The following is a 72,089-nucleotide window of genomic DNA, read 5'->3' as shown; positions in this document are numbered from 1 at the left end:
TGAGGAGAGCCAGTCATTTCGGACACGAAACACAGTGTCTTTCGGGAGGTGCTCTAACAAGTGAGCTGAGACTCTGGCTTTTTATACTCTACAGAACACATGATAACACAATCAGGACGGTGTGACGCAAAAGGAAAGACATCCCCATAATCCTCGTGGTGATCCTACCCATATACATTCACAATGGGGGCCCTTGACCTGCTGATAAGAGGGGAGGTCAATCACGCAACTGAGTGTTTTGCAGGATGTGTACGCCTGATCATAGCCCAAGGGGTGGGGGTGGCTAAGACCAATAGAGGATCCTTTGAAGAGGAGTGACTTCATACAATAAGGGCAGTAAATGGTATCTCCTGGCTCAGGCGATGGCCTCGGACATATGTGGTCAGCCGGACTCGGGGGAAAAAGGGTCATCAAAGGAGTGGTATTAATGCCGCGTGGACAATTGAGTGCGGAGGGAAGGCTTGTCAACAGTGGGGCATTCATGGAAGGGAAGGAGGTGCTGGTCAGGCGCGGCCGTGACCCTCAAGCACAGGGCTCTGCGTAAGAAGAGGGTTTATGACTTGTTTACGTGAGGAGAAGGGAGGGGTAGCCAGGGTGGACACAAGGACAGAGTCACACAGAGAGCGAGAGAGATCTTATGACCCGTACATGAGAGCGGGGGCAGTCAGGTGCAGCTGGGGGAGGGCTATGTCTGCTAAGGCAAAGGAGGCCTCTCCAAGATGGAATAGGGGGTTTTGTGCGAGTCAAGGGGGAGAGTTGCCTTTCACAGCGGGGTCGTGCAGAGGGAGAGGGCTTCATGGTTTATGCATGTGAGGGAGAGAGAGATTTTGAATACACGCGGAAGGGGAGCCAGTGATTCTAATCTTAGGCGGGCAAAAAGGGCCAGGGTGCCTAAAATGGCTGTCATGTATACACGGGTACAGGCCTTTGCCGGCAGTAGGATGTAGTTAAATGCTTTACGGTATTTAGGATATGCGCAGGAAGAGGAGTGGGAAAAGGGAAATGAACGTTGCTTATGTACATCAATATGTCTATTTTTCTACAGGCATAGAGAACATAGAGCAACACCCCATCAAGTTTAGGACTGGTTGGCCTTTCCATGTATTCTTGAGTATCTGCAGAGTGATGAGGCTATTTATAGATGAAGAGACCCATGTGTTGGACAAGCAACCTGTAAAAAGCCACCTGGGTTTGTCTTAATGAGCTCCAGAATATATGATGCTTGTGAGAGATGATTTTTTTTTTTTTTTTAAAAATTTGTTTTTATTGCAGAATTAGAAACCACAGATTACAATTACTCAACCAGTACACTCATGGTGTCCCCCCGCTTCAATCGTTAAAACATGTACCATACACAGCCATTCAGCCCGCATCCCGGAGGCCGGGCGGCGTAGTGCCCTAAATAGCAGGAAGGCATCACGGTGAGTGTCCCTACGGGACAATGGTCGAAAAGAACGTTTTACGTATCTGCATTTTACCCCCCCACCCACAACAAATAACAACATCAGCCATCCCACATACGCAGGTCAGTGCTACAAGCCGCTTCCGAACTCCCCCCGTGCTCTGTGGGGCCCACCATACCTGACCCGCTCCCCTCTGCTACCTCCCGCTCACCACCTACGTCCCACAGGTCCTTCTCAGCCCAGAATCGCTACCGCGGCCAATCAACCCCCTGGCTCCCAACCCACCCCGAACTCCCACTAAACAACCCCCCAGTGTCCCCTCCCCGGCAACCGCTAATGGTGTGTGTCCTGTTCCTAAGTGTAGTATGGGTCCCGCTACAGTGTCAATGATAACTCTGAGCTAGTATGCCTCGCGGTGTCCACAGGTCCCATCCACTCAGTCCTCATCTTCTACTAATGAATCATGCAAGGCTTGCACCACCAATTCCCATGCACGCGCTGCATCCAAGGCTTTCTCATTACCAAGCTTGACAGCCTGCTTCATTCGGAGCACACTCTCACATTCAGACCACCGCAGCAATTCATTCTTCCACCTCCTTACTGACCGCCCTCCCCTGGACTTCCAATGCCATGAAATCTCTCTTTGTGCCAGTATCAAACCCAGGTCAATAAATTTGCTCGTCACCTTAGTGTGCTTGGTGTGCGGGAACCAGAGCAACAGACACGCCGCCATGTCGAAGTCCACCTCCCTGTCAGTCACTTCGTTTAGAAGGTCCCCCACCTCTGCCCAATAAGCCTCCAAATGCGGGCAACCCCAAAACAAGTGATCCATGTCCGCCTCCGGTGACGAACACCTCGGGCACCTTGCGTCCTGCACCTGGAAGTACCGCCGTATTTTTTCCGGAGTCAGATAGGCCCTATATAGCACAAAGAAGTGCACTTGCTGGAAACTCGCATTCCTCGTGCCTTTCCATGTGCGCTGTAAAATATGGCTCCATGCCGTGTCCGGAATGGGCCTACCCACACTCTCCTCCCATTTCGCCTTGAGCCCCTGGAGCGGTTCCAGTCCCTCGTGCAACATCCTGTTATGGAGGCAGGTCACCGCCTTAAAGGTACCCGCTGCCATTACCACATACTGGCATGCCATAGTTGTGTCCGGTTCAATGAGCCCTCCCTTCCAATGCTTCTGTATAGCCGCTACCACCGCCGCATGCAAGAGAAAACCCCCGTCAGATAGCCCGAACTGGTCCTGAAGTACTCCGAAGGGCACCAAAGTCCCATCAACATACAGGTCTCCCACCACCTGAAGCCCGCCTCCTCCCATTCCAGCAAAGGGGACCAATCGCCCCCGTGTGGTAGGGCTGTCAGCATGCCAATCGGAATTTCCGGCGCATAAGGCCGAGTCGCCCTCGCCCTCCTGAGACTCCTCTGCCAGCATAACCTGAGCGTCCGTTCCTCCGTAGTGAGGCCCCGCAGCTCCAGCCTCTGCTGCATAACGATATAGGACAGCACATGGCGCTGTATCCCCAACTCTCGATCACACTCCGGTCCCCTAAACACCCGGGCCACATGCTGAGTGAGAACCTGGAGTTGCGCCGCCAAGTAATACAGTTCAAAATCGGGCACAGCCATCCCCCCCTCAATCTTGGGGCGTAGCAACGTGCTCAAAGCCACTCTACGGCGGCCATGTCCCCACAGGAAACCAATAACCATCGTCCTAAGGTCCCTAAAGATCCTCTGAGGAATCCAAATGGGTAGCGTCCGGAAGTAGTACAGGAGTCGGGGGAGCGCCACCATTTTCAAGAGAGCAATCCTACCCAGTACAGTCAGCGGGAGGGTCGACCAAAAGGACATACTGCCCCTCAGCGCCCGTATGCACCTTCCAATATTGCCTTCCAATAGGTCTGCGGTCACGTGGTAGATACGGACTCCCAAATAGGTGAAGCAAGATGGCTCCCAAACCACCCCTAAGTCACGAGCAGGGCAGGGCGACTCCGCTCTCAGCGGGAACACACAGGTCTTCGCCCAGTTGACCTTAAGGCCCGACAACTGGCCAAACTCCGACAACAGGTCCATCGCTCCTTCCAAGGCCCGCTCCGTATCGTCTAAATACAGCAACAGATCATCCGCATACAGCGAGATGTGATGTAGCCGCCCGCCACTGTCTATCCCCGCATATCTGTCTCCCGACCTAGCATGGACCGCCAAGGGTTCCATCGCCAGGGCGAACAGGAGGGGGGAAAGGGAGCACCCCTGTCTCGTGCCCCTACCCACCGGGTAAGCCGCAGACACCAAGCCACCCAAACGTACCCGCGCCGTCGCCGAGGAATACAGAACCTTCGTCCACCGGCGGAACCCTTCACCTATGCCAAACCTCTCCAGCACTCCATCTAGAAAAACCCACTCCAAACTATCGAATGCTTTCTCAATGTCCACTGATAGGACCGCCTGGGTCCCATCCTCATCCAGGGCAGCGTCCAGTATCCCAACCAGTCAACGGATATTCAACGCCGTGCTCCTCGTGGGGATAAACCCCGCCTGATCCCTGTGCACCAGGCCAGTCATGTGTGGAGCCAGCCTGGTGGCCAGAATCCGGCTCAGGATCTTATAGTCCACCGTTAACATGGACAACAGGTGATAGGACCTCACATCTGTCGCATCCCTGCCGGGTTTTAGGAGCGGCACAATCAAAGCTTCCCTCATGGATCCGGGCAAACCCCCTGACTCATAAGCCTCCGTGTACACCACTAGCAGTCTGGGTGCCAAGCTATCTACAAACTGCTGGTAGAATTCTATTGGTAACCCGTCCACACCGGGTGTTTTATTCCGAGCCATATTTTTAATGGCCGCCCTTATTTCAGTAAGCGTGATCGGCCCGCCCAGCTCTTTCGCGTCCTCCTCGTCAAGGACCGGAAGCTGCCTCGCCTCTAGGTACTCCGCAATTTCCTGGGCCTCCACTCCCAACTGACTCTGGTACAATCCCTCATAGTACACACGAAAGCACTCCAACACCGCTGCCTGAGAATATACCGTCTCCCCCAGTGCGTTGTTGATGCTAAGGACAGGGCAGCCCCTAATTTCAGGGTTAGCAAGTCTGGCCAGGAGCGTGCCCACCTTATCCCGTTCAGCATGCGCTCTGATGGCGTATTGCCTATAGTCGTAGCTCCGCAACCGTTCCGTTTCGGTAGCGACCACCTCCTTCGCTTCCAGCAACTGGGCCTGCAAGTCCCGACTGGCCGGCCTGCGCCGCTCTAAATCTCTCAGTTTCTCTTCCGCTTTCGCAAGTGCATTCAACACAGTCGTACGAGCAGTCGAAAACCGACCCAGGCATACCCCTCTCACCACCACTTTCATCGCATCCCACTCAGTGGACCTACACGTGGCAGTACCCTCGTTCTCACCGAAATAATTATCGATGCCCTGTTGGACAGCTTCACTAAACACTGAGTCCTCCAACGTGTCTGGCCCGGAGCCGCCATGTTGGAATCGCCGAGCGCTCCCGTTGCCACTGGACATGTACCAGTAGGGGATTATGATCCGATATGGTTCTAGCCAAGTATTCCGTGTATGAGATCAATGGGGCCAGGGACCCGCCACAGAGCACTGAATCAATCCTCACGTGTAGTGCATGGAGAGCTGAGTAAAAGGAATAATCCCTGGTGTCCCCGTGCTGTTCCCGCCACACATCCAGCAACCCCCACCTGTCCTGCCAATCCTTCCTGTGCATGGCTAACTTGCATACCGAGGAATCCACAAGGGGAGGGTGAGACCTGTCCAAGACCACATCCGTAATCGAGTTAAAATCCCCCCCCCCAGTATCACCGGGCCCGCTAGGAAAGAGGCCAAGGACCCGGAAAGGCCATCGAAGAATCGGGCCTGATCAGCATTTGGCGCATACACACAGCAGAGAACCACATCCCTACCATACAACCGTCCCTCCACCGCCACAAACCTGCCCTCAGGATCCACCACTCGGTTCAGCACCTGGAACGGTATCCCCGCTCTCACCCATATCAATACCCCCCTGGCATACGCTGAGTAAGTGGTGCCAAACACCTGACCCCTCCATCTTTTTTGCAACGCAGCACATTCCTTTTTTGTCAGATGGGTCTCCTGTAGCATAGCAATCTGGACCCCCCTTCGCACCAGATACGCGTGCACCTTGTGGCGCTTGACCATGGTTCGTAGCCCCCGGACATTCCACGTTAGGCATTTTAAGCTAGGTAACGTCCCCATACCAGCAGTGAACAGTCCAGGTCAAACAATGCCAGTTCACATCCCCACCAAAGCAGTTGCCCCCCCCCAAAACAAACTCTGGAAAGAAGAACACCCCAAACCCCACTCCCCAGGACAGAGCCTACAAACCCAGTGTCAGCACCGATCCAAACCTCAAACCAACCACACATTCTCCTAACCTGTGGTCGCCACCACAGAAGGCCTTAAGGGCCCTGGGGGGGTGAGTTATCGCCGACCCCAGCTAGCGGAGCCCACACCCCGCGCTCCCCATCCCATCCTGCCAACGCGGCACCCTACCCGGCAACCCACCCATCGCCAACAGGATACCACCCTACCATCAGAGCTTGTCCAAGTCCCAACACAGCCTCAACCGTGAAATATCCCATCAGAAGTCTGAGGGGTCACCACCGGCCCCTTCGAGCTCTCCGCTTCTGAAAGGTCCTCTCCCGTCCTGCTGCCTTCGCCGCCAGAGTCCGTCTCAGCCAGTTCACTTTCCTGCTGCGACCTCGTAATGGCCGCCGTCGCTGCGAGCGCTTCTCTCTTGTCCGCAGCCATTTGGGCCTCCCGTTTCTCCCGCTGGCGCCTATTGCGGGACCGGATGCGTTGCGATTGCCTACCTGAGGCGGTTTAGGCCGATCTCGCATACTTTTGTGAGCCCTATCCGTCCCCGCTCTGTATGACTCCAGCCACTGCCATGCTTCGTCCGGAGTCTGAAAGAAGTGCGTAGTCTCATCCAGAATGACCCGCAGCTTGGCCGGGAAGAGCAAGGAGTATTGAATGCCCTCCTCTCGCAGCTCCTTCTTCACCGCCAGAAACGATGCTCTATTTTTTTGGACCGCCTGGGTGTAGTCCGGGAAGATTGTAACCCTGCTGTTCTCCACCTCAAACGGGCCCGATGTCCGAGCCCTCTGGATGAGGAGGTCCCGGTCCTTATAATGGAGGAGCCGCACCACCATCGGGCGGGGGGGGCGACCAAGCCCTGGCGGGCGAGCCGGCACCCTGTGGGCTCGTTCCAGGGTAAAGAAAGGAGTAAGCCCCTCCGGTGCCACCACAGTTGGAAACCAGTCCTCCATGTAGGCCACCGCATCCTCCCCCTCAATTCGTTCCGGCAGGCCTACGACCCGCACGTTATTCCTCCTATTGCGGCCTTTGGCATCCTCCGCACGTCGTTCCAGCGAATCCAACCGGGCTTGGATGTCCGTGATCTTATGCTCTGCGGTCAGCACCGACGGTTTCAGGTCCAATAGCAGCTGATCATGGTCCTTGACCTTATCCGCCAGCTTCGCATGGTCCGCTCGCAATAGCCCCAGCCCAGTGGCTACTTACGCAATGTCCTGCTGCAACGCCTCCTTGGACGAGGTGATTGCGTCCAGTATGGCATCCAAGCGCCGATTCAGTCGCTGCTCCTGGTCCAACACCGGTGGGGGGGTCTCGCCCACCTGGGACAGCGCAGCCAGGTCCCCCTGTCCGCGCTCCATGGCCACCGGCCCTCCCGTAGCCGCCATCTTAGGGTACTGCGTCACAGGCCAAGAAACCCGCCTGGTCCCGGCACTCGTGGGACAGCGCAAACTTCCCAATATTGAGCAGGATCAAGTGCCACCGCCGATGCCGCAGCTCCAAGGGCCAAGTGGGTTAGCACCGTCCAACCTGCCCCCTCAGGAGTCTGGAGGAGGAGGGGAAGGAGGAGGGATAGCGGCCAGCAATTGTCCCCAAAGTCCGAGCGGTGCCGGGTTCCCTGTCCCCCGATCTTCAGGACTGTCGCCACAGTCCCCACAGCATCGATCTCACGGCTGCAGAACCCCCACCAGTCGGCACCAAGGCTGCTCAATGTCGATGTCCGGAGCCGCCGGTCCGCTCCGCCGCCATTTTCTTCTCACTCTCGGCGACACCTCGGCCATCGTACATTGGGGTCTCCTCGGGGCCAGCGGTCCCCCAGCAACTTCCTATTGACGCCCAGAGGTCCCCCTACACTTCGTAGGGCAGGAGTGTCGACCACGGGTCGCCCAGGGTGCAGGGATCAGGAGAATTAGCGGGATTCCGCGCGGAGCTGCGAGCTCACGCCGCCATCCCGATCGGCGTCCAAGCCACGCCCCCCCCTGCTTGTGAGAGATGATATGGGGCTTTATTTTATACCCTTGTTCTCTAGAGCAGTTCCCAATCTCTGCAATAGCAGCTCATTGGAAGACCTATCGGAAGAGAGGGACACAGCACCAATTCTGACCAACTTTTGGTTTCCAGCTAGAATTTGGCACTTGCACTACCATTCCCAGATACTGCACCATGTCTTCTATACCCACTGCATCAGAGCAGGGACAGAGGCGTATCAATATCACAGGTAACTCTTAGACCATGGTTTCAAAAAGGTTTTTTTCAGATTCAAATAGGAGAGGATGCATTAAGGAGCCCCTTTCACACATTACTCTGCGTGAAAGGGGTGTTCTGTGGGTATTGTTGTGGGTGTTCACACGCAACATCCATGGAACCACATTTCCAGGTTTACAATGTTTTGTAAAGCTGTGAATGTGTAAAAATCCTATCCCTGCCCAGGGGAGGCATAGGAGTGGTGTTACGAAATGTCATACTTTTATTTCTCCTTGTTTTTCCTCTTTCAATGCATGCTACATGCATAGAAAGAGGAAAATGCCATCAATTATTGTTTTTGTGCAGGAAAAACAATCATCCTCACAACGCATGCAATCTTGTAACATGACACAAGGGTGTAGGTGTTGGCGCTGCTGCTGTGTGTGCTCCGGCTCAGGGGAGAAGGACAGGAATGCAGTAGCACTCGGTGGTGGGAGTAGCTGTTGGGCTGTGATACAGGTAAGTAAACATATAAATAAATAAAACGAATTTCGTTGCATGCACTGCATCGCTTTTGGGGATGCAGTGCGCGCAACGATATTACGTTTTATTTATTTATATGTTTACTAACCTGTAATCCTCCGTATTCCATAGAATACTACCCACCACGCTGCCCCTCCCTCGCCCCACGTCACCGCCCGGCAGCTAGTCCCACCACCGACCGCTACTGCAGGAATGTGCCTTATCTTGTAGATACGGCACTTCCCTGCCCTTTTATTTTGACGCACAGCAGCGCAGCAGGGAGGCTATATAGTAACTGAGCCCTATGTTTGAAATGTAATTTACAAAAAATATCACACCATTGGGATTAACATAAGAAGATATTTTTGAGGTAATATAAAAAGAAGATAATTTTGTAAACGAGATTTAAGACATAATGTTTTTGTCAGAAGGTATTTGTTGGAAGGCGGTGGCCCCAGGGGTCAAGAAGACTCTCCTAACCCCCTGGAACCTCCTCTCCCACAATTACTGCCGAGTCTTATCGAGGGGGGAGTCCCCACCGGGGAGGACTGATCGTACACACTGTCGACACACCACTCTTATGAACGGACACTACACCGTGATTCTTTATCAAGAAAGACTTTATCAAGATTAAAGTAAAGAGCAATACACAGCGATCGAGGGATCGCGACAGTCTCGTAACGAGGGATCGGGGAAGCGGGACAGTCTTAGGAGGCCAGCTGGCACGCCACGTACCCGGCGCACAGTTCTCAATCCTCGAACTGGGGGGTACGGGGGCTGGCGATGGGACTTGCTGTTCTACTCACTTCTGGTTCAAGATGATCAGGAGGGTAGCGTCGATGGTCCAGCCGGACCAGATAGTTCGTCAAGCCGCGACGAGGTCAGCAGGGCTTGGGCAGGAGTACTCCGTCTTACCCGTAAGCAGATGGGGCCGCGACAGCGTCAGCAGGGCTCCGATGTTCAGGTCTTGTGCTTCAAGCGGGAGCCGCGACAGCGTCAGCAGGGCTCCGAGGGTTCAGGTCTTACTCTCGAGAGGGAGCCGCGACAGCGTCAGCAGGGCTCCGATGCTTCAGTTCTGGTGCTTCGAGAGGGAGCCGCGACAGCGTCAGCAGGGCTCCGATGGTTCCGTTCCGTAGGTTCTAGGGTGAGCCGCGATGACGTCAGCAGGGCTCGGTGGGTCAGAGTCTGTTCTCCTCAAAGTCAGCCGCGATCAGATCAGCAGGGCTTTCTTGTCCAAGATACAACTGCCGATTAGGTGGAAGGCAGGCTGTCTTATAGTCGTCGAGCTCTTTGATGTCCGGACCTTCATAGGCAGGAGGCCGGAGGTCCGAGGGCCAGGCGCCTGATCGTCTGGGCGGTTGGTTCTTTGATGCTTTGGACCATGCGCCCATGAAATCCCAGACGCCCATCATGGTCTGGAGCCAGCTCACTAGGAGGCCCAAGGTGCCATCGAAACCAGCCCCCAGGGATAGTTCAGAGGTGTGAGGGAAACCAGTTCCTCGGAAGGGGGCCGGAGGTGTGATGGAAGTCTTGGTTTCGGGTACTTGGTGGGTCGTTCACCCCCCGGGTGGATCTGGGCGCGCCGGACGTGCAGGCTTAGCTGCAGCCAGGAGAGGCCAGGGCTGCCGAAAGGAAAGAAGGCGGCCGGCCGGCCGGGGTGGCCAAACATGGAGTCTGATGGTCACATACACGGGTGCAGGCATGCGGTCTGGGGATCGGCTCAGGTCCAGTGTAGGAGTGTCATGTACAGTTCTGGGTGGACGGGAATCAGTCCCACCCGTAGATATGGGGCTGCGGAGATCAGCGAGGACCACGCCACGAGGCCGGGTCCAACATGCGTCCCCTTCAGCTGAAAGACGAGGAGAACTACCTATCCTCTTGGGGGTTCTCTTCGCTGAGGCGGAAGAAGCGGGACAGGCCATTGGCGTTGGCGTGGTCGGCACCAGGCCTGTGTTCCACAGTAAAATCCATCCCTTGGAGGGAGATGGACCAGCCTAGCAGTTTAGGGTTCTCTCCTCTCATTTGCATGAGCCACCGGAGAGGACGGTGGTCGGTCTGGACCCGGAAGTGGGTCCCGAACAGGTAGGGCCTCAGCTTCTTCAAGGCCCAGACTACTGCGAAGGCCTCTCGCTCGATGGTGCTCCATCTCTGTTCCCGGGGTAGTAGCCTCCGGCTGATAAAGACTACCGGATGATCAATCCCCTTGTCGTCCACTTGGGAGAGCACGGCCCCAATGCCGTGTTCGGAGGCGTTGGTCTGAACCACAAACTCTCGGGAGTAGTCAGGGGCCTGTAGGACTGGAGCGGTGCACATGGCTTGTTTCAATTCTTCGAAGGCCTTCTGACAGGCGGGGGTCCAGATAACCTTCTTGGGGTTGGCCTTGGCTGTCAACTCGGTGAGGGGGCCTACAATACTCCTGTACCCCTTGATGAATCTACGGTAGTACCCTGTGAGCCCTAGGAAAGCCCGCACCTCGGTCTGGGTCGTGGGGGTCTCCCAGGCATTGATTGTGTCTATCTTGGGTTGGAGGGGGGGCACGAGGCCGCTGCCGACCTGGTGCCCTAGGTATACCACTGAGCTTTGTCCTATTTGGCATTTACTAGCTTTAATGGTGAGCCTGGCTCGACTCAGGGTGTCCAACACCTCCCAGAGGTGGTGCAGGTGCTCGGGCCAGTGAGCACTGAACACTGCAATGTCGTCTAGGTAGGCTGCACTGAAACTTTCCAACCCAGCTAGGACCTGATTGACCAGTCGCTGGAAGGTGGCGGGGGCGTTTTTCATGCCGAAGGGCATGACTCGGAAGTGGAAATGGCCATCCGGAGTGGAGAAAGCAGACCTTTCTTGGGCCCTCTCCGTGAGGCCGATCTGCCAGTAGCCACTGGTGAGATCGAAGGTACTAAGGTACTGAGCCGACCCTAGGCGGTCAATCAGTTCGTCGGCTCGGGGGATGGGGTTTGCATTGGTTCGGGTGACTGCGTTGAGTCCGCGGTAGTCTACGCATAACCTCAGCTCAGGAACGGTGCCAGGGGCAGCTGCCTTCGGAACCAGGACCACGGGACTAGCCCATGGGCTGTCGGAGGCTTCCACCACTCCTAGGTCCAACATTTTGTCGACCTCAGCCTTGATGCAGGCTCGGACTCGGTCCGGGACTCGGTAGGCTCTGTGTCGTACCGGAGTGCTGTCCCCGGTGCCCACGTCGTGGACGCACCAACTAGTGACACCGGGTGTGAGGGAGAAGAGGTCTGAGAATTGTCCCAGCAAGTGGCGACATTCCTCACGCTGCAAGGGGGTGAGGGAGGAGGAGAGACTCACTCCCTCTACGGAGCCATCTTGATCCTTTGCACACAGGACATCGGGTAGAGGGTCCGTTTCCTCTTCCTCTCTGTCGTCGGTGGCAAGGAGTAACCCCAACTCAGACCGCACAAAATGGGGTTTGAGCCGGTTTACGTGTAACACTTTCAGGGCATTCCTGGCTGATTTCGTATCAACGAGTTAGGTGACTTGGCTCTTGCGCTCTATCACCTTAACCACATGGCTGCTGCGGGGATTTTTGCCCTGTGCTGCAAATTGCCATTTTGCTGTTTCCATGACGAGCTCAGCTCGTCATCAGCACACGACACCCGTGGGTGATGACGAGCTGAGCTCGTCATCAGCAGCGAAAGGGTTAAAGGGTCCAATCCACTTGTCCTGCAAGGCACAAGGTTCCACTGGGGACATGACCCAAACCTGTTGACCTGGTTGAAACTCGACCAGAGTGGCATTCTGGTCGTACCAGCGTTTCATCTCCTCTTGGCTGGCTTCCAGGTCGGCCTCGGCCAGCTCGCGAAACTTCCGCATCTGGTTCCGGAGGGCCAGGACGTAGGAGAATACGTCGGGGTGTGCTCGGGGGGGCTGCCTCCCAGCCTTCCTTGACCAGGCTGAGGGGACCCTGGTCGGGGTGCCCATAGAGCAGCTCGAAAGGGCTAAACCCCGAGGATTTCTGGGGTACCTCTCGGTAGGCGAACAGGAGGCAGGGTAGGAGGACGTCCCACTTGCATCGCAAGGGCTCCTCAAGACCCATGATCATCCCTTTCAGGGTGCGGTTGAACCGCTCAACCAGGCCGTTGCCCTGGGGATGGTAGGGGTGGTGAACCGGTAGGACATCCCACACTGTTGCCAGAGGGACTTCATGTACCGGGATATGAAGTTCGTCCCTTGATCGCTTACCACTTCTCGGGGGAATCCCACCCGGGAGAAGATCCCCATGAGGGCCCGGCCCACGACTGGGGCCGTCACGGTCTGGAGGGGGATGGCTTCGGGGTATCGGGTGGCGTGATCGACCAGAACCAGAATGAACCGGTGGCCTAAGGAGGTCCGGGGGTCCAGAGGTCCGACGATGTCGATCCCCACCCTCTCAAAGGGGGTACTGACAACTGGAAAGGGCTGGAGGGGAGCATTGCGCTTGCCTCCGCTTTTGCCGCTAGCCTGACACGTGGGGCAGGACTTGCAGTGGTGTTCCACATCAGACCGTATGTGGGGCCAGTAGAAATGGGTCACTAGTCGTTGGAAGGTCTTATCTTGGCCCAGATGCCCTGCCAGGGGCACATCGTGGGCCAGGTTGAGGAGGAGTCCGTGGAAACGTAGGGGTACCACCAGCACACGGGCTGATCCTAGTTCCGCGGTCTTCTGTTCACTGTACAGTAGGCCGTTTTCCCAGTAAAGGTAATGGGAGCCGGAGTGGTCTCCAGCGGCCTGGGTTTGCGGCCTGTCGGCGGAGCCCCTCTAGGGCAGGGCAGGAGGTCTGCTCTTGGCAGATCTCCTCTCGGGACGGTCCTCCCACTTGGCGCCACGGGGCCAACTCGGGGAGATCAGCTAGGGTCGGGACTGGTTCGACAGCTGGTCTGAGGGGACCTTCGTCGGATGCGTTCTCTTCGAGGGAGGGCTGGCCGAGGACCGTAGGGTGGTCGCCGCCCTCGGGTCCATCAGGGGTTGAACTGGGGAACTCAGGCTCTTCGTTCCCGGGGTTGGGCATTCTGGCGGTCATGGCTCGGGTGCTCACACAGGCCCATTGGGGCAGTCCTAACATGGCTAAATGGGTCCTTCTCTCTACCTCTTTCCACTGGGAACTCTCTAGGTCATTCCCCAGGAGGCAGTCTACAGGCATGTCCGTGCGAACTGTGACCCGCAGATCGCCCAAGACCCCCTCCCACTCAAACGGGACCTGGGCTATCCTGCAGGTGCGGACAGAGTTATCAGCTGCTATCACCCGACAGGAAGTGTGGGGGATGATCATGGACTCAGGAACTAGCGTGTACCTAACAGACGTGATGCTGGCTCCTGTGTCCTGAAGGGCTCCTATGCTGCGCCCGTTAACCTTCACTGTTTGGCGGTACTTTTCGGTGTTGTCGGGCAGATAATCTCCGGGGATCATCTCACTATTCCCCAGGGAGGCTAGGACCATGGCTGCGGGTTCCCACTCCCCCTGTTCTTCTATCTCTTCCTCTTCTAAGGCTACTGAGGATATCTGTCTAGAGGAGGGCCCAGTGGGAGTGGATTTCGGGGTCAGGGGACATCGGGGTCACCGGTATAGTGCCCGGGTTGCTGACACTTGAAGCACGTGGAGCTGGGGCGGAGCCCCGGGGATCCTGCACTCGGGGCGGCTCTTGTCGCGGGAGGAGAGCGAGGGGTCTGGTTTCTGGGGGGACTACGCTGAGGCCCTGACTGGGAATTTTGCTGCTTGCCCCGACTTCCCCACCTCGCTGGCGGGAAGATCCTTGGTCGTTCCGTGGGGGGTCTCCCCCGGGCGCCTTCTGGACTCGTGTGGCCACCCATCGATCGGCCTCCACAGCCAGTTTACGTGGGTTGGCGAGTTTGCTGTCCAGGAGATGCTGTCTAAGTTCCACAAAGCAATTTGCGGACAGGTGTTCGTAAGCCACTAGGTCGACTAGGCCCTCGAAGGTGGTCACATTGCTGCCCTTGATCCAACCATCTAGGGCCCGGGTGTAGTAGTTCACATGGTATACACCTGTTACAACGCATTTGTTACAACGCACTACTGTTACAACGCGACTTTTACAATGCATACCATTACAACGCATTGCGCCGGGGGTGCTCTAGGATAGGGAATAAGTATAATTTACTATCCAACACCTTCCCTAGGGTCCACGGGGACTGGAGTTAGAATAGTAAATTATGCTTACCACTATCCAGCACCTCAAAGCGCTATGCGTTGTAATGGTATGCGTTGTAATGGTCGCGTTGTAACGGTAGGTAGTTGTAATAGTATGCGTTGTAACATGGTACATCCGTTCACATAGTCCACCCATGTGGTGCCAGGAATCTTCTTGCACTCCCTAAACCGCTGGCGATACATTTCTGGCGTTAGGCCGTAGCGGAATAAAAGAGCGTCTTTCATGTGTGGGTAGGCGTTCATGTGTGCCGTCGGTAGGTCCAGCAGGGTGTCACTCCCCTCGCTGAGGAAGCGGCTCCACAGGCCGGACCCCCAGTCCTTCTCCGGGACCCGGTGAGCGGACATGGCCACCTCGTATGCTTTGAACCATTGCTGGATGTCGTCTCCTTTGTAGAATTCCTTTACAACGTCCTTGGGGATATGCACCTTCGTTTCTTTGGGGACCACCTGCTCCCCAAGGCCCGGTGATCCGGCTGCTTCTTTTCTGGCTTTCAATTCGATTTCCTTGAGGCTGCGCTCGTGCTCGAGCTGAAGTTTCCGTCCTTCATGCTCCCTCTGGAGCTTCTTCTCCTCTAGCTCTCCCTGGAGCCGCAATTGCTCCACCGCCAACTTTTTTTCTGCGAGTTTGAGTTCACCCTCTAATTTGAGGTGTGCTAGTTCGAGCTCATGGTTTCGGTCACGTTCTCGATCGGCCATCTCCTCCGATGACCGCTCTCTCCCGGTTGCTGGGCTCCGGGTCGGTTGCTGGATTCTCTCACCGGTCGGTGTACCGGGTTCAGTCTGTGGCCTCCCTCCCTCGTCTTCGATCGGGGGAAGAGGTGCTCCGGACTCTACCCAAGCGGTCAGCGTTTTCTGGAAATCTTCCTTAGTACTTAGTCCGGTACTCGGGATACTCAGTTCTTTGCAGAACTGCTTCAGCTCTCTATGTGTGTAATCTTCCAGGAGGTCCTTGTCGAAGGTGTCTTTACACCAGATTCTGTAGTCGTCATTGTTGCTCTTTTCTTGTGTGTTTGCCGCGTGTAGGTTCAGGTAGTGTGTCAGTGGTACGATCTTTAGACGTAGGTTCGTATCGCGTCGCTGCCACCAATGTTGGAAGGCGGTGGCCCCAGGGGTCAAGAAGACTCTCCTAACCCCGTGGAACCTCCTCTTCCACAATTACTGCCGAGTCTTATCGAGGGGGGAGTCCCCACCGGGGAGGACTGATCGTACACACTGTCGACACACCACACTTATGAACGGACACTACACAGTGATTCTTTATCAAGAAAGACTTTATCAAGATTAAAGTAAAGAGCAATACACAGCGATCTAGGGAACGCGACAGTCTCGTAACGAGGGATCGGGGAAGCGGGACAGTCTTAGGAGGCCAGCTGGCACGCCACGTACCCGGCGCACAGTTCTCAATCCTCGAACTGGGGAGTACGGGGGCTGGCGATGAGACTTGCTGTTCTACTCACTTCTGGTTCAAGATGATTGTGAGGGTAGCGTCGATGGTCCAGCTGGACCAGAGAGTTCGTCAAGCCGCGACGAGGTCAGCAGGGCTTGGGCAGGAGTACTCCGTCATACCCGTAAGCAGATGGGGCCGTGACAGCGTCAGCAGGGCTCCGATGTTCAGGTCTTGTGCTTCAAGCGGGAGCCGCGACAGCGTCAGCAGGGCTCCGAGGGTTCAGGTCTTACTCTCGAGAGGGAGCCGCGACAGCGTCAGCAGGGCTCCGATGGGTCAGTTCTGGTGCTTCGAGAGGGAGCCGCAACAGCATCAGCAGGGCTCCGATGGTTCCGTTCCGTAGGTTGTAGGGTGAGCCGCGACGACGTCAGCAGGGCTCGGTGGGTCAGAGTCTGTTCTCCTCAAAGTCAGCCGCGATCAGATCAGCAGGGCTTTCTTGTCCAAGATACAACTGCCGATTAGGTGGAAGGCAGGCTGTCTTATAGTCGTCGAGCTCTTTGATGTCCGGACCTTCATAGGCAGGAGGCCGGAGGTCCGAGGGCCAGGCGCCTGATCGTCTGGGCGGTTGGTTCTTTGATGCTTTGGACCATGCGCCCATGGAATCCCAGACGCCCATCAGGGCCTGGAGCCAGCTCACTAGGAGGCCCAAGGTGCCATCGAAACAAGAAGCCCCCAGGGATAGTTCAGAGGTGTGAGGGAAACCAGTTCCTCGGAAGGGGGCCGGAGGTGTGATGGAAGTCTTGGTTTCGTGTACTTGGTGGGTCGTTCACCCCCCGGGTGGATCTGGGCGCGCCGGACGCGCAGGCTTACCTGCAGCCAGGAGAGGCCAGGGCTGCCGAAAGGAAAGAAGGCGGCCGGACGGCCGGGGTGGCCAAACATGGAGTCTGATGGTCACGTGCACGGGTGCAGGCACGCGGTCTGGGGATCGGCTCAGGTCCAGTGTAGGAGTGTCATGTACAGTTCTGGGTGGACGGGAATCAGTCCCACCCGTAGATCTGGGGCTGCGGAGATCAGTGAGGACCACGCCACGAGGCCGGGTCCAACAGTATTTCTATAGACAATATTCTGACGTAAAACCGAGAGAAGCTGTGAAAACTTTATCATGTACTTTGAATTGCTACTTCACAAGAGCGTGCGCCTTAGTCATATGTGCAGCTCCTCATGCTACTGACTGAGTAATTTGGAGCCACAAGATGCACTCTTTACATCAACCACCGGTTGGATGGCAGAGTTAAAAAAGTCTATTCAGTTTTTTGACCCAAACAAGAAGCCACGTGATCAATGCACTTAATATTTATCAAATCCTGCCATGGGAATTAAAAGGTTTGGGGAACTGTGTACTCGTTTTGAAAGAGTAGGGCTCCATGTGTAGCAAGGGGAAAATGCACAATGGATGCTAATACAGGAATGTCCCAGGCACCCCCAATTCGTCAATACATCTGTGGGGCTCAAGCACTTTAAATGTAGCACCTCTTTTCCTGCATTAGATTTGGCGCAGGGGCAGAGTCCTGCTGTATCTTGATGGAAGATTCTTGTACCAGCACTGCACCGGACTCCTTTCACGTGCACAAGAGCACATTTAGTAGTTTTAAATGAGGGGCCCATTTTACTGGCCCAACCCTCACTATTTTACTGGTTCTCTTCGTATATATTCCTTAGCCGTGTTTAAGTTTTCATCAGACAGGTGCCCATTATTCCAATTCTAAGGATAAACAAAGAAAAGGAACACGCAGTGTTCTCTGCTTTGTGGAAACTGCAAAACCCTTTTATTCCTGAACTGGTCAGACCTGTGGGTCCGCCTGAAATCTGTCCATATGAAACTGTGCGGCACCTGTCTCGGAGAATCATACCGCTTTTACCAGGTATGAACCATTGCACACTTTAGATCTGACTCACCTGATGCCGAACCTGGAACTTAACTTCTAAGACCAGTTACACAATGTTGTGATTCATAACAAATCATGGAACAACATGAACTCTAACAGTATTTGAATGTATACATAAGAGGCAGTTCATAGGTAGAAGGCACGTTTTTCACCAGCACTGCACACTAAACTGTTCACTATAGTGACATCAGGAAACCTTAACCCCCCCCCCCCCCCCAAGGGAAGGGGAAGGGGCCCCTCCCACTGCCCTTACTCTCGAAATGATCATCTGAGGGGGGTCCTTTTATGTATTGAAGACTCGCTCCCCTCCCCCCACTGTGGGGGCTGCGGGGGGTGTCCGTTAAACCCCTGGTTCATCAAAATACTTGAACAATTATAAGTGGTATGATGAGCTATGCTCGAGGACACTGGAATTGTGCGGCAGGGGAGGACCAAATTATGAATCAGAGTGGACTACATTATGTGGCAAGAAAAGGAAAATTATGCAATGCCACACAGCACGTTTTCCGACAGCATTATTTCATTATTCTGTTATCTGTATGCATGTTACCACTTTTAGGACATAGAATGAGAGGCAGCAACAATCCTCAGTGTACCAGGAAACAACCTGAGCACAGTACTCACCAGTCTGACCACCGAATGCTGTGCACCCCGGTGCATTTCATGAGATGCTGCGGTTCCCTAAACTGTATTTGCCATACACAGCAATCGGTGGACTTTCTCTGAATTTGGGGGCATATTATCAAGGCAGGTGAAATAAAATTATCGCCGCTTTTGCAGAGCGGCGATATTTTTATCGCCTTATTAGCAAGCTGTTGCTAACATCAGTAAGCAACAGCTTTTAGGGGATAGCGAGCGGTTTGGGGCCCGCTTTGCATGTCAGCGATATTTATCGCTAATGACATGCAAAGTGGGCGTACCCAACCAGTTAGCGACTGAAAGCAGTCGCTAACGTCGCTATCACCTATTAGCAAGGCAGGCGTATCGCTAAAAAAATTTGCGCTAAGTGCGAATATCGCTAAAAACTAAAGCCTGCTCCGACCTGTTCTTAGCCATTATATCCAATGGAAGGTGGATATTCTGGCTAAGACCCTATTGGCCATGATGCGTGAATATCGCTGGTTTTCCTGCGATATTCACACATTTCGCCGTTATCGACGGTTATTTTATCGCATTGGAGATAAACGTTGCTAATAGCACGTTATCTCTGCAATAAAATCCGACGTTGCTTGCCAATAAAAATAATGTTGTTACGCTTCTTTAGTGATAAATATCGCTAGTTGTTGATAAAATGCCCCTTGATAACCTGACAAACCTGTTTACTCAAAATAAGGATAACAGTGCCACTGAGTTCGATATTAGATATAGTGAAATAAAAATTGATGATCAGACTGGTGGAAACACCAAAGAGACAAACCAAGAAAATATACTATTATTCATAGAATTTTGTCCTGAGGAAACCAATGTTCAGGTGAAAAGTGTTGGCTGCGATTGCTGAAAAGGAATAGAATACAAAGAGAAATTACAAGCAGTGACTGGTTCATCTTGCTTCCTTCAGTACTGTGCTTAAGTTGTTGCCTGTTATACTGAGGGCTGTTATTACCTATCATTCCATGTTCTAAAAGTGATCTCTGTATGGTCAATTGGTAGCTGGTCATTTTTGAGGTGGGCAACTGAGTTTTGATAGGCAAATAAGTAGTTCAGGTGGTGCAGTGAGAGAGCCCTTAGCTGTCAATATTTGTCTCTGCATGTTTTCAGTGTCTAGGCATGGTTTCGTCTTATTTTCACCAGTTCAACACTCAAATACAGCAATAACTAACTGAAAGGTGACCAGACAACCTTAGCGAATGGCTTTCCACTGCACTGAAATGTGTTTCTGTATTTTTACCAATATTTGATCTGTTTGAGCTAGAAACAAAATTATTGTTGAAATCAGGATTAAGTAGCAGATGATGGATTATGTGGCAAATGTGGCAAATTCATCATTTTTCAGAAACGTCTGTGGCTGTTTCAATTGCCTGATCACAATTGCCCTGAATGTGCTTCATTTTCTTTTTTTTGCCATTGACTATTTATTTATTTATTTATTTATTTATTTATTTATAAAGTGCTTAGAGTCCTTTGACACCATGTTCACCCACTTTCTTTCAGTCGTCACATACACTTTGCTTTCTTGGTCCGCCTTTAAGGTATGTTTCATTACAATATAATGTTTAAGCAGTGTGTGTGTGTTACCTTGTATCCTTTTCAAGAATACCTTGGATATTCAGAGTGTGTGAATTAGCCTGCTGCAATGCCTACAAAGGCCCTCATTAATTGTGGCATTTATTCACAATTCTGTTGTTAATTACCAGCAGCATCGGGAATGACAGTTTTCCTAGGGTGCAGTAATAATGCATACTTTAGGCCATAGCTCCAGGTCATGTATTTCTATATTATATTACCATACGTAAAAATGTGCATGGCTCCGCTCCCCAAGCCAATAGTGGACCTCCAGAACCTTATCCCCTAGGTCAAAACATACATAATAAGTGTAAGGGGTCGCCGAGCCTTAATAGGCCATGGGAAACCCATCCATCAAGCGTGAGTTCTAATAAAAGGGGAGGTAGGCAGAGTGGCCACCTGCCCTGAACCTTAATAGGTCCTGGTGTCCCATCCTGTGGGCCCAAAGTCGATTTAAAAAAGGAGGCGCCACGTGGCCCCCTCTCCCCTAGTCTTTTGTGGCCCATGGGACCCCATCCTTCTGGTCTTGTCCAAATTATAGGTGTGTGCTCGTGGCCCACCCTGGGCACCCACCAAGAAGCAAGTTTGGGACTGTGGGGGGAGTGTTCTTCCACCCGGCATAAGCATTTTTAAATCTCCCACCAGCTAGGAGCAGACATGCTTCCCTGGCCCGCACTCCTTAAGGCAGGGAAGGCCATTTGCTGCCGCCCATCAGGAGATTTAAAAATGCTCCCACCAGGAGGGAGCAAACATATGGTTCTTTGCCTGTGCTGGTGCCGGCAGGGAAACTACTGGGACTCAGGGGTCTGGGAGCCTGCCCCAGGAGATGGGATCCCAAAGCCTGTAGAGGCTCGGGGAGGAGGCCCTTCGCTGCCCCCTGCTGTTTAAGTTTATTTATGCCCCAGAGAACGGGTTCCGAGGGGCCATTTAAGGCTTGGGAAGGGGTGGCTACATGGCCCCCTTCCATTGTTTGTAGAATTCAGCCTCGGGGATGAGGTCCCTGGGGCCTATTAAGGATCTTGAATGAGGGCTGCATGCCCCCCCTCTTCATAGTATGCCCTAGCCCAATGGATGGGGTTCCCAGGGCCACACAGAGGCTCAGGGTATAGAAACCACATGCTTTTTAAAACAAAATTACTTAGATTCACGTTTCCTCTGTAAATTCATGGCAACATTTAAAAAAAAACAGTTTTGGGGTATCCCTACCCTGCCCCCTTATGTTTTTTCAAAATTTATTTAGGACTTGACACTAAGTGCCTGATTATGATGGCGGTGGGACTGCCACAGTCAGGCCATCAGAGGTGGTCTCACCGCCATCAGACCCTGCTTGAACGCCAGCCGCATTATGATTGCGGGCAGATGGAAGGCGGGCGGAGAGACCGACCACCTCAGATCTCATGGGCTCCTTGAGCCCTTCAGACCGTCGGAGGGACTGCAATCCATTCAACAGTGGCGGTGACATTTTTGTGAAGATTTGTGAAATATATAAGCAAACCAAAAAATGCATTTCCCTCAGTCCATAACTATAACTATCCAGTGCCACTGGGTTATATACATATATACACAGTCCGGTGGACACATGCATGGGGGGCTTGAACGTTACAGGGGACCCAAGGAAGCCTTCGGACTGCAATTCACCCCAGCCGCTTCCAACTGGCCACTCTGCACCTTTGGTTTTACAGCACTACCCATTTGGGCTAGATGTTGCTTGCTTCTCCACACACAGTACTTACCCAAAAAAGATGTCTTCTGGGAACTGTAGTTCTTACCGCTCTGCAGGCAGTACACGGTCATGTGATCCGAGGCAAAGTGCACTCTGACAAATAGGAGTGGAGCAGGCTTTACAAAGGAGCGGGTGGAGCAGCATCCTGATGTACAGCGGCATCCGACGAAGGCTGTAATAGCCGAAATGCATTATGCCTGATTTGTCTAATAAAGGCTTTCCTTGGATTCCCCTGAGTGGCCTCATACGTTTCTTTACTGGAGGAGTCTGTGGTGATATATTTATGAGAAGATTGTATTGGAGTTGAAACACCTATATAAATCAATTAATAACGCAAGCCATACATGTAGCCGCCAAAATCATTGCTACATACAACTTATGAAAAAATGTCAAACAACAACAACCTCATAGTGAGATAATCAGATAAAGGAGGAAATGTTGTTTTGTGGCCACATAAACTATACATGGAGGAGTCTCACCTTCAATTAAGTGACAATGCATGTTATAAAAAGAGCAATATCAACATTGTCAAATCCACATGGAATGATTATTATGGTAAATTACTGGCTTGGAAGAGTGGGGGGCTAATAAGTGATGATGAATACAATTTTTTTGAAAAAACATCCAGTCATCCCAGCTCTATATTTCATCCCCAAACTCCATAAGAATGAAACTAAACCCCATGGGAGGCCAATAATCTCGGCCATCAACAGTATAATGGAAAATACCTCTTGGTATATAGATTATTTCCTCCAAGAGTGGGTTACGAGCTAACCGTCCTACCTACAAGACACTTCAGATTTTCTTAGGAAAATTAAGGGAATAGAATGGAGTTCAGATCTAATCCTAATTACTATGGATGTAACTTCACTATACACATCTATTCGTCACCAGGATGGCATCAAAGCCATAGAGTACTATTTGAGCCGTAGACCAGCATATTTGTATTTGCATAACAAAATATTGGTTAAGATAGTCACCACATGTCTGGAACAGAACTTCTTTTCTTTTGACAATCAAATTTACCAGCAGACTAGGGGAGTTGCGATGGGGGCCTGCTTTTCTCCCAGCTATGCCTGTTTGCATATGGGGCTGTGGGAGGAGCAGGTCCTCATGGGGCAATTCAAAAATACACTAGACCAACATGTACCCTTAAGGTTGTGCTATATTGATGATCTTTTCCTAATCTGGAGGGGCTCTGAGATACACACTTTCCAGTCCATTGAACAGATCAATGACAACCAGCCTCATTTTCAACTTTGCTATCTTACCAATGCTCATTACGGTATGTTGTCCAAATCTAGTCCCATGCACTTTCATCTTAATACAATTCTATCTGAGGGGGTGCAATGCAGAAAAGTTCATTGAAGTATGTGGGCTATTGTCAGTCCCTTTTCTCAAAACATAGACAGAGGAAGATACATGTTCAATAAGGGATGGGTGACGGTACAACGCGTACCGTCACAACGCGTGCTGTTACAACGCGTCCCTTACAACGCAAGTCGTTACCACGACTTGCGTTGGGGGCGCGGATATCGAATAGTATAATTTACTATTCTAACACCAGTCCCCGTGGACACTAGGGAAGGTGTTGGAATAGTAAATTTACTATTTTTAATCTTCTAGCGCCCTCCAGCGCAAGTCGTGGTAACGACTTGCGTTGTTACGGACGCGTCGTAACAGCACCGCGTTGAAACATCCGCGTTGTAACGGATGTTTCCCTCAATAAGTTATGATCTTCTATAGGTTATGTTTATAAATGGGAACAGTTATTTTATCTCATCAAATAATGTCATCCCCATATAGGGTATCTACCAATAATCCAATATTAAATTATTAGAGATTCTCATAGAACCATGAACCATTGTGCTTCATAAAAACAACAACATTACCTACAATTAATATTCTTTATTATTACACATCAAAATATATATATTTCTTTAAGTTTAATAAATTCTATACCTTTTCACTAAACTTTACCAGAGATCGTCACCCCAAGGTGGAAATCTCAGCCTGCGTTTGAAAAGTTACTATTAGTAACTTTATTCATGTAAAGTCTGTCTTAAATGTCTCCACCCCCTAGTTACAGGGAGTAGAGACATGTAAGTCTACACTTTGTTGTTTTTACATTCAGAAATTGTGATTAGCAAAATAAATATACAAGTTTTAATTTACTTGTTTTGAATAGAACCCAATATGATTACAAGTTGACAAGGGTAAATTATTGTGGATGCACCAATATCTGCATATTATTCCCCCTTGCATAGAATTCTGGAGGAGATCAACTTGTGATCCGTCGATATTGCCAAGCGCATGTGTGATCGATATCCCCAGTATAGGTATTACTTCGTCCAGTGTTATTTACCACAGCTCTTAATTACTAGGGGTGTGCAAAATTTGCTTTGTTGTAATTACTTGAAATTTCAAGAAAAGTAAGCTAAATTAGGTATATTTATGCAAGATGTCAATCCATCATTTAGAGCTGTCTTTTATCATGAATAGTATCCTTGCGCCAATTTTCGATGCCAGGATGCATTTCACGCTAAAAAATAGCATGAAAAACACACATGCCACAAATAACAGCTGTTCGAGTTCAAGTCGTTAATGCCATTCCCAAGCACTCTTGGTAACATTTTGCCATGAAGGACTCAAAATGATAGCACTTTGCGTAATGACATAATTTCACGTAACACTTGTAATGCAAAATTCTCCAAATTACGCAAATTACACTCGCATAATTTAAAATCCGACTGAGCCTAGAGCTGAAAGTAGATCTCGTAGAGACAGAGACAATAGGACAGATCATGAAGCATTAAAAAAATAGGCTAAAAGTTTTTACGTAGGGGGACGAGAGGAAGAGGACTGAATTGTTCGTTTTGCCTTTTAGACTTCATCTTTCCTTCCTTTAATTATTTATTTTAAGTTGAAGAGCTATGCCATTTGTCCCTGGCTAAAAATACCAAACATTTTTATTTTGTGTTCAGCAATGTGTGAATATATCTGTTTATGTTATGGGGGATGAGCTATCTAAGCGACACCTGATCTTGATTGTGTCAATGTTGCAAAAGACCAAAGGCACAGTGTACTGGCTACCATAGAATAGTCAATGAATAATCATGGGACGCAGTGACCAAAGTCCAAATCGCAAAATACTTAAGAACGAAGTGAAAGTCGTTGAGACCCAGGCCTACCATAGACATCCACCTGGTTCTCTTTACATCCAGAAATTTCTAAGTAAGGTGCAAGAGATTTTGATCAAATCCAAAGCATCCTTTAATTAAAAATTAAGTGCAGGACAAGTTGTATGTGACTTCATACTGACACAGCGTCATGGAAAACGTCTAGGGGCCCTATTACGCATAGAGCACACTTTCCATGTTTGTTCCACAGCGCACCGTAATACAGGGACACTGGGCACAAACAGGGAAAGTGCACCCTATTACATTAAATGCGCTGCTATGGGGCAGCAGCAAAGCCCTGCTGCTCTGGGGGCAATGCATTCAAGTGAAAAACAGAGAGGATTTGAAGTATCCGCTTCGTGTTTCACTGTGCAAGCGGCAACCCACCTGCACTTTTAAGAGGGGAGAGAGATCCCCTTGCAGGTGGATGCAGTGAGTGATTGCACCTGCCTTTAAGGGGATGGCTGAGGGATCATGGACCTCCTTTCCCCACTCCAGAGGGCGTGACAGTGGGCCACCTTTTAGGCAGCGCACTGTCAGTGCACCTCCTGACAGCTTCATTGCCCCTGCGCCTGCATTTATAATACTGCACAGGCACAGAGGCAAAGGGAATGCCTAATTTGCATGGGGCCATGCTCTCATGGAAATAAGGGTACACCATCTCGTGATAGCGCTGGCGCTATATGTGCTTCAGTGCTATCTGTATTACAGAGTGGGCCGCACAAGTGTGTGTGGCTCTTTCTCTAATACCAAAGTTCCCTAGGGGCCGCAAAGCTGGTGCACATGCCCATTGCGCCCCTGGGGCACTTTCCATAATACTGCCCCAGGCGTTACATTGGATCTGAATTCATCAAGAAGAGGTCAGTCTTTTGACCTGTGTCTTGGCAATGTGAGACAGCTTGAAAGGGTGAGGGGCTGCTCTTGTTTGGAGTGGCAGTGGCGGGTTGGAGGATGTTCATTCCTCTTCATCTTTTAGGGCCAAACGTTATCAAGGTATTTTCAGCATAGCCTGCAGTGATCTCGGAAGGGGCTTCATCGGGTTCTGATATCAACCATATAATAAGACAGAAGCCAAACTTTGCTGCCTGGAGGTTGTATGAAGTGCCCAAATGTGCATATCCAAAAGAACAGGTGCACTGTGGATATTTCCACCTGCAAATAAGGGACTTTTGAACTGGCTTGGCATGCCCTGGAACTCCCCTCAATAATTCTATCCTTAGCAGACAGTTTTTAAAAATAATCCAGCCTTGGTTCTGAGTAGTCCTTCTGAGTGTCTGAGGATTTCCTTGTCTTAGACATGGCCATTGACAAAGTAATTCTTGAGGGTGCCAAAAAGTGACCAAGAGGACTCTGCTAAAACTGGCCTAAATAGCTCTCCTTTTGGGGGTCTGATCCATTCTCCTTTAAAGTTCTGTCTAAATCAAGATGTGAAAATCCGGAACTAATCAAAACATTTTGGTAAAATGTAAACGTTTGGCCTTCCAGCCCTGAAATAGTTTGCATTCAACCCATGCCTTCCAATTGCATGTTAGGAAAGTCTGTTTAAATGTAATTCTTTAGCTAAATGAATCATTACATACTTTTTAATACTTTTCAAAAGTAATTTGTCTGATTTCTGGAGCACTAATAACCAAGAAAGGTGGCCTGTCTAATACCTTAAACTGGAATATGAAAGTGCAGGTACTCATTTTCTCAAACTACCTGCTGCTACTGATTAGGTCGAGTGCTCTTGCCCTTCTCAGCATTCTCAGTATTTCATGTCCGCCTAAACGTGCAGGCACTCTCCCGTTCAAATGAAAGAAGTGCAGATACTCTGTGCTGCCAGATTAAAAGCACATGCCCTGTGTGCCTTATATGCCAAACAGTTAAAAGTGCTGAAAGATTGCATTCAATTACCAGAAATCAGTTTCACTCATTGCACCAGCAGAGCAATCTATCTGGAAAAATGTTGTGAGTTCTCTTCTCAGTCACTGGGATGGGGTTTGATGGTCATTAATTACCTGTGCTAGAATGTTCTTAGGCCCCAAATATGTGTCCTGTGTTGCACCATATCCTGTGAAAGTGAATTTACAAAGAATGCGGCAGTACAGAGGTCCCAGTAATTTCTCTCTGATATTTCATTTCACACCTGCTAAAAACTGGACCAATCCCTGTGTGTAAATGGGCCGAAAATGGGAAATTACCACATGAAAATGCTGTGGTGTTACAGATGCGTGGCCCGCTAATTCTTCAGGCCCTGTAGCATGGTTTACCTGACCCATCTGAGTTATTGCCCTCGTTTATGGGCTTTTGGTGTTGGGCAGTGCAGCAAGTCACCTTGCTGTGCTGCGCTCCATCAAAGTGAAAGTGTAGGCATGCACCGTAGTTATCCAATACGGTGCATTCCTGTCCTTTCCCCCGGCCCTGGTGCAATTTTGGCAGTCAACGCAGGTACACTTGCACCATGGAACAAGGGTGCTTGTGCTGTCTGCAGGATTGTTAATTGTGCAGGAAGGGGCACCTTTTTGCACACAAAAATACTGGAATGCTTTTTCTTATTTCCATTTATGGAAAGAGGAATAAATGAGGAGAAATAATGATATTTCTCCTCGTTACGCCTCATCTGAGGAGGCCTAAAGTTTTGCCGCATCCCCTGGATTACATGGTTTTGTAAAACTTCAAAATCCTTGGGTATTGCCTGGGAATACCCACCGCAACGTCCATGGAACGACTCATGGGTGCGGCGTAAGTGATTGTAGTGATTTGCGCTGCCTTACTCCATGTCTTTGAAACCCTTCAAAGCCACACAGAGTGTGGCCCAGCTCCAACGCAGCACCTTCCTGCGCAAAACAATCATGAGAGGCGTTTTCCTCTTTCTGTGTGTGCTGCAGAATGCAGCACATATAGAAAGCAGAAAAATGAGGAGAAATAGAGATATTTCTCCTCGTTACGCCCCAGCTCAGGAGGCATAAGATTTTGAACCATTCCCAGGTTGACAAGTCCTTGTAAATCTGGGAATGCGTCAAAAACCATGGGAGTTGCTTGGAAACACCCACTGCAACATCCATGGAATGCCTCACTTGCGCAGAGTTAGGCAACTCAGCGATTGCCTTACTCAAGAATTATGAGGCCACTCGAAGCCAAGCAAGGTGGCTTTACCTGGCTTCTGAATTCTGATTTAGAGCCTTGCATCATGCATGTACAACTTGTGTGGTGCAAACTTGACTAAAGGGTCTCATAAGTATGCCTCCATGTGTTTAGGGGAAACACCACTGTGCTGTGACATTCCACTCAGAGAGTACATCTGTTGCCAGCAGGCGAAGCCTCCAGGCATAATGCTGGGGAAAAATAATATACAAGTTTGATTTCCACGTTTTTCCCAAAAACTCATAATCCTGTTTATTCCTCCCGTAGGAATTATTGGAGCCACTGATAATGATAGATCCAGGGTAGAGAAAAATGTTTATGGTCCAGTCATAATGAGGGCTTTAATGGAGACATTAGGCCCCCTGTGTTGGTCCTGTGCATTCCCAAATTGGATTAAAACACTGTTTCCATCTTATTCTTGAATCACAAGGAAGGTGAGAATGATGCAGGCTTGATAAACCTCCCCACCTCCGGACATTTCGCCACCTCAAATAAGGGTGCGATATTCCCGCTTCCCAAATATCCATGGATGTTTGTAGAAATACTTGTACGATGGATATTCGAACATCACAGACTTACTGAGACCCCTGAATTACTGGGTATGGAGATATACATAACGGGGTACTTCAGTTTCCACATACCTACAGGTTTTTATGTCCATACTACACTATATGCACGTTATTTAGTTGCTCTTTTCTCTTGTGGGGGAGGAGGGATTTCTCATAGAGCCCCCTCTACCAATCCATGCCCTTCTTTGTAAATTCCAAGCATCAGGTACAAGTCTGCTTCGATGCTCTGTTCCACCATTGCTTCTCAGGTAATTAGCTAAACCAGCCTTAGCATTCCATAGCCATACATTGCAGGCACAAGTGATTTCATTTTCTCGATGAGGAAAATGGCGGATGACGTTTTGCTAGTGGTGACAGTCTAATGCCCCTCTTAGCTTACGATGACAAACTTTGCGTTCCAACCTGGGACCCTCAACCCCATTCAACTGATGTGGCTATTGATAGCAGGGTTACAACACAGTGCCTGTTCCATTTGTTATCATTGTCAGAAGCTTGGGCCTACCATAACCAAAAATAAGATTATAGAATGTGCCTCTTTCTGGTTACAAGAAAGAACATAAGATCCTACAAGTCGCATAAGATTTTGGAAATACTGTATTCAGAATTGTACTGGAACAAAAGACCACAGGCCTCATTTATGAGGCTGTGCGTCACTTTTACGCCGCTGGTGCGTCACTTTTCGTGACGCACCAGTGGCGTAAAAAAATGTGCCTTGTTGCGCCATATTTACAAAGTGGCGCATCTAGGTAAATGCGTCACTTCGTAAACCCCTGCGCCACATTATACCTGCGCCAGGTATAATGTATGCAAGGGGGGCGTGTTGACGCAAGAAAGGGTCATGGAAGTGATGCAGTGAAATCTATAAGATTTCACTGCGCCATTTCTTGGCCGCTAATGCGTCAAAATCTTACGCCTGCTTCATGGCAGGCTTAAGACTGACGCAGGCACTAACAACATGGGACTTGCCCATGTGAAAGTAAACATTGCTGGAGTTGCATTACTTTAGCAACACACTCCAGCAATGCGTCACTTTTGCGCCTACAGATACATCAGAAATACTGACGTATCTGTAACTCCTTGCGACATGATGCGTCATATTATAAATATGACGCATCAATCATGACGCAAGGAGGGCGCACTGAGAAGTGAGGCATCGCTGCTTTCACGCAGCGATGCGTCATTTCTCATAAATGAGGCCCCACATGCGCAGATTTTCATAGACGCAGACCAGAGCACAGGTGAGGGGTTTACCAGAGTGGATGGTTTTACTCTACTGTTTTTGGCGAAAGGACCCAAACCCTCTAGCTAGAAGCTGATAGAGGTAGGATGAGTGGGAGCCCTCTTGGGTTGAATACAGCATTGGTGACACTTAAGCCCAACCACCACGGTTACTAGCAGTTGTAATTAACAAATGCTACTACATTCATGTTCAGTCGCAACTCAAAAGGTTCATTTGAATTGGCAGCCCCTCTTTATGTACCCAATGTGCCTACAAAATAGCCTCAATGAGAGCCCCTGAGCGCCTGCAATGGGAACTACCCGCTAATGCCCTTTGCTTTCCTTATTTAGTGGCGTCTTCGTTCAGTCGGTAGAGGGTGGACTTTGTGTTTCGATTGGAGATGCACTTTGTGCATGACTCCGGTTAAAAGAAAGGGAACACCAAGAGAAACCAAACCATTACACTTCAATGACAAAGCGGATCTTCGTTTGGTTTATATTAGTCTAGTTGTGCTCCTTCATCCAACTATTATATTATTATTATTATTATTATTATGGGCTTTTATAACGCGCTCTGTTACTAAAAAAATAGTATCCTGGCGCGAAAGGGGTGAGAGGCAGGGTAGAGGGGGACCCTATACAGTGATGTTAAAAAGGTAGGTCTTCAATCCTTTCTTGAACAGAGTAATGGAAGGAGCTGTTCTTAGCTGCTGGGGAAGGGTGTTCCATGCTCTCGCCGCTCGGACTGAGATGGATTGGCCGCCAAGCCTGCTGTATTTGTATTTTGGAACATTCATTTGGTGCAGATTAGCTGATCTGAGGGGGCGGTTGGGAACGTATAGGGAGAATCTTTTCCTCAGGTAGACAGGACCAGCTTGATGAACAGCTCGAAAGGCAAGTACCAGGATTTTAAATAGAATCCTGTGGGCAATCGGGAGCCAATGCAGAGCGCGGAGAGGTTGACGGACACTTGAACTTTTTGGAATATTAAACAAAAGCCGTACAGCGGCATTTTGTATAACTTGGAGGCGATGGATCAAATAAGCAGGAAGGCCGCAGAAGAGGCCATTTGCGTAATCCAATCTGGATAATATAAGGGCACGGATGACAGTCTCTTTGGCCGCTCTCGGGAGAAGTGGAAAGAACCTGCGTAAAGTTTTAAGTGTAGAAAAGCAGATCCCGGTGAGTCTTTTTATATGATCCTCAAATTTGAGGTCATTGTTAAACCAGATTCCGAGATTTTTGGCGGGGCCTCCGATGGATTTGGGGCAAGGTAAATCAACTGGCCAGAGAGAATTGCCGAAGTTATCTGGGAAGGAGCCATAAAGCAAAATTTCAGACTTGCTTTCGTTGCATTTTAATTGGGCAAGGGCAAGCCAACGAAAGACAGATGACAAGCAAGTTTGGGCTCCAGATGTATCCAGGTTGTTTTTGGGCCAAGTAAACAAGAGTTGAGTGTCGTCAGCGTAAGCCATTATTTTTGCTCCCAATTGTTCAGCAAGGAAAATAAGCGGGGTTAGATAAATATTAAAAAGCAAGGGGCTAAGAGTGGAGCCCTGGGGTACACCCGTTACAAGTTTCTTAGGGGAAGAGGCGAAGGGCGGCATCCAGACTTGTTGGAATCTGTTGTCTAAAAAAGACGTTAGCCAGGCAAGAGCAGAGCCTGTGATGCCTATGGCCGCTAGTCTGGTAAGCAGGAGGGAGTGGGGGACAGTATCGAAGGCGGCAGAGAGGTCTAATAAAATCAGAGCGGCTCTGCCACCTTCGTCCAGGCACTCCCGAATGGCCTCAGAAATTTCCACCAACGCCGTTTCTGTACTATAGGCTGCTCTAAAGCCTGACTGTGCTGGATGTAGAGCCTGGGATTTTTCGACATATTTGTCTAGCTGAATGAAGGCGACCTTTTCACATACTTTTGCTAAGGCCGGCAGCAGTGATATAGGCCGGAAATTAGCAGGGATAGCAGGGTCTAATCCATTTTTCTTTATAAGTGGGAGCAATTTAGCTTGCTTCCAGCAGGTCGGGACCGTGGCAGTGAGGAAAGAGCAATTGATAATATGCGTTACCTCATTGCCCACTGTGTCTGCAAGACGCGCAAGCACACTGGCAGGGCACGGGTCAGAAGGGGATCCTGAGTGCAGAGAGGTGAGGATGCTGACAATGTCCGTATTTTCTACTGGGGAAAACTGATGGAACCTTTCTATGGGAGTAGGTAACACAGGGGACGGGATGGCCAGTGTAGATGGAAAGCTGTTACATACACTAAGTAAATCATCCTGGATTTTAGTGATTTTGTCCACGAAGAAAACGGAGAGTTCTTCACACCATTTCTGTGTGGAGGCAAGTATGGGTTGGGCAGCACAAGGTGAAGTAAAACTTTTCACTATAGCAAAGATTTCTTTGCTATTGTTATTGGCATTAGTTATGCGCCCTTCGAAATATTGGCCTTTTGCGGTTCTGATCGCCGCATAATATTTCTTTTGCGCCGTCCTTAGGTTCTTTTTAGCCTCGGGGAGATAGGCTTGTCTCCATGTTCGTTCAAGTTTTTTGCAACCTGACTTAAGATCACGGAGGGTGGAGGTGAACCAAGGTTTGGAAGGAGTAGTACGCGATCGGCTAACCCGACCTGTTTTTGTTGATGCGGCCGAACCATCTTCTATCCAGGAATTAAATGTACTAACGGCCAACTCAATTTCCATAGGTAGAGTGGGGCGGGAGGTGTCAAGGTGTTCAGACATGATCTCTACAGTAATTTTTTGTTTGTGAACAATAGAGTCATTAGTCTTAACTGGGCATGTCAGGGGCCAAAAAAATCTGATCAGCCTATGGTCGGACCAAGGCACAATTTCGGAGTTGGTAAGATTGATATCGAAATTAGTGCAGACTAAATCAAGGACATGTCCACCTGAGTGAGTGGGAGTTTTTACCCATTGTTTAAGCTGGGCCATGGCAAAAGCTTCATTCAGGCGAGACGTGTCAGGGAGGTCCGGATTATCCACATGTATATTGAAGTCTCCCAAAAGAAGATATGTGGAGTATCTCAGTGCCCGTGGGATTACTATGTCCTCCAATGTGCCTAGAAATCTGCCAGCGTGGCCTGGTGGTCGATAGACCAGGGAGCCCCCTAAAGTAAAGTGTGCCCCAAGTGAAAGTGAGAAGTGCAGTATCTCAGCATCTGCTGGGGGGCCTTGAGGTTCTAGAGAGAGACTCCATAATTCTCTGAATATGACTGCTAGGCCACCACCTCTGCCTAATGGGCGGTCGTTCCTGGCAATTTTAAAACCCCGTGGGATGGCAAATTCGACCACCGGTCCGCATGTCTCATTTAGCCAGGTTTCGGTGACAAAGAGAAGATCCAACTGGTTGTCACTCAGGATTTCAAAAATGTCCTCAGCGTGCTTGACCAGTGATCTGGCATTGATCAAGCCTGCCCGAATGAGTGATGGATCGTCGGGGACCAAAGTTGGAGATGGAAGAATGGGCTGATAACAAAAGTTACAGGTTTGACAGACCCGCGAGGGATCGTCAGCTGCTTCCCATGTGTAACTACAGGGACAGGGGGTCAATTTAAGTGCCATTAGGTGCTCACGAGAGTAGCGAGTCCTGGTCTTGTGGGGTATTAGTGGTGTACCGACAGGGAGGCTGGCGCTGGCCGCGTCCGGGACACGGACGGGCACAGACGGGCTTTCCTTTGGCGCGCCTTCGGCGCGCCGCCGGCGCGCCCGCTGCGCCCGTCCGCTGCGCTCCCGGAAACACATTGCCTTAAGTGCCCTGTCCCACCCGAGCACTGGACCGCTAACTCCGGCCAGGCTCGTGGAACTCACCCTCCTAAGATGGCGGCCGCCCTCTACTCTCTCGGCACCGAGGCCGGTGAGTGTCAGCGAGGGAAAGACCTTGAGAAGTGTGAAAGCGCCGGGGTCCTGGACAACAAAAAGGGGTTAGTGCATCACACAAGCAGAAAATGCAATATTAAATCTGTAAAAATTGTGAGTTTTAAAAATTATCGCCGAGCGGCGCACTTTGCATCAATATCTCCGTATTCACAGCACAGCTCTCAGGGAAGTAACCTCTCCCTGCAGGGAACCTCAAGCGTGCCCCAGGCTCTGCCACCGCCTGAAGAACGCAGGTCTTGTAAAGTGCTCCCTGGACACTTTCAGTTGTATCCAATCACAGACAGTGATGAAAGAAAAGCAGCCAATGAGGGCAGCTTGATAGGATGAATGACCGCATCTGAAAATATTCTGTTCCAACCCCTGTTCTGTATGGAGCTCAGATAAAAGCAAGTCTATAGCTCAGTTTTAGCAGTTAGAGTACAGCCATGGTCCTACCATTCTTGTAATTGAGTTTAGAATTTGAGTTAGGGTTAGAGTTGTTCCAGAGTCTACTACCCAGTACACCTTGGAATCTGCCTCTGTATTTCAGCCTCTTGAAGGCTCTTTGGATAATGGGATGTGTGGACCACAAATGGAGGTTTCTGGCAGGGCCAGAAGTCAGTTTTTGCATGTATTTTCGGCTCTTGCTATATTATAATTTATGGACGATGCAGAAAACCTTCAAACAATGGAGAAGATGTGACCTTGAATCCGGAGCTGCCAAATTTGGAATTGGGGAACCAGGTTCGAGCCCAGAGTTGGTTTAACATCCTGTGATTCTGGGTAAATCACTTAATCTCCTAGTGCCTATAAATAAAAATAATAATCTGACCTCGTGCAATGGAATATGATGCTCATGTTAAGCGCTTCAATATCATTGGGCCGAGTTTGTGCTATATAAAACTGCAAAATAAATGAATAAATAAACAGCACATCTACTTGAAACTAATGGAGAACATTAAGGGTGGGGTTGATATGGTCACAAGTATGGATGTTTATGCACATTCTGGCTGCCTGGTTCTGTAGTCTCCCTCAACCTTGCAAATCGTTTCTGGTGTAATCAGTGTAATTAACATTACAGTGTAGTTGATATTACAGTCATCAAGGAATGACATGGCAAAGACTTTTGGTGGCCATTCCGTGGCTGGCCTAGAGTAGGGGGCATTTTAAAGAATAGTGAGAGTTGCATAGGGACATGCTGAACGACTGCATTGGTATGGGTAACAAAAGAAAGGTCGGAATGCTTTTGTTAAAATTCAAAGAGGGGCAGACAGACCGGGTGGCCTTCCAAGGATGGAAGAATGGGCTCAGAGTCTCATAAAACTAGATTCTCACTCTTGACTTAATCATGCCCATGATGCTCGCCTTCATCTAGTGGAACCCTTAGGGGAATATTTACAATGGAAGTGACGGAGCACGCTGTTAGCCTCCTTGGCTTACCACCACCAGGGCCGGACTGGAAACAGCAACCAGTCCTGGCAGGTTGCATCTCCACTGGCCCTGGGAACGGGAGAGGAGGGGGTTGTTAGGCGCTAAGCACTGCTCCTGCTTTTCTAACAGAGGGCCGTTTTTGCAAAAAAATCGGCACCCTGTAAGAAACGCAGCCCCCTGCGGCCACAAAGCCGCCCCCCACCACTCCGGCCCACCGGGGAAATGCCCGGTTCCCACTACGGCCTGTCCAGCCCTGAACACCACGCTCCGCCTCATCTGAAATGCAGGGCTGCACCGTATTTACAAGGATATAGTGCAGCCCTGCATTTCCCCATGCACTGGTGCTAATTTAGCCGCCTAGTGCCAACACATCCTTGCGCCATAGTGCAAGGCTCCCTGCGTTGCAGGGGAAGATTGTTTATGTGCAGGAAGTTGTTCCTTCCTGCACATAATCAATCTGAAATGGTGTTTTGTAACTTCTAGGTGTGCTGATTGGCAAAGTACACACAGAAGCTACAAAACAACATTTTTTTTAATGATTTTTCATGTGCAGGAAGGGACACCTTCCTGCACATAAGCAATGAATGGCATTTTGCTGTTTCTATGTGTGCTTCACAACGCAGCACACATAGAAACAGCAAGATTGTTGCGCCAGGGCAAGACCAGGTTTTCCTCGGTCTTACTTTTGGTGCTGCCCCATATTTACGCCACCCTTGTAAATATGGGGCAGCGTCAAAAACAGTGGGTTTTGCGGTGAAACGCCCACCACAACACCCATTGCCCGCCCCTTTCACGCTAAGTCTAGAGTGAAAGGTTGCCTGATTTACAAGGCAGCATTAAGCCACGTTAAGTGGCTTAACGCTGCCCTGTAAATGAGGTGAAGCTCCTATTGCCACCACAAGGTCAGAAAAAGTGACGTTGTGGTGGCGATAGGGGCGTGTACTATTAAGGCAGACTGTTCCCCAGGTGAAGCCATACAGTATTAGATTGTCACAGCCAGGGTCGGACCGGCCTATAAGGCAATCAGGCAGTGGGCTGGTCTGACAAGTCAGTGAGTGGGCCTGCTTTATCGTATGCTGGGTAGGTGTTTACTGTTGACTTCCCAGATATTAAAAAATATTTCCTGCAGCTAGCTCAAATTCAAAGAGGTTTCCATACATTGCAAACACTTATACAGCATGTCTATACAAGTTCCATACTGCCCCAATTTGCAAACGCAGGTAACTTTTTTTGCTATTTATTTCTTAAATGGAGGCCACTTTTATTTTGGTGCCTGGGCCTGTTTTCTGTCCCTGTCCGACCCTGGTCACAGCCCGGCAATAAGCCCATTTTCATTTCAGCGATGAGTACAACAGGGCTGCGACATCAATCCCTACACTTCCTATGACGTCACTGGTAGTATTGCATTCTAATTAGCGACCCTGCCTTATTTATGTTTTTATACGTTACCTCACAATAAGGACAGCACTGCAGCTCATTGCCTAAAACCCATTTTAAGGGGCCGATTATGATCGCGGACGGACTTCAGTCCGTCCGCGACACCTGAGGAGGAGGGAACGTCCGCAGGGGCTGCGGCGTTCCCTCCGAGCAGATTAGGATGTGACCGCCAGGGTGGAGGTCACATCCTCTATCTTTAACATTGCGGCGGGTGGAGCTTCAAGCTGCACCCGCCGCACTGTCAAAAATGCATGCATCTCATTTGCATGCACAAAGCGGGCAGGCACCGCGCAGTGCCTGCTGCTTTGTGCACACAAATGCAGGGGGGTACCATAGGTACCCCCCATGTGCACCCCCCATGCCCCCTTCACCCAGGGGGCCCGCAACGGGCTCCCGAAGTGAAAGTCCGTATGCTTTTCCGCGGCGGAAAAGTCGCCACGGAAAAGCGTGTCATTCCCACCATCCTAATATGGCTGGTGGTGTCTGATAGACACCGCCAGCCATGTTAGAGCTTTTCCACCGCGGTCGGAAAGCAACCGCGGCGGAAAAGCTGCAGACGGAATTCCAGACCCACCAGCCATCCTAATATGGCGGTGGGTCTTTGGAGGCTCCGCAGCGGTTTTTCCGCATACTCTGGGCCGGCGGTGGCTTCCGCTGGCCCGGAGGATGCAGAAAAACCGCAATCATAATCGGCCCCTTAGTCTGTCATTGCAAGCGGTCTCTTAATACAGCTTCACAAGGCCCACGGGGTTTCATCTCCGAGGACAATACCTCGAGGTCAAACCTGAAGGACGTTGTCCCTAATCAAAGCTCTGCAATTGAAGGTTAATATTTGGAATTCGGTGCTGATGCACTGATTTCTCCATGTTATACTCTGTTCAATAGTTGCCTAGAAGGGATCATTGCAACCGCGATTTATCAATGTACACGATTTCATTAATGCCAGCAGTGACATTACCAGCCCAGAATTACCGTGTTCTCCCTAATAGAGGCCTCAGCAATTACCTCAAGTCTTGCTGCAGGCCATTCGTTCACCTCATTGGCTTTATCTAAAGTTGGAATACTCCGACTGTCCGTGCAGCTTTGTAAATTTCCAAAAAAGCATGATTTATTCCTAATCGTTTTCATAACATCCATTTAATGTGTCCTTTTTTGTGTGGTGCTGCATTTATTTAGAACCCTGCATTCAGTCAATTTGTCTCTCGGGCTAAAGAAAGCTTGTAGGATATTGTTTCCAGGAACGTTCCCTCGCCTGCACAGTAGTGGAATTCATCAATTCAGTCCGGGAATCTTCGCTGCGGGGAAAGTGGTGTACCGAATAAATTCTCAGAAGATTGTTTTATGCTCACTGCAGGAAAGTGCGCCACCTGGTGGGCATATGACCTGTAAATCAATTCTGCAAACTGCCAGTCATTATGAACGTCCGTTGTAGAACGTGCAGTCTGCAGGGCGCAAAGCAGGACGATGCACTCTCTGCCGCGCAAGACGGCTACAGGCACTGCGTCATTTGTAAATAAACAAAACAAAAAAAGGAAGTGCCAGGGCTCTTCTCGGGAGGCCACTACAGCCTGCAACACTGCTTGCCCCTGTTAGTGCTGCCAATAACAGTACAAACACAACTATCAATCGTCACACTCCTACAAGTGAAACAATTCAGACTACTCCAGGCCACTGTAAGCTATGATAATGGCATGAGCGGCTGGTATTAATTTTTGATGGATATTGACTTATTATATGCCATTGTGCTCATCTCAAAATTGGACAGATAGCGCCACCATGTGTTGGACTGTCACTAGACCTGGTGCTGACAATCAGGTGGGCCGAGCACTGAACCACCAGAAATTAAGCACTGGTTCCAGGCATTCAAAGGTGCCTCATTCAGACCATTGTCAAAGGAAGCCTCAGGGCCCCCTCTACACATTCTGCAGGGAGGGGTATCATTTTGGGTTACACCGTCATTCAAATTTTTTTTTTCGGTGCATATATTTAGAACTGTTTATCTGTGGATGTTTTCATCATCAATGACCACCACGTTTAAATACATTGACATTAATTACACAACTATTACTTTACAAAACACATTGCAATTGTGAGAAAATTGCTTTATCACGACAGTGCCTAATGGTCATTCAAAGAATCCGCTCTGAATAAGTGATTTTAAAGAATATGCATTATTTTTGCTTTTCTTTATTTCCTAACCTTTATCTCCATTGTATTTCTAATAAGTTACTAGACCATATAAGAAGGCCTACCTCTTCCACTTTTTTAAGAAGTAACATACGACTCTATGGGGCTGAACCACTTAGTGAATGGTGGCCTTTGTGCTTTTTTGCTGAACACCCGCAGGATCTTGTTGGAAACTAGCTTCTCGGTCAGAATAGGCACATTCACCTACAAGTCTTATACCGTAAGGTTGTGAATCTAGATCTCAACCCTGAGCCCACCGTCCCTTCGACAATGGAGGCCAGGCGAATGCGGGCCTGCCCCACGCCCCCGCCCGCAGAGACATTCTCTCTCTCCCAAATCCCTTTTAACTCAACCAGTTTAAAGAGCCTTTCTTTAGGTCCTTTTGTAGGGGAGAGCTCCTTACTCTTCTGCAGCCTCCTTCATTGTGCTATTGTCGCTGGCGACAAGTCTGGAAAGGTGTGCACCATGCAGCTCTCTGACTCTTCCACCACCCTAAGGAACCGTTTTGTCCTTCAAACTTCAACAACTTTAAATACCAGGAGTAGGGTTTCACTTCTCAGGTTTTGATTCTAAAACTCTTCTCCAAGTACAGGGTTTTTCTGCCATGCCCAGATTCAGTATCTTTGAGAACCATCAGGATTTGAAGGTCAGAGGTCATACTTCTCAACTCCAAAGCTGAGTCTAGAGTTCATAATGTATGTGGCGCCATTTCAGTTGAGTCTCCAAATGCTCACTCCGAGTAGCCAGTGGACTTATTTCCATGAGAAGTAATTTAATTTCTTGTTTGAGACATGTGTACTTCTCCGCTCCATCTTTCCTTGTGATGTGTTCACAACCCTTCCTCTTGATTACTGCACTTTCCTCCTCTAGCTAAACACTTTTTCATGAATATGCCCATTTCGCTGTCCTAGTGATAGAGGACTCGATGTATCCTAAGGTGTCTAACAAAAGGCCACATTTAGAGCTCGTCCACCCAGAAGCATGGTCATCCTCTGACTGCTCTTGTGATTTCTTTCCTAGGCATTGCTCCAGGTCGGGCAGTAACTCTATCCAACAAAGGACTTTGAGGCACAATTACACCAAACTTGTCACACTTTCTCTGCTCATGCTTGCAAGGCAGACACTGATCTGTGCCCTCTGCAGTGCTCACTCTAAACTGCCTTCTGCCAGGGGCATTAACTCATTCATCATTGCAGTCCACAGCTTCGCTTCCTTGGTGCATTACTTCAAGATGGCCGAAGAGACCACATCAGGTAGAACGTATGGATCCTCCCTGGCCTCATGCTCTAAGATGGCTACTCAGATCAATCACCACACTGCTGTACACAGGCAGACCCTGGAGGGCGGAAAGGCACCAAACTCCATGGCAAGTATTCTTGTAACAGTGGTCCAGAGAACACTTCTCACCACAACAGGACCACAGTATTACCGCTTAGAGCTTCTCCCTGCCAAACTATCCCAAGATGGGTATTCTGCTTCCAGCAGCATCCCTGCTGATGAATATTGTAAAGCACTGACCAACCAAAAAGTGGCTCACCTCCTGGAAACACTGAGGGTGCAGAGACCTTTACATAAGGTTCTCCCTTTCTCAGAGAATGATACCAGCCATTTGGTTTTTTTAGGTTCTCGAAGAGCCCTGGTATTACAGTTTGTGTAAAATCCTCTGTATTCTTTTCTAAACCCAAAAATTAGGTTCTAATGCTATGAAGTAATTTGTGACTATTTAAGGAAGTTGCAATAAACGTTTGATGTGTTTTCATTGTGTAAATGTGGTTTTATGTATATATTTCAATTATGGAAAAATACAGAATTTTGTTTATGTTCCTCATTTTTTTACCTGACTTGATATGACAATGCCGTCCCGGCTGGTAAAATACTGGTAATGTGGCAACCCAAACCCAGGGCCAAATAGATCAGCGTCTCCACCTAACCTGAGCAGCACACCACTTCCACCGGGTCAGGTAAATCCACCAGGAGTAATTGCACTCATGCTAGCCCAAAAATATGGGGGCAAATGAAGTGGCACAACGCAGCACAGGAAGCAAAGTTGCTTCTCTGCACTGCATTGCATCACCTGGAAAGAGTAGAACTAATCATATCTTCAAAGAAATGCCACAGTTCTGCTCGCTTCATGTACTGGCTCACTTTGGGCAGCCTAGCGCCAATGTAGACAACTTTCACGCCATGGTGCAAGAGTAGGTGTGTTGTTGCCATGATAGTTTTTATGCAGGAAGATGCACCTTCCCGCACGAAAACCATTCTTTGAGGCTATTTCCTCTTTGTATGTGTGCTGCAAAAGAAATATTTTTCTCCTCATTATGGCCGCCTCAGGAAGGTGCACTATTTTAGCGCAAACTCGTGTCTACATCTATTTGTAAATATGGGTTTTCTTCAAAATCCATAGGTGGATGCACAGGAAGTCCATGCACTACCCATGGAATTGCTGCAGGGTGATAATTCTGGGTAGCTTACTTTGTACTGGGGTGCCGTCGATGCCCAGGACGTCAAATACTGTCAAGAGGACAGCACTCGTTAAAGATGTAACTTGGATGAAGGAGGCAGGGTGACCCCTGAATAGCCCTATAATATGCACTTTAAATAAATATACACTAATCTGTGGTATTACAGGTCTCATGTTTCAGGTGTAGCAAGGTGGGCCTGCTGTGTCCTATATAGTACAACAGGACCCTGCTTTAGAATCCCTACCTTACGCAAAGTAATGCAAGGCATTGCAATGTGCTGCGTTGCGTTACTTTTTCCTGTAAAGTCTCTCAAATCACCTTTTGTGTGGGTTTGTAAGTACCAAAAAGGATTTTGCATCAGGTCATGTGTCATCAAGCTGATGCAACCCCCAGCGCAAAATCTTTGTAACTCTGGGCTCTGACTCTGCAGTAACATAGCTAGTAATGCACATTCATATGGCCCATAGCTATGGAAGTCCTTCACAATCCTCCCAAAATAACTTTGGAAAGTACAAGAAATGGACTCAAGCTATCCTCTTACACCAAACATCAAGCGCGCAACGCCCAATGGGCTCAAAGGGCTTCAGCCCCCACCGTCATGTGTGTCAGCCCGGCTGAGACAGCTTCCTGGGCACACACACACACAGTTTTTGAGCTGCTGTGGTCTGGCGTCCGTCTTCTTGCAGCCCGCACCGAGTACCTCACAGGTCTTTAAAAGACCATGGGGCATATTATCAAGAACGGTGTTAAAATAATCACCGGATTAGTGGCAAAAAACTGCTGGAGAATTCCAATAGAAGCCCATGTTCACAACAGAACATGGACTTCTATTGGAATTCTCGGGCATATTATCAAGCCCATTATCGCCGGCAATAATTTTTAACGCTGTTCTTGATAATATGCCCTTATTTACTTGTTAATGAGGCCTTGTTGATTTTCACCCCTTCTTAGAGCCCCTGCATCTCCACTCTGCATATTGCTGGAAGAGTCAGCCCCCCCCCCCTCCGAAATTTTTAGTAACCCCCTCCCCCTACCCCCCCGAATTTTGGCTCTAGTTGCGCCTCTGCAGGTAATCTTTCCCTCAGTGCTTTTGTCCTCCTCTGTCTCAAACATTCTGTGATTCTGGGCATATCACTTAATTTCCCCATGTCTAAAAAAATGAATTTGTCCTTCTGTAATGCAACTCGTGCTCATGTAAAGCGCTCTGATACTCACGGGTCAAGTTTGCACTATATAAATCTGCAAAAAAAAAAAAAAAAGCAGACTCCTTCAGTCCAGGGGAATTGAGGGATCGCCCTTCAGGGTTCCCCATTTCAAACGAAGGCTAAGAGTATCTCTGAAATGTGGGAGTCTCAGCAGCTCCTCGCCACCTTTTCCACGCCACCTTGTATATCTACACCTATGCTCTGCAGCAGGGGAAAGGCAGAGTGAGCACCATAAAAAAGCAATGAAAAAAATAACTATATGTACAGCTGTCAAATGAGTCCTTATCATTTGACTGTACAATTGTTTTTCACTCGGTGAACGTGACACATACTTGAACATATTTGTTTTCTATTAACACAATGTTAATGCACCTTTACTCACTTGCTTCGATAACTTGGTGACTTTAGTAATAACTGTGGTTATATGATGGGATGCTGCTGCCATCTCGTGGCTATCTGTGCGCTTACATACAGAAACAGCTGTGGAATATTGGGTTTTTCAAACCCAAGGGCAGTTTCAGAAGATATGTTCTGTAAAAGTTAAATATTTCGGGGAAAATTTACCCAGGACTTGCCTTGTGCTTGCATGACGCAAGTTGTTGCAAGGAAACTTTAAGTCCTTAAATGGGATTTACAAAACTATGCAAGGGACCAGGGGGCATATTATCAAGCACGGAGTTAAAATTATCGCCGCTTTAGCACACATTGCCAGGTTAACTAAAGGCAGTAAACCTGGAAATACGCCAAAATGGTGCACCTACCACAGAGAGGCGTATCAAGTGAAATACCTTTAATTCCCCTCATTACTCCCGTTTTCTGTGCCTGATGCACTTTGCATCAGGCACAGAAAAGGAATTTGCCTCTTAAGATTGTTTTTGTGCAGTAAGGAATCTCAGCCTGCACAAAACTAATCTTTCCTAAAACGCAGTACACTTGCAGCCTGGCACCATAGTGCCTGCCTAAGCTCTAGGAAGCAAACAGCGTGTCAGCATATGGAGACAACAGAAGTTCGCTATATCATAGAGATATGGGGCATTTCTGCTCCCTCCCTTTCACACAACATAGCACAGCAAATTTTCTTGCTTCATTGCATGAAATCAGTGGCGGTGCGTCCATTGGGGGCGTTGGGGCGTTGCCCCACTAGCTGGAGGACTGCACTGCCAACTTACCAAGAATTAAAAAGGATTTGAAAAATTAATTGAATCTGAGCGGCGCGCAGTGACTCAGGCTCCCGCACTGCGCACTACCGCCCCGGGACAAGCCCGACAGAATCAGGCATCTCACATGGAAGTGGGCCGTGGGGGGCGGGGCTGAGGCAGAGAGTAACAGGCAACCAAAAGAGTATAGCGTGGAAGCAGCGAGCGGCCTGCGCATGTGAAATCCCGGAGTACTAATTATTTCACCTGGCCCGCGCATGCGTAGACTGGTACACTCCCCCCCCCCCCCAACCCCCTAATAGCACTAGAGACTGTGGCAGGGACCCGGGGCCTCGGCCTCATTAAGGGCAGAATAGTACCTGCTCGTTAGCCAATCCTGGCGCAGTGGCGCTGTTCAGGATTGGCGGCTGCTGCAGCAGGATGTTGCAGCGCATGGGTGTTGGCTGCTCTGCATTCGGCCCGCACTGTATGGCCAATCACATACGGCTATATCCAGCCACGTGGAGGTGATTGGCCATTTCGCGCGTGGCGCACCAGACAGTGCTGCCAGTGCCACAACTAAAGTGAAAGTAGAAGTGACCCACTCAGTCTGAGAGTCAGGACCAGTAGAGTGGACCGCGTGACTGGCCAGTGCCTGGCTGCTACTACTGACGGACGGTCCTGACGGCCTACTGCTTCCCACTTCTCTGGCGGGGTCACGCACTAAGGTATGTGTCAAGAAAGGTGTAGCGGGTGCTTTACTTTTGTAAATGGCGCTCACCCAGGTGTGTAATGCTTGTGCTATAATTACCCCGATCCCTCTCCCCGGCCAACAAACATGGCGACAAGAAAACCTCGGCCGGGATAGGGACAAGGGCTGTGATTTATATATTCCAGTGCTGAGTGACTGTCGCTGTGTCTTATTTATTAATTCATGGCGCCATAAATATAAACCTAAACAGCAACTTCGCAAATAGACTTGAAAAGTGCCTTAGTTTGATCCTTTCACACTAAATATAATGGCGCTTTTTAACTTAAATATAGATGCAAAACCTTTTCCAAGCGCTCGCAGCAGTGTTGATAAACAAGGGCAATGAGGCACGGAGAGTGAAAGTAAAGCGTGTCATCCAGGTGCAGAGAATATCGGTCAACTGCGTAAACCAGGATATATCGCAGATTCTCAAGGCCTCCTTGCGGCAATGTTTACACGTGTTACACATCTTCACACCAGTCAGTGAATTAGTCCACTGTGCTATCTTACCATAATGAGATTTGGCATTGGTGCAAACAACTAGGTGTGTGCAGCACTTACTTTGCCCTTCGAATTTCCGGATGATGGTGTCCAAGAAGGTATTCTGGGGGCTACGTGCTTGTAGACCCCCAGTGCAGTGCTGATTGTGTTGCAGGGCACATTACTTTCTGCAAACCGCTTGGGTTAAAAGAACCAGAAGTATGTGGCTTTAGGCGCGAGTGTTACGCCCAGTCTTCACGTCGTATTCTGGTGCCAGTAGTTTTCATTTTCCCTTTTACAAATTGGCTGCTGTGCAAGTCCAAACATACAAAGGAGAAAACAAAACTAGTGAAGGTTGCCCGCGCCTGCCTTTAGACACCTTTAAAAATCACAAAGAAGACTAATGACTGACAAAATCACAGCACAGCAGTCCTTTTTGTTAAGCTCCTCCTGCAGAAACCGATGCTCCAATGCAGCCTCTCATCCTAGCTAGATCTGTACATTCATTTTAACTTACATTGGCGATAACGCTGTTATTAGGAGAGCTTTTTATGACCCATTTACAACTTAATGTGGTTACGATGTGAAATGTAAATGAAGTTCGGTGATGTGAGTGGTTTCAGAGGTTAGCAATATAGTTGAGTGTGTGTCTAGATGGCAGGCAGTGAAGAACGTCATTAGAGCTGTTATAATTAATGCAACTTTTATTAGACTTTGCTTATTACAATTGTCCTTCTGTGGTTGTAATAACATGCACAACATCAGGGGTGTTGTTGTTCCAGGCATAAAACATCATCATATAGTAATGTTTTTGGTGTTTGTCATTAAATGGTTTTATTCTTTTGTGGCACATGGTTGATTGGTAAATCAAAGGTTACAGTAGTTTGTATTCATGAAACCGGAAAGACTAGTTAAAAACACATGAAACCTTCAGTTTTGGATTTTCCTCTTGCCTTGATCTGAGGGCTGTGAGGGGCAGTAACTCGCTAGAAGTGTAGCTACAAGACAGTCCAGAAAGTAGAGTATTTCTTGATCGTCTTATTTTGGGTTGCATTTTTTGGTTTGGTGCTCTGTTCTAGATTAGCTTGGTTCTCACAGAGTATCTATTGTTCAAAGATGAGCGAGTCTCATTTTACAAGCATTGCGCATGCATCTGCCATTTTTCAGTCAATTGAACGGATAATTATTTTTTTCCTAACTGTTGATATATTTTGAAACATATGTACAGTTTATTAGAAGGCATTTATTACATTTTACTGTGCTGCAAATATGTTTTGATAATACATCTTTTTCCTCAGTTTCACACCTCCTTTAGCACAAGCAGCAAGATTGTCACACATTTGTTTCCCATTACAACATCCTCTCACTTTGCAGTCAGAGCAAACATCAATGTCAATCAGAAGAGAAAAGCAGCAATTTGTCAGAAGACACTGCCTGACATTTCACCTCTGTCTTTGACCTCCCCAGCAAATCATGTGCATGTGACAAGATAAAGATAACATTTAAAGGCCTCCTAACTGCATAATCACCTGAACTCCAGCATGGTTATTTTTGCCTTACATGTATTTGCCAACATTCAAATATTAAGGGGCCTCTTCAATAATTTTTCTCTGATGTGATTTTCCCAGCATACTATGAATTAACGTATGCGGGGTACTCAGCATGGTTATGTCATTATGAAGTTCCGTGGTTATACTGAATAAGCACCTACCTATGTCATTATCATATCAAGTCTCTTTATTTATTTATTAACCCTCTTGTTTTCTCAAATATGCTTGAAAAAGCACCAATTGCCCACTCTTTTTGCAAAACTCCCCCCCCCCCCCCCCGACCCCCTTATGACGGTTTGGCTCGCACGCTCACCCGCACTCATTACGAACTTTACGCCCCACCTCTTTCAAATGTCACCAGCCGCCACTGCATGAAATATTAGTAAAGATGCTCTTTGGTAATACTAGATCCCTTATTACGTTTTACTTAGAAAAGTCTACATCATAATTACTACTTACCCGCATTTTTCAAAAAATGTGTTCACAATAGTATTGTTTTTGTTTTTTATGACAATCAAACAGTACATACACCAGCATTCCAGGCTCTATTCTCAGCTTTAACTCCACTTACAATCCCTTTATTTAACATATTTGGTACGTACTGTACTTTCATCTTTAATTTGCATGTACAATTCATAATGAAAACATCACTGATCCTCCAACATATTTCCAAAATATGCAGAGGTAGAAAATGTTTAAATATGTGAGTTCAATGGCATTGCTACAAATCACTACGTGTTCCAACTTCCAGGATATCAGCTCTTTATTCTAATGTCAAAGGGAAGCTGTTATTCATTTGAATCACCAAAGCTCCATGTTCTTTATTATTTTTTAGGCCATTTTTTGAGCAGTAGTTTGATAGCACCTTTACTATATAGATTCTAGGTGCCATGTTTGTGCGGTCAAGTGAACTTACTGCAGCCTCGTATCTATTTACAAAGCTGAGCTAGATTTAAGAATAAATGGGTAAATAAGTGTCTAAATGGATGTTTTTTTTTAAATTCATTGAATAACTGACTTATTAAGTATATCTTCGTGAATAGGTGTACTAGCGAGTAATCTTTAAATATTTAAATATCTGTATCAGTGTCTCAGTTTGTATATAAGTGGCTGCATGGGTTGGAGAGTAGCTACATGAGTGTGTATATGGGTTATTAGTTGTTTTTTTGAATACCAAAATGTTCGTACGGTTCGGTGGGGAGTATTACTTAGCGCACAGATGCATGAATGACTGACTCACTGTTTGTATGTGTTTTGAAGACAGCATGTGTGCAGGACTGTATGGGTGGATAAATGTGTGTATGGGTGTGTTAGTGAGTGAATGACTGTCTCAATAGTATCTTTATGAGTAACTACATATGTTTTAAACTAGTATATGTGAGTATTGATGTATATAAGTGAGTATATCTGAGAGCGACAGATTCTAAGACTTCCTGTATAAATAAGTATGTGTTTCTATAAGTGATTGTTTAAGGGAGTAAGTGTGTCTACGATTCTGTAGAAGTTAGTGTAGTGGTGGGTGTATAGCCGTATATGCAAGTAAATGAATATTTGATAGTTTATTTGCATGTGTGAGTATGTGTGTGACTAACTCTATAGATGAGTGTCAGTGTATAACAGGATATATAGGTGTATGAGTACATATGATGAGTCAGTACATGTATGAATGACTATTTAGAACTGTTGGTGAATGAGTGGATGTGTATGTAGATTTTGGGATTACTCAATAGGTTGTTTTAACTAGAATTGGTATCGGCATTTTTTTGAAAATGTTAGTTTCTATTTTTGATCGTGTGTATCAAAGGTTATATTACAGTAAGAGGAGGTGTGCCACAAGGATGATGTCATCAGTGATGTCATCAGGGATGTCATTTGAGATGTCATGAGTGATGTCACTGACCATGTCATGAGTGATGTAATATGTGACATCATCAGCAGTGCATTGCGGGCGCGCAAGTTATAGTTAGCTGAGCTAACTATAACGGAGGAATTTCAAAGGTTTTGTATGAGAGAAATGTTCAGCTAACTATAACATGTGAAGCCTATGGTTTTTTCAATGAATTTGCAAGGTTTTTTAAATGCTAATTCCTAACTATAACGTGTGTGAAACTTATGCTTTTTTCAGTGAATTTCATAGGTTTTGTAGATAATAATTTATAAATGTATTAATTATTATGTCTTTCTTTTTATACTAATTTCCTATATTTTAATATAAATATTTATATTTATTTTATTTTTTAGATTATATTTCCTATTCTTAATATAAAATAATAACAAAACTAAATTGCAAAGTCATTTTTGAATGAATTATTGCTTGACGTCGCTTGCAAGTATAACACAGCTCCAGCAATTCTCTTGCGGCCCTATGCTCACAATGCTGTATCAATCCTTACACCTGCTTCAAGCACGTGCAAGGTTTTGAGGCAGCATAACCTCAAAAGTCACTGAATAAAATGTTATACATTTCACTCAGTCACTTTTAGGAAGCCTTGCTGCACCCCCTTCTGCACAAGAAAGCCTCTTCTGGTGCAGCGCTTTACAATGTAATACACCCTCCAGATGCGTCACATTGTTAATAGCACACACCATGGCATATCTTTTGCACCACCGCTGTGTCACAAAAGTGACGCAACGGCTGTGTAAAAGAGGCACAAGGGGATTGTAAATCCGTCCCTAACACATACAAATTCACCCAGGCACTTTCACCAGCAACGCAAATTGAAACATAGACTACTAACATATTTATTTACATATGATACATCCAAGTGCTTCGGACATACTACAGTATACTATTGATAAACACCTTATAGATTTATGCTGTAGCAGTTCCTTATAGTTCTGCACTTTCACATTCTCCATACACTAGTAACATATTCATTCATTCCTTTATGAACTACACATTCATTCTGACAAACTTTTATACACTAACATAGAAATATAGTTCTTTCTTTGACCAGTGAAGGTAGTTCTAAAAAGAACTCTTTTTTTTGGTTTGTATTTTTTTTTTAGTTTTCTCAACAAATTCCAAGCGGAACAAAAGAATGAAAAAAAGAACAACTAATGTCGAGGACAGCAATGATCCTACATCCTGCGTTTCATGAAGTCAATAAACTGTTCCCCATAACACAAAAGTTTATCTCAATAAATGCATAGAATTTTAAATTTAGCAAAGTCAGAATCAATATGTGGGTGTGGACTGCTTGCTGAAAATCCTGCTGCCGCAGTTGATGTTCTTGGTGTAGCAGCAGGTGGGTTCTCGCGCAACCTCCGTCTTGCAGCTCGAGCAAAGTTCTTGGGGTGCAAGTTCTTTATGTGTCGCACCATATTTGCTGTGCCAAATGAGTATTTTTGACATGGATAACCCCTTGAAAGTGTTGTTTTGCAAATTTTACAGGTTACTTTTGGAGCATTAACCTTTTTTTGACCTTCTGGAAAAGTGAAAAACTTCCAAATTAGAGCTTCTTTCCTCTTCTTTGGAGGTTCTTCAGAAATGAAATTTCCCTCTGTAGAACTGCTGGAAGATGACTCCATTGCTCTTATTATTGTGATCTTCCTTCTATTTGAGAAGATTCTCAGAACAAATGCTTCTTCTTAGAAAGTCAAAGTCGAATAATTATATTGGGATGGAACTTTCAACAGTCGCAAAATAGTTATGAACCAATCAATTCTCTACTTTTTAAGTCACATGGCTGTGGGTACGCTTATGATGCTCTTGTGCAACTCTTTCAATACGAGTACGCATGATGTTCTACCGCGATATGTGTCATTCTTTTTAAAGGTAATAAATGATTATTACAAGTATTAAAAAAAATTCACAGTTATCCCAAATGTCTGCTCTTAGTATGTACATTAAATACATACATGTTTTAAACCAAGTAGAAACATTGCCCCCTTTCGCATACAGAATGCTGTACATGACGTCATACGAAGCTTTAATGCGACACGTAATGTCAAAGCATATTCGTACTGTATGCGCGGGTACACGCTGAGTATGATAAGCAGTACAAACTATGGTGCGATCACCTTTCAGTGACAAATCAGAGCTCAGGGCGCTCTAAGGAGAATGATTAGAAGTGCTGACTCATTGCAGATCCGATTCTGGGCCAGCCTCTGCGTACATTATAACAACGCCCCAATCTCTCTCTATTGTTAATTGTTAGTGCACACACTCATACTTGCACAAGCGCGGTGCACGCCCGCCCACACTACACACATGCCACCACCAAGCATGCTTGCTATCATTTAACCTGGAAACCAATACATTAGCCAATGGGATGTCTCCCAGGGCCATCATTCTTGCACACCATGAAAACACTACCAATAACGGCCCAGGGCTTGGTTTGGTCAGCCCCCGCGGTTCCCATATAATGCGGGCACTGACGTGAGCGCTCCCTCTTTTGCCTGCCTCTGCTGCGATGACACACACACTCTCGAAAACACCCCAGACTCAGGGAAACCACAGCCTTTCAAGACACGACAAAAGATGACAAAATCAAAGGTAAGAGAAGACGTCACAACATCAGCCTCCACGGATCATTGTATATGCATAATACTATTTTTTTATCCCTCATATGGCTTTCCTACCCCTCAATGGTTTTAAATTGTACTTACGTAATTGAAATATTTCTTTATAAGTCACGAGGTCCGATACACCTATAATCTTAAAAATTGTGCGTGCATAAATTTCTGTGTCATATTTCTGTACTACGCCACGTGCTTAGGCCTCTATTATTATTAATTGGGCGTCCATGATAGTATTTTTTTTTCTGGGTCACGAGGCCGTCCCAGGCCTCTATTATCTTATTGATCTTCCTTTGTTTGCTGGAGCTGCAACAGTCTTAACTAGGGAATATTAGGAACCCACATTAAAATTCACTTTTGATAGTAGTTACGCAACTCCGTTTACGATGACTAATCAAAATGTCCTTTTGTTTCCTTCCGAAGCAACCACGGCCTATCAAGCAACAGCAATGGAATTCTCTGCAACTTATTGAATATACTTTGACGTATAGAAGCAGAGTTCAAGTGGAGTGGTGAACTCCGGTGGCCGCACTCTTTATACAAGGTGGACACAGCAGCCTAGATCTCCAAAGACTTCATAGGAATGGATTAGAAATAAGTCGGCATAAAAGGCGTCAGTAACGCATTAGGCACTTCCATATAGACACCACTTGAACGTGGCACAATAACAACTGAAATATATCAGGTACACTGCACTGGTAAAACTGTAGTGTTAGCTTTATATGTGAAACGAGGAAGGGCCATATTATCAAGCCTGGGCGACAAAATTATCGCCACTTTATCGGCAGGAAAGTGGCGATAATGGGTTTGATAATATGCTCTATGGAATTCCAATTGAAGCTCATGTTAGATGTGAAAGACATCAGACATGAGCTTCGATTATAATTCCATAGAGCATATTATGAAACCCATTATCGCCAGTTTAGCGACTCTTTCCTACCGATAAAGTGGCAATAATTTTGTCGCCCAGGCTTGATATTACGACCCAGAGTTTTAATGTTTTCTCTCTCTCTCTCACTCTCCGTGACATCATTTCTCTTTCTCTCTTAAACTTAGACACTGCTGTCTGCTTGGACGTGTAGAAGAATTGTTGAAGTGAAGTTGTGAAGTCTACTTCCATATGTGTTTGGCCGCAAGGTTTATACAACGGTAAGCACAGAGGCCTAGATCTACAAATCCTTTGATGGAATGTATTAGAAATAATTCGGCATGATGGGCGTTAGTAACGCAGTAGGCACTTCCATATAGACACCACTTGAACGCAGCACTATAACAAGTAAAATGTACCAGGTACACTGCACTCGTAAAACTGTAGTGTTAGCTTTATTTGTGAAACGAGAGAGGGCCATATTATCAAGCCTTGGAGACAAAATTATCACCTCTTTATCGGCAGCAAACTGCCACTAAAGTGGCTATAATGGGTTTGATCTATAATTACCTCCAAGCAATTACAACAATAGGTTACAACAGTCTGACAAACAGATCCACAACCTTATTACGACACTTTTGAGTCACTTTTAACATGAGTAAAGTGACACAAGGAAAAAATCTCAACTCCAGACTCTGCGACACAATTTTAATGTTGTTTTCTCTCTCTTTCTCTGTCTCACTCTCTGTGACATCATTTCTCTTTCTCCCTTAAACTTAGACACTGCTGTCTTCGACGTGTAGACATGTAGAAGAATTGTTCAGAATAAGTAGTGACACCAACTGCCTTGAAATGTTTACCCGCAAGTTTTATACAATGGTAAGCACAGAGGCCTAGATCTACAAAGCCTTCACAGGAACGCATTAGTCGCCATAACGGGCGTCAGTAACACACTAGGCACTTCCATATAGACACCACTTGAACGCAGCACTATAACAGAACTGGAATGTACGAGTCACACTGCACACGTAAAACCGTAGAGTTACCAAAACTTGTAGGGGCATAGTATGAAGAACGGGGATAAAATTATCGCTGTTTCAGCGACAAGAAACTGCCGCTAATGCGACGATAATGGGCTTGATAATATGCCCTTGTAAATTCCCATAGTAGCCCAGGTAACACCAGAACCTGCACTGCTATGGGAATTCACAACAGCATATTATCAAGCCCATTATCGCCGCTTTAGCTGCAGTTTCCTGCCGCTGAAACAGCAATAATTTTATCACCGTTCTTGATAATATGTCCCGTAATGCTTCAGCTCATTTACTCACATCCACATAATTCTAAACTCTAATTTTCTTTTTTCTTTTGCAGATTACCAATCGGACACCTTTTAGAATCCATTTCACAATTTGTTCATAACATTGTTTAAGTTATTTTTCCAGTTCTAATATAGTTATAATTGAGTTTTGTTGATATTTATTGTTTAATAAAAGTTAATTAAAAAAACCTGCATATTTCTTTTATATTGTGGGGGAGAGGTATGCCGGCGCACAATAAAAATAATGTTGAAATACTATAGTAAGATATTCAAGACTAGGATTGAAAACTACTGAGTTCTAACTAACAGATATAATAAAAACAATGGTGAGAAACTACGAAAATAGCGATGGACGGAGTAGGTAATCAACGTTTGGCGCCTCGGCACTACCTTTCAAATAAATATATACCAAATATGACTATTAATACTGTACAAAAGTACAGCAGCGGATGACACACACGAACCAGGTAAAGAAAGCAACAGATTTACTAACTGATACAAAGAAAGGTTTGCTTGTTGACTTGAAGAACACGCACTGGCGTTGCCAATAGGTCTCGCAGTAGGAAAGTTGGAGCTATTGGTTTTGTAAATTACATTTTCTATTTATGTTTTGTGATTTACAATGCCAATACTTTTCACTTTAGCATATGTGACACTTTTAGTATTTGTAATGTCACATGTTTTGTATTGCCTTTACTTAGATGTATTGATATTACAATTAACATTGGCTTTCATTTTTTTAAAATAATTAATACTTAAATAAAAGTGATTGTAATTTTTAATGGCAATAGCTTAAACTTTTGCAAATAACTGTTGTGAAGATTATGTTCAGTGACTAAAATCCAAGAACAGAAGTGAAATATTAACTTTTTTGTGACATTTGCAATAAAGCTTCAAGCATTGAGAGAACATATTTGAACCAGTGCTGCTGTGGTAGTGCTGAGTGATGCTGTGGTGGTGCTGAGTGATGCTGTGGTGCCCATGAGTGATGCTGTGGTGGAGCGATAGATAGATAGAGGGCGATAGATAGATAGACAGAGTGACGGCGATAGATAGATAGACCGAGTGAGGGCGATAGATAGATAGACAGTGAGGGCGATAGATAGAGTGAGGGCGATAGATCGAGTGAGGGCGATAGATCGAGTGAGGGCGATAGATAGAGTGAGGGCGATAGATAGATAGATTGATAGAGAGTGAGGGCAATAGATAGATAGAGTGAGGGGAATAGATAGAGTGAGGGCGACAGATGTGTGTGTTTGTGAGTGTGCAGTTGTGTGTGGTTGTGTGTGTAGTTGTTTGAGTGGTTGTATGTGTGAGTGGTTGTATGTGTGGGTGGTTGTATGTGTGAGTGGTTGTATGTGTGGGTGGTTGTATGTGTGAGTGGTTGTATGTGTGAGTGGTTGTATGTGTGAGTGGTTGTATGTGTGAGTGGTTGTATGCGTGTATGGTTGTGGGGTTGTGTGTGGGGTTGTGTGTGTGTGTGTGGGTGTTTGGGGGTGTCTGTCACCCTCATGCACGGAGGTAAAAACGTATTAACATTTGAGGTAAAAATGGGGGGCAAATAGACATTTAGTGGCTGATTTGTACAAAGTGAAAGTGGTTTGTTTGCTCTGACAAAAAAATTGGGTGTAGGTCATTAAGAACTGAGAACCTAGGGGCATATTACCAAGCAATAGCGATAATTATCACTATTGCTTGGTTAGAGACAAAAATTTACCGCTGAGCTGCGGAGATTTTTACCGCAAATAAACCTTGGTATTACCAAGGTTTATCGCAAATGCGATAAAAATCGCCGCAATGCATGAATATCGCCATGTTATCCACCTCCCGTTGGATAACATGGCTAAGAACTGCTCAGGGCAGGTGTTAGCTTTTGGAGATATTCGCGCTTAGCGCGAATATCTCCAAAAGTTGGTAATAGGAGATAGCCTTGTTAGCGACTGTTTTCAGTCGCTAACATCCTGGCACGCCCACTTTGCATGTCATTAGTGATAAATATCACTGACATGCAAAGTGGGGCTCAAGATGGTCGCTATCTCCTACAAGCTGTCGCTAACTGGTGTTAGCGACAGCTAGGTAATAGGGAGATAATGTTATCTCCACTTTCTTGGCTTTTAAAGCCAAAAAAGCGGAGATAAACCCCCTTGATAATATGCCCCCGAGTCTTCATGAATCCTAGAAAGGCAAGAGAGTTGGGTCCAAGTAGAAGACCATGTAAAGAAGCACAAGGCTTTGCGCCTATAAAAGTGTTTGTTTTAGGTGTGTGTCTGAAGAACAATAGTGAAATCTTACTGGAGACTGGGTGGTTATTTCAGATCTGCTGCTGCACCTTAGGTCGTGAGATCTGTATTTTAAAATTAAATATGGTAAACTTACTTTCTCTATGTAGAATGTTTAGAGTCCGATAGGTTTTCGCCATAGAGCTCTACAAATTAGAACGCCCATTTCACCTACAAACATGGGTATAGTACAATCCTTACTTATATGCAAAACTAAGACAAAAAAGGTAAAGTAGTTCCAATTTTCCTTCTACCCACTAAGTTATTACTTTAATAATATGTGGATGAGAAAAATATTTATTTTGGGATATACAGCTTAAAGATGTGCAAGAAGTTCACTGATAGATCCTCTTTTCGCGTAAGGGTTAACTGTCAGAAATAATGATTGAAGGAGCAGGTGGAGACTGTCAGGGACCTAACAGGGGAGAAAAAAAGTTGTGCAGTCAAAGAGTTGTACGAGCACAAAGCCGTCAAAACCTTTTTAGCACAGTCATTAATGGCCAGAATAAAGGCACCTTGAAGATGCCACCCGAGAGCAAAACGCCTATGTTAATTAAATCATATCACAGATATAGGAGCCCAAAGAATTTGTATGTAACCAATGTAGGAACTAACATCACAAAGAGAAAATTATAGGAGCAAGCTGTCGTGCAAAGGCATGGGTAAAATACCAGCAGATAAATATCAAGGGGTGTGCAGGTGGAGATACTTAGGGGGACAGTTTTATAGGTAACTTGTGCACATCGAACAACTAAAAAGATATTCAGAAATGAGAGGCAGACAAGAGATTTGCATAGACTGGCCTCCAAGAACCAAGTTAACACTGAAAAAGTACAGCCACTACAGAAAGAAGGGCTGTTTAATTAGAGGGAGATCTGGAAAGGGCGGACAAACAAACAAACGGTGTGGACGATGCCAAATGCAAGGAGTCTCGTCTTCGTTCACAACACCAAGTTGCAACCAGAGGAGGAGGAACAGAATTAGAGGGAGATCTCGAGAGGGCGGACAAACAAACAAACGGTGTGGACGATGCCAAATGCAAGGAGTCTCGTCTTGGTTCACAACACCAAGTTGCAACCAGAGGAGGAGGAACAGTTACAGTTTCCAACTCTGCTCGGGTTAACATTTATGCTCCAACAGCTTGATGCTGCACCAATTACAAGATGCGGTCTCCAATATCACTAGTGGTAGCAACTTAAGTTATTAAAAACGTAGAGAACTCTGAAAGTTAAACTGTAGGGTGTATAAAAAGTTAGCATTTAAGGATTTTGGCTTTCGCTGCAGAGGATTATGGAAGTATACGATCCCCAACACGTGTGTGGTAAAAAGCGAAGACATTCCAGCCTCAAGTTTATTCGAACATAACAGGATAGTGAAACGAATACTTTCCGAATGCTCTGTGAAACTGCGAATGCAGAGCGCACGCTGGGAGAAGCCCTTTGATGTGCTGCGAGCGGCTGGGAAACTGAAAGTACGGCCTACCGGCCAGCCATAAATAATTAAGGGAGAAGAAGCCGAGAAGCCGCAGAGCGCACGCTGGGCGAAGCCCTTTGATGTGCTGTGCGGCCGTTAAAAAAAATGCACTTAGGAGGGAGGGAGGCTGATGCGCGTGCTTCTTTGGTCACGTGATTCACGTGAACTTAATGAAAACCGCAGGGCAAGAAGCCCTTGGTTTGACGAGGATTTCGAGGACATGAATTCTGGCTCTGCTCAATGCGCTTGCGCGCATTGATAGGTCGCGAGACCTAAAAAACGTGGGCTTCGAAATGATGCTGAGCATGCGAAGAGAGTACAACTGCTACACCCAAACAAAAAAAGGAAAGCTTTACATACTATCATAGAAATGAAAATTGTAACACCGGTCTTTGATGATATGCACCTAAGTTTACTGGTCAAAAAAAGATCAATGAGCCATATTATCCACAAAAGGTGATACATTATCGCCGCTTTTATCGACAGGAAACTGCCGATAAAGTGGAGATAATGAGCTTCATAATATGGCCTTGTTATTTCCCATAGAAGCCCATGTTAACACCAGAACATAGGCTTCTCTGGGAATTTACATGGACGTATTATCAAGCCCACCCTCCCAACAGTAATAAAAAACTCCAGACAATGCAGGTACCCGGAGCTGGAAGGTAATTTTACATATCACTGCCCCAGAAATGTGGCGTACTCCGCGACGTGTACGGGAACAGAGAGTGAGAGAGAGCTCAAAACATATTTTTTTTTTAAAAAGACCCGAGGGGTGCCGCTTACGGAGACTGTGGGGAGTAGGAACGTAACCCCCCTCATACTTCAAAATAAAACCAGAGGAGTGCCGTTCCCCACTGCTCGGGGCACCTTACATGTCCCCCTTATGGAGAAAAATTGCCCCCGTAATTTGCCCCCCGGGACCTAATGAAGAAAACGGACTTCTACTTTTTTTCACCTTTTCCACCACGTACAAGTACTGCATGAACCTCCGACATTTTTTATTTAAAAAAAAAAATTGAGCCTAAAGATCCATGTACCACCCCCTGACCTATAGCCTCAGAATCTTTCCACCCTGCCCCGTTTCCTTATTTCTCAACTTTGTTTTACTGTTTTCTTGTGACTCTCCTCTCCCGACAAACAACATGGCGGCCAACACTTCCTGGTTTAGAGTATTGACAGCCAATCAGCATGCAGCTCCTGCTCGTAATTGTACGTATTTCCATACACGTACACCGCGATTTTTCTTTAAAAAATAAAATAAAAAAATAGAGCCTAAACATCCATGTACAACCCCCTGATCAAGCCTAGAGGGTCAGAATGTCTCTAGCCTACCCGCTTCCCTTATTCCTCAACTTTGTTTTACTGTTTTCTTGTGACTCGGTTCTAACGAGGCACAAGATGGCCGCCAACACTTCCTGGTTTTGAGTGTTGACAGACAGTTCACAGCCAATCAGCATGCAGCTCACGCTCGTAATTGAACAGATTTCAGTACGCGTGCTGAACTCCGTCTCTAGATATCGCTATGGTTTTACTTGCAATTTTCTCAGAAACTACTGAACAGATTTACACCATTTAACAAAAAGCACAATCTGCGAACAGAACTCTACCTCTTTGACAAATTTCGTGTAATTCCGTTCAGCTGTCTAAATGTCCCTATGGAAAATTGGATGGGGAAAACATGTTTTGGGACCCCCCTTTTTTCTTGGCCCCCTTTTGATGAATCAACCCCAAACTTTCAGGGAAGGAGCGGAACTGAGCAGGCCATTTTCTTGTAGAAATTTGTGAAGCTTCGTCCACCGGCGCCAAAGTTATTCCAAATAGAATGTTGTGGATTTCCTATGGAAACTAGGTCCTAATTAAACTACCTACTGGCGATATATATATATATCTAAGCAAAGTTCCTGACCGCCAATAACAAGGTGGATCTGTTCAGGTGCGGACCGCTTCCCCAAAATCCCTCGTTTAGTAACGAGCCACCACACCAAAGTTTGTGTAAGCAGTGTGTTCCATTTTAATCAGAAAATTCACAGACAAATAACTCCCTTGACGCGTTTCGCTCCGTGAAGGAGCCTGATCACAATAAAGAGGTAAAGAGGTCATGCCCCTTTTTACACCTCTCTGCAACGCAGCCCCCTGGTGCATAGTGGAGGTTCCTGGTGGGCTAGTTGGCCCCCAGGGACCCCCAGTATTCAAGTGGAATTACTTCCCCCTTTGCAAACGTGCAGGGTGGGGGTGGGGCTAGAGGTGACGGATTGCACCAGTCTGCAAATGCGCCCCCTGGAGGAAGTAATTCCCCTTGAATACTGGGGGTCTAGCCCACCAGGAACCTACAGTATGCGCCAGGGGGCAGCGTTGCAGAGACGTGTAAAGAGGCCATGCCCCTTTTTACACCTCTCTGCAACACAGCCCCCTGGCGAATACTGGAGGTTCCAAGTGGGCTAGTTGTCCCCCAGGGACCCCCAGTATTCAAGGGGACTTAATCCCCCAACTTAGTACGCACCACCGTGCGCGTTTGCACAGTTGTGAAGGTAGGGGGCGGGGCTTGAAGTGATGTGTGTGCAAACACGCCCTGTGGCGCGTTTTAAGTTGGGGAATTAATTCCTTTTCAATCCAGAGGTCCCCTAGGGGCCAACTAGCCCACCAGGTACCTCCAGTAATCGCAACAAAAGAAGGAGAAATGTCCGGCCAAGGAAGAGTGTGTAATGTACTGGATACTAAAGAAAACTAGGAATCATACAGCAACCAGAAGAGGTAACACCAGGCTGAGAAACTCCCATCAGCCCACCCTCATGGCGGAGCATCATCATGTGGGATTTAGATGGTGAATCCAAACCTCGCCCTGTAGAAAAAGGTAGGGGCAATGACCTTTTTCAGAGTTGCCCGGCGTTAACCGCCTCTATTACCACTCAAGTTACCAAACAAAGAGGCAGGCGCTGGAGACTGGAAGGCAGGAAACAGAAGTTTTATTCCGACGGAGCAGAACACATCAAATCAGACAACAGGGTATCTTCTCGAGGTGCTCTAACCGCATCTCTCAGGCCTGGCCTCTTATACACAGGTTTATGATCTTTTTTACAGTTTATTGCATGTGGTACATTCTTGCAAATGCTTTGAAGTATGAAAGGACATCCTCGGAATCCCCGCTTCAGGCCCGTTCCCACACACATTTACAGTTGAAGTCCCCACCCCGGTCTCAACAGGCGACGATTGTTGCGCAGCTGGACATTCCGCCGATTCACGGAATGTATGTGGTTGATCGGATCTCATGGGGTGGGGGCTTTGATCAACTCAGGGATCCTTTGATGGGAGGAGCTTCCTACTGTATGGGGGGGCAATAAACAGCATCCGCAGGGCCAGGTGGCGGCCTGGGAACGAGTAAGACAATCAGGCATAGAGGAAAGGGGGGTTTTATCAAAGGACCCAGGATCATGAAAGGAATGGAGGGAGGTGTTGAGCTGGGAACAGGATGGGGCTCCGAGGCAGAGTTGCGCTGAAGAGGGGTTTATGGCCCAATGCATATGAGAGCGGGGGCTGTCAGCGCGCGGGGGATACCTGCGAGGTCGAGAGAAAGAGAGAGAGACGCGCTGGCTGTGGGCGATGGGCAGAGAAGCCATGGTATTTTAAAATGGCTGCCGCTTACGCGCATGAATGGGCTCAAAAGGGAAACAAGATGGCGCCGATAATGTTGACACTGCAGTCTAGGTTTTAACAGTCCAATCCATCAGTTGATGGTGCAGAGATGGATATCAGTAGGTTAACTCTAGCCAAGGTGTGTCTTAAGTGGTGCTAATGAAGTGCAGTGCTGTGAAAAGGTGTGAGTGAAAATCTAAAAATGGCTACTAGGGCAAAAAATAAAGTTTAATCAGGATTGTCCTAGTGTCATGATTAAAATAACGCCCAGTAGTTTTAAATTATAACTACACAGTGGCGTAGTGCAGAGAGGTCGACATGTTTCAGCCAAAACGGAAACTACTGTCCGGCTTTCTTCAGGACCATAAAGATGGAAAAGCTACTGCAAAAGTGAAAAAGAGTTGTGTGATGGTGCATTTATTAAAGTTCACTTTATTCTACCAGGAACTTGGATCCCCAATGTACTCTGGTGATAAGGAATAAGTTGTCCTTTCCTATAAAGGAAAAAGAGACAATGCACAAATACATAATATGGTTGCTTACATGTATCCATGTGATCATAAAGAAAACAGTACAGAGAAACACACAAACGAAGAGAAAATACACTTCGCTAAACAGAAGCGTAATTAACTCCTGTTGTCATTAATCTTGTCGATTTACATCTTTAATATCCAGAACAGTACACACTCTTCCTTGACCGGACATTTCTCCTTCTTTTGTTGCTATTATTGAATAGGGGTATTGAGATGTCAAGGTCGGTAAATGAATTCCCCTTAGACCCTCTTTTTCACTTCTCCTTTTTCAACCTCCAGTAATCGCCACGGAGCTGCTTTGCAGAGTGTTGTAAAAAGGGGCTTGGCCTCTGAACACCTCAGTGATGTCATTTGAGATGTCATCAGTGATGTCATGAGTGATGTCACTGACCATGTCATGAGTGATGTAATATGTGACATCTTCAGCAGTGCATTGCGGGCACACGAGTTATAGTTAGCTGAACTAACTATAACAGGGGAATTTCAATGGTGTTTTATGAGTGAAATGTCCAGCTAACCATAATGTGTGAAACCTATAGTTTTTTCAGTATATACATACATATATATATCGTCATGTGATCAAGGGGCTGAGGTCCCGAAACGCGTCATGGCGGCGTGTTCCGTGCACTAAGGATGAAATAAACCAACTTGCAAAACATCCACTTGGGTCCGGTTTCGTTATTTCCTTTGGAGTCTGACTTGGGGGATTTGGCGAAGTTCGTGGCACATATATATATATATATATATATATATATATATATATATATATATATATATATATATATATATATATATATATATATATATATATATATATTATTTTTATACTTTACAGAAACACACATTCACTGGATGATGTCATCAGTGATGTCATTTCAGATGTCATCAGTGCTATCATCAGTGATTTCATGGAGCATGTCATGAATGATGTAATATGTGACGTCATCAGCAGTGGATTGCGGGGGTGCAAGTTATAGTTAGGGCTACTAACTATAACAGCCGAATTTCTATGGTTTTGTGCGAATGAAATCTCCAACTAACTATAACGTCTCTGAAACCTATGGTTTTTTCAGTGAATTTCTAAGGTTTTTAAAATGCTAATTTCTAACTATAACGTCCCTTAAACCTATGTTTTTTCAGTAAATTTAAAGATTTTTAAATGTTGCTTCTAACTATAACGTCCCTGAAGCCTATGGTTTTTTCAGTGATTTTCTAAGGTTTTTTAAATACTAATTTCTAACTATGCCTACAAAGGTAGTACATGTGAAGAAAGAGGAAGAAAAGCGCATACAGAAGCAAGACAAAGGCAGGAAGAGGCAACAGAAGTCCAGACAGATGAAGAAAAGTGCAGGAAGAAGAAGAGATGTGCAGAAAGAACCAACAGAGGAGTAGAAAGTCCTTCTGTGCTCCCAACTTTTGCTGATGGGTGCTGGTGGTACTGGGGTGCTCTGTCTAACCAGGCCTAGAGCCAGTGCTATGCAAAAAGACACTTAAAATACAGTGAAAACACCTACATACACTAGGGAACACTATGCGCTGGGATACCCCTGTGATTAGTATGACCTCCTCTAAATATGCCGTGAGTTAATGCCTGGGTCATTGCATGAGCACATGAGTAGTGACTGGATGATTAGAGTGCTACAAGGAGAGTGCATGGTGATTTTATAAGTGCTTGAGTTTTGGCGCAGTGTTTGGATAAGCACATAGGATTGTCTGGGTGATTGGAAGACTGAATAGATAGTACCAGGGAGATTACTGGACTGCATAGGTAGTCCTCAAGGTATTGCAGCAGTGCATGTCTTATTGACCGGGTCATTGCATGAGTACATGGGTACAGAGTGGATAATTAGAGTACTGCAAGTAGGGAGCTTGGTGAATTTATAAGTGCTTGGGTATTGGAGGAGTGTTTGGATTAGTACATGGTAGTGGCTGGGTGACTGGAGGAGTGCACAAGGAGTGGTAGTGTGATTCCGGGACTGCATGGGTACTACCTGGGGAATTGAAGGAGCAAATGAGAAGTGTGTAAGTGGGTACAGGACTGTATGGGTATGGCATATGGGATTGTAACAGTGATCAGCTAGTGCCTGGTTCATTGCATGAGTACACAGCTACTGATGGAAAGATTAGAATACTGAAAGGAGAGTATCTAAGTGAATGTATAAGTGCTTGGGTATTGGCGGAGTGTTTGGATTAGTACATGGAGTGGCTGGGTGACTGGAGGACTGCACGGGGAGTGACAGGGTGATTCCTGGACTGCATGGGTACTACCCAGGGAATTGAAGGAGCGAAGGAGAAGTGTGGAGGTGGTTAGAGGACTGCACGGGTAGTACACAGGGATTGTAGCAGTGCATGTGTTAGTGCGTGGTTCATTGCATGACTACATGGCTAGTGAATGGATGATTAGAGTACTGTGAGGAGAGTGCATTGTGAATGTATAAGTGCTTGGGTTTTGGCGCAGTGATTGGATAAGTACACAGTGCTGGCAGGGTGATTGGAGGACTGCATAGATAATACCAGGGAGATTACTGGACTGCAAAGGTAGTCCTCAATGGATTAATGGGTTGCAGCAGTGCATGTGTTAGTGACTGGGTCATTGCATGAGTACATGGGTAGTGACTGGATGATTAGAGTGCTGCAAGGACAGTGCATGGTGATTTTTTAATTGCTTGGGTTTTGGCGGAGTGATTGGATAAGTACATAGGGGTGGCTGGGTGATTGGAGGAGTGCATGGGTAGTGACAGAGGAATTTCTGGGCCCTTATTTATGAGGCCTTGAGTCAGTTTTGCACCGCCGGTGCGTCACTTTTTGTGACGCACCAGCGGCGTAAAATATTGTGCCATATTTAAAAAGTGACGCATCTAGGTAGATGCGTCACTTTTTAAACCCCTGCGCCACATTATACCTGTGTCAGGTATAATGTATGCAGAGGGGGCGTTCCCCCGCAAAAAGCCTCGTAATAGTGACGCAGTGAAATCTATGAGATTTCACTGCGTCACTTTTAGGATGCTGTTGCGTCAAAATCTTGCGCCTGCCTCACAGCAGGCGTAAGACTGACGCAAGCCCTTTCACATGGGGTTTTCCCCATGTGAAAGGACGCATTGCTGGAGTTGCGTCACTTTTGTGACACACTCCAGCAATGCGTCACTTTTGCGCTTACAGATACGTCAGAAAAACTGACGTATCTGTAAGTCCTTGCGACATAATGCGTCATACATTAAATATGACGCATCATTGGTGTCGCAAGGAGTGCGCAGTGAAATGTGACGCATCGCTGTTTTCACGCAGCGTTGCGTCACTTTTCATAAATGAGGCCCCTGGAGTGCATGGGTACTACCTGGGTAACTGGAGGAGTGAATCAGTAGTTTGTAGGTGGTTAGAGGTCTGCATGGGAAGTGCTTAGGGGATTGTAGCAGTACATGTGTTAGTGCCTGGGCCATTCCATGAGTGCATGGGTACTGACTGGAAGATTAGAGTACTGCAAGGAGAGTGCATGGTGAATTTATAAGTGCTTGGGTTTTGGTGGAGTGATTGGATAAGTACATGGTGTTGGCTGGATGATTGAAGGAGGGCATGGGTACTTACAGGGTGATGGCTGGCCTGCATGGGTAGTGCCAGGGTATTGTAGCAGTGCATGAGTTAGGGCATGTGTCATTGCATGAGTGCATGGGTACTGACTGGATGATTAGAGTACTCCAAGGAGAGCGCACAGTGAATTTCTAAGTGCTTGGGTTTTGGCGGAGTGATTGGATAAGTACACACATGTCACATCAGTCCCACCCCCTCCCTTCACCACTGTGCAAACGCACCCCTGGCAGGTTTTAAGTTGGGGGATTAATTCCCCTTGAATCCTGAGGGTCCCTGGGGGCCAACTAGCCCACCAGGTATCTCCAGTAAGCGCCACAGAGCTGCGTTGCAGAGAGGTGGTCCGAGGCCTTGCCCCTTTGAACACCTCTCTGCAATGCAGCTCTGTGGCGCTTACTGGAGGTACCTGGTGGGCTACTTAGACCCCAGGAGCCCTCCAAATTCAAGGGGACTTAATCCCCCTACTTAAAACACGCCACAGGGCGCATTTGCACACTTGTCACATCAGGCCCTGCCCATTCCCTTCACCACTGTGTAAACGCACCCTGTGGCATGTTTTAAGTTAGGGGTTAAAGTCCCCTTGAATCCAGAGGGTCCCTGGGGGCCAACTAACCAACCAGGTACCTCCAGTAAGCGTCACAGGGTTGGGTTGCAGAGAGGTGGTCCGAGGCCACGCCCCTTTTTACACCTCTCTACAATGCAGCTGTGTGGCACTTACTGGAGGTACCTGGTGGGCTAGTTGGCCCCCAGGGAACCTCAGGATTCATGGGGACTTAATCCCCTAAGTTAAAATGCGCCACAGGGCGCGTTTGCACTGTGGCGCAGGGAGGAGGTGGGGCTTGATGTGACAAGTGTGCAAACGCACCCTGTGGCGCGTTTAAAGTTAGGGGATTAGTCCCCTTGAATCCTGAGGGTCCCTGTGGGCCAACTAGCCCACTAGCCCACCAGGAACCTCCACTAAATGCCACAAGGCTGCATTGCAGAGAGGTGATCCGAGGCCATGCCCCTTTTTACTCCTCTCTGCAATGCAACTCTGTGGCACTCTCACGATTCAAGGGGAACTAATTCCCCACCTTAAAACGTGCCACGGGGTGCGTTTGCACAATGGTGCAGGGAGGGGGCGGGGCCTCCGGCAATTTGCTGGTTCCTTTTATTTTCCTGTTTATTTTTACTTTTTTGGGAGGGTGGCTGCGTGGCCCCCCTTCCCATGGCCACTGGAGCATGCTGGGGTGGCTCGAGCCCCCCCCCACCCCCACACAAATTATATTTTTTTTAAATAGAGCCCAGGGAGGTTTTGCGGCTGCTTGCCCCCGCAAAACATAAATGAAGCCCCGGGGAGGTGGCAGTTCCCAGGGCTGTGGTGGCCCGCTATATTTTTTTTGCATGCCCCCGGGACCTGGCCCACCCCGGGGCTTAAAAATAAAGAAGCGATGGACCCAGCGCTTCATTTTTCAAAAATAATTCCAGCGCAAATTCGGACGATTTAACAAATAAAGAAGCTTTTTTTTGGGCCCTGGGGGTCCTTTTGGGACCCCCTGAGCAGGCCTAGGGTGTCAGGGTGTTTCTACCCTGCCCCCTTTTCTTTTTCTTCACCTTTGTTTGACTATTTTCTTGTGACTCGGTTCTACTGAGTCACAAGATGGCTGCCAACACTTCCTAGTTTGGAGTGTTGACAGCCTATTAGAATGAAGCTCGTGGTCTGGAGGGGTCGCTACTCCACCGCGGCAATAGATATTGAAACTTTTATTTTTTAATTTCTCACCAACTACTTAACGGATTTACACCATTTAAAAAAAAAGGTCTCTTTCTGAACCAAGCACTACCCTTTTGCCAAATTTTGGGTAATTCTATTCAGCAGTTCGGGCTGTAGCCTGTCTCAAAATTTCCTATGGAAATTAACATGGGGAAAACGCGTTTTGGGGCCCCCCTTTTTCTCAGCCCCCACTTGCCAAATCACCCCTAAACTTTCAGGATAGGAGCTGACCTAGATAAACTATTTTTTTTTAGAATTTCCCGAAGATTCGTCAAACGACGCCAAAGTTATTAGCCAATTAAAAAATGCTTTTTCTTTAGAACCTAGGTTCTAACTATAACTTTTGGCGACCGCCAGTAGGTAATATGTATATATATACAGTCAGACCCCATCAGGAGCAGATAGATGTTTTAGGTACGTCACCCCAGGTGTAGCTACCAGGGGCAGACGACATGGAACCTGTGATACATAAAGTACCTTGATGTCTTTGGAGTGAAGGGAGGGAGGCATGTTACCATGACAGCAGACCTGATTTGCTTTTCATTGCTGATTTGAATTAGCTTTAGTGCATTTCGCTGCTTTTTTGTACAGAAAACATCAGTTACTTTTTACATCGGGCCTGCCTTTTAATTTACTGCAAACCTTATATACCTTTACTTGTAGGTTTTCGTTATCGTTCACTGCAGGCTTCTGTTATTGCTTTTAACTGCAGACCTCAGTTGCCTTTAACTGCAGGCCTAAGTTACCTATTATTGCAGGCCTCTCTTTCTTTTAAGTGCACGGTTCACTTAACCTTTTACTGCAGACTTCGGATATCGTTTACTTTCAATGCAACAAGGATCAGTTATCATTTACTGAAGGCCTCAGGTACCCTCGCTTGCAGGCTCAGCTACCTTTTTCTGCAGTACTCTGTTACCCTTTGCTGCATTCTGCATTACTTTTAGCTGCAGGCCTCAGAAAGCTTGGACTGCTTTCTGAACATACTTAAATTCCACAGGAGCACATTGTATTCCATTTGTGACTATTAGGCAAAGCATGAACTGCAACTACGTGGTAGTGTTATCCATTTTCTATGTAGAAATAATGTGCTAACATTGTGTTGTGAACTGCTTGCACATTTAGAAAAAATGAATGAGATTATGTTCTTGCCTTTTCCTTGAATAGGTTATTGTCTTTTTTCTGCAAACAACAAAAGTATGACTGCACAAAAAATGGCATGACATACATATTGGCACACATTAATGCATTTTATTTGAGGTGAAAACAGAATATTTACAACATAACATGCAGTCTGAAAGTTTCATTCTGGTACGAGTTCAATCTGTTGGGCAAATTGACAAGCCCCGATCGCCACAGGAACATCACTTTTAGTGACGTCCCTGTGGCAATATGGGCTTTGCCGTACTTACAAGGCAGCGTTAAGCCACTTAATGTTCTTTAACGCCGCCTTGTGAATAAGGCCCCCTTTCACACAATACTTGAGTGTGAAAGGGGTGGGTAATGGGTACTGGGGTGGGCGTTCCACTGCAACACCATTGATTTTGCCGCTGCCCCACATTGACAAGGGTTCCCTAAATATTGGGCAATATCATAAAGAAGACCTAGGAACACCTGGTCTTAACATGGCTTAACGAGGAGAAATGCTTTATTTCACCTCGCTTTTGCTGTTGCAATGTTTTGCAGTACACATATAAACAGCAAAATGCCATTGATGGTTTATGTGCAGGAAGGTGTCCCTTCTGGCACATAAACAATCATTAAACAAAAATGTGGAGTTGCAACTTCTATGTGTGCTGCACAAAGCAGGACACGTAGAAGTTAGAAAATGCAATTTCAGATTGTTTATGTGCAGGAAGGGACTCCTTCCTGCACATAAACAATCGCTCCCCTCAACGCAGGCACCCTTGCACTCTGGTGTAAAAAAAGAAAAAAATAGATAAGGAGATAAAACACAAAAGAGTCATAACCAGGACACAAACACAAAGAACACTAACTCTTAACACAAAACCAAGAAGAAGTGATGTGCTCAGCGATATCAGTGGTAATGTCATAAATTATGTAATCAGTGATGTCATGTGTGATGTCATACTTAGCACAATGGAATGGCACGAGCTATGGTTGGCGCCGCAAACTATAAATGCCTAGTATCGCTGTTTTTTTTTTTAGATTGTTAATTTTTTGTTTCGCTAAAACATATGTATATATCTGTATATATGGGATAGTGTGAAAAATATGTTACATCATCATCATACTAATAGGTCCAAACCTCTATGCATTGCTTGTTGTTGTCCTTTATTAAATCAGTATTCTATTCATGAACAATAAACAAGACCCTTATATTCAAATTGAAATCAGTTCTCATTTTTAGCTCGACTTTGCAGAGAACACCTTCAGAAAGCTCTCCCTTCTACATACAGATATTACAGAATGTATGTAAATGCTCAAGGACAGGGCTGCATATAAATGCATACACACCCATATATGTTCATAAATATATGTACACATGTGCATGTGTGTGTTGCATACGAAAAGCTCAGGGGCTCGGTCCGTATTACACGCCACCTCTTCACATGATGGAATTCCAGGAATTTGGCATGTCACGTGACTTCCAGCAAATCTGGAGCATCTTCATCCTTTTCACTGCTTCCGGTAACATCTGCTCGTCTCATCCAGAAGGAGGGGGCTTTACCGAGCAGCTCGGCAAGGAGCAAGCACACCCGTTTCAGGATTCTGAGCACCGCATCTAAACAAACAAGCTGACAAGGCGGCACATGACTCAGGTTCCGAGCCCGAACACCTTTTCCCAGCAGCAGTCTCATTACCAGCACTGGCATCTCCGATAGCGTTCTGCACGAGCGGAGCGCGCGGCTTTCCTCGCCTCGTCCAATTATTTCATGCTTTATTCATAGATTTGGTAAATCACACTGTTCCAGGCGTTCTTCAAGATTGATTACTCACCGCTGGCTCGTTTACCAGAAAACCCAGGAAAAAAGCTGAGATAACCACATATTACAATGATTTTATAATGATATATTCCCTGATGCTGCTAGTGCAGGAAACATATAGGAGCATGCATATTGTTCCAGCCAAAAAGAGTGAGGCTACATTTTCTCAAACCATTCTGAATTCCTGTATGTTACAGCTCTCTGTCTGGCATTTGGTGCAATTAGATATTCACAAGCAAGCCTCATTTTCCTGAATCTTGTAGGGGAAGGAACTGAAAAGTAATGTTTAGATCTATATGCAAATCCCCTGCACCGGAACATCAATAGTTATATCGGTTGGACACTGACAATTTTAAGAGATGTAGGGGCATATTTACAAGCCCCTAACACCACTGTAGCGTCACTTTTTACACTGCTCCGGTGGCGTTGCACTATTCCCCTTATATGCAAGGTGGCGCTAAGCCACTTAACGTGTCTTAACGCCACCTTGTAAATATGCCCCTTTCCACCGCAGTCTGCTCTGCAAAAGGGTGGCCAATGGGCGTTGCTGTGGGCGTTCCACCGCAACACCCATTGCTTTTTGACGCTGCCCCAGATTTATAAGTCTGGGGCAGCACCAAAAGTGAAGGTCAGGTAATACCTGGTCTTAGAATGGTGATACGATGCGAAATTATGAATTTCTCCTTGATTTGAGCTCTTTCAATGTGTGCTGCATTCTGCAGCACATATAGAAAGAGCAAATCACCATTAATAATTGCTTACATGCAGACGAGTGTTCCTTCCTGCACATAAATAATCACTCCTACACCCTGCAACATGGTGCTAGGCAGCTTTTTTAGCGCCAGCGCAAAGGGAAACATAGGAGTGTCCCGTATTTTTGTAAATACGGCTCATCCCTGCGTTTAAAAAATGTCGAAGCACGGAGTTTCCAAATTTGGCATAACATTGCGCTGATCCAGCGGGACACCAATAATTGATCAGGGATCAATACTCAATAACATCATATTACAATGGTCAATACACATTCATCCAGAATCCCTGATACCCTGGGGTCAATTTATACATACATTCAAGTCTTTCCTTTTCATTGATTTAAATGAGACCTCATAACTAATTTTTACGTCAACTTTCCTTCCACTTGGTCGATGGACCAATTAGTTGAATAGTTGATGGCAATGATAACTATTAACTTACTAATCAATTAGGGCCAGATGTAGGTAAATATCATTTACCGATTCTAAAATACCGAATTTTACCGATTCGGTATTTCAGAATCAGTAAATGATATGTAGCTAATGATTCAGTAAATTTTACAGAATCAGTAATTACCGAATCGGTATTCCCCGTTCATTCCTATGGACCTGGAGGCCCATAGGAATGAATGAGAATTACCGATTCGGTAAATACCGAATAGGTAATAGGGGATAGACCTACAAGGGTGGCAGGGTGTCACATTGACACCTTGTTGCACCCCTGTATAGTGCATGGGTGCACATGTGGCGGACATACATGTATGTCTGCCACATGGCACTGAATAAAAAGCACAAAATTGCTTTTTAAAAGTTATTCAGAATTTACCACCAACTAATAGCTGGTGGTAAATAACGAATCCTTAAATGTAAAAAGCACTCACTTGAGTGCTCTCTACATTAAGGATTTGGTAATTTAACAAATCGGTATGCTAAAAATTCGGTAATTTACAGATTCCTTAAGTTACCGATTCGGTAAATTAGCGAATCTTACAATTTGGTCACCTACATCTGAAAAGCCTAATTCCGGTTGGTAACTTCGGACGTTACCGACCGGAATTAGGCTTCCTACATCTGGCCCTAAGTCAATTGAATGATCAAAAAATCTTGGTAAAGTTAATAATGAATTTAATCTCAAATATAAAGGATTAATGCTCAACTACATTTGTCACAAAAATACAAACACTGAATCTCATGAAATTATATATGCAAACTTAAATGAATACAAACTCATCCAAAAAAACAACGACTTTATGCAATGAAGGAGTGGATAGAGTAAGAGACAAAAGTTTCAGCAAAATTTATGTGCGAAACATAATACACCTAATGGAGGGGATAGATGAAGAGACAATAGTTTCATCTAAATAATGCATATCAATATATCATTGATGGAGTGGATAGGTAAAGACACAAAGTTTCAGAGACGAAAAATACATTTATAAGTATAATTCTGAGTATGAGTTAGACTAAATACAAACCTATCGGTCTGTAGAAAAACCACCCCCTCGGCCTAGGAGATGGTGGGGTTCCCCAAAATAGGATCAGGGTTCAAAGGGTATAAGGACAGAAACAGGACAGGACAAGTCAGGAACAGCTAGGCCTCTCTGCAAACCGACGGACAGCGACGCATCTCCCCCTTTCTCTCCTGCCAGCCTTAGCTTAAACCACACCCCCAAGGGCATCCCAATTATACCCTAAAATTGACATGTCCGTCCCACAATTGTTGCAAACTTTCATAAAACTCACACAGAAATTGGTGGGAGGTGGGGTTGTCACAGCACCATGACTACACCTTTAATGCAACTAATTCATTGTTCTACATTAGTTCCCAGGGTTTGGGTCTTAGTTCGTTCTCACGTTTACTTCACATGATACAAAATTAAAAAAATTCTATTCATTATTTAACATCCTCCAAAGAATGA

The sequence above is a fragment of the Lissotriton vulgaris genome, chromosome 3_1, assembly GCF_964263255.1.
Source record: "Lissotriton vulgaris chromosome 3_1, aLisVul1.2, whole genome shotgun sequence".
NCBI lineage: Eukaryota > Metazoa > Chordata > Amphibia > Caudata > Salamandridae > Lissotriton > Lissotriton vulgaris.
Note: the sequence above shows the minus strand (reverse complement) of the source record.